General features: G+C 45.0%; 1 protein-coding gene across 7 annotated transcripts; it reads left to right on the top strand.

The window, feature by feature from the left end:
* Window positions 1-9,830: 9,830 nt before the first annotated feature.
* On the top strand, window positions 9,831-32,371 carry MGAT1 (alpha-1,3-mannosyl-glycoprotein 2-beta-N-acetylglucosaminyltransferase). Of its 7 annotated transcripts, none has more exons than XM_081134351.1 (3): window positions 9,831-9,998; window positions 11,113-11,543; window positions 27,202-32,371. In XM_081134351.1, the coding sequence occupies exon 3, from the start codon at window positions 27,311-27,313 to the stop codon at window positions 28,652-28,654; it is 1,344 nt and encodes a 447-aa protein (XP_080990477.1). In that variant the 5' UTR covers window positions 9,831-9,998; window positions 11,113-11,543; window positions 27,202-27,310; the 3' UTR covers window positions 28,655-32,371. The 7 variants fall into 7 exon arrangements, with proteins under 7 accessions (XP_080990477.1, XP_080990475.1, XP_080990478.1 ...); XM_081134349.1 differs by lacking the exon at window positions 9,831-9,998 and adding an exon at window positions 10,109-10,226; XM_081134352.1 differs by lacking the exon at window positions 9,831-9,998 and adding an exon at window positions 10,381-10,430.
* Window positions 32,372-60,417: the final 28,046 nt, after the last annotated feature.

Below are 60,417 nucleotides of genomic sequence, written 5' to 3' on the forward strand. Positions count from 1 at the left end.
CGTTGCCTCTCACTTTGGCTTTTTATTTTTAGGTTAATATTGATCCACCTAACCGGAGGTACACCTAATTAACTTTATATCCCTCTAAACAATTCTTTACATCAGCACTTCTGAATTGTCTTCATTTTTTTGCTTACAAGTTTCCTTGTTTTTTGTTGTGAATGAGTCTCTTCCTGTGACTGGACATATCCTGAAGGCAAAAGACACTTGTATTTTGGACTGTGCTCCCTGGATTGCTCCCTTCTTCCTCTCCTCCCCTCTCCCCACCATGCCTGCTACTAGAGGCCCAGTAGCGGAAAAACAGGATCCAAGGTTTCAAATACTCAATAGGTAACTGGACAACCCCCACTGACAGAGAAATCTAAGGAAATACTAAGCTGAGCAAATGCTCTTGGGTTAAACGCAAATTTAAGAAACAACCCACAAACCCAGTGAAAGTCACAACTTATAATACTATTATCCAAAGGTGTTTCAAAGCAGACTGGCTTTCTCTATGGCCTAATCATACTTTGAAATCCCTGAAAAAGGGAAAGGCCAGGTGAGACACAGGAGCAGCCTTCTAAGGGAGGGGATGCCTAGGGCTGTTCTCAGCTGGAGAGGCACTGAGCGACCCCCTGAAAGCTCAATGCGACCCAGCACCCCGGCCTTTGACTGCTATCTGTAAACTGCTAAACATCATGTTTACATAGCTTTTCCCAGTTTTAAAAGGGTTCCTACACCCTTGGTTTAATTTGATCCTCTTGACTATCGGGTGATGGACAGCTTTCAATACTGCCACCTTGGTGGAGGAAACCGAACCTCCCACGTCCACAGAAATCAGAGGAACCAGGATCTGAGCCTGCAGGTAAATATTCACTGAATTGAATAAATGCAGAAATAGATGAGTGTTTTAAGGTAAAGAGGGTCTCTGATGAAGTTCATGATCTAGTTGGGGAGAAATGCCCCAAATTAAAATGATTAAAATAACAATATAAAAATTAAATAAGGGAAGACCAGACACTAGACAGAAAGGCATTGTGAAAGGAGGCATGAAAGTGCTACGATTTTAAATGTACTTAAATAAGTTCCATTCTGTGATTGAACTGAAATTGCCAGTGTTCTCCACCTGCCAGCCCACCTTCAGCCCAGGTCCCAGCTTAATATTCTGGGTGTTACTCAGATTCCTCACGGCACCATAGAGTCTTCAGCTTTATACCTTTGCTGTGGTGATGTCTGGGCTTGTTGCATGCTCTTCAATCCTGTAACTACAGGCCAACTTTTTTTTCCCCCCCCTTTTAAAGCCACAAGGAACATGAAAAAGGCGGTGGGGATATTTGTTTTCGGTGTTCCAGAGAAGTTCACCCTCACCTCCTGGAACTGCTGGAGTAAGTTTTAGAAAATGGCACGATGACTGAAGAACCACACATGAGGAGAAGCACACGGGAGGAGGGCATTTCAGGAAAGCACACCAATCAGGCCGGAGGGGGGTGAGTGCGCCAGTAAGGAGAAAGGCGGAACATGCCCGCGGACAGGACTGCCGCCACCTGACAAGAAACGTGGTGACAGTTATGTGCATACTACTAGGGATAACATTTATTTAAAACTGGGATTTCCCAAAATCTAGGATAGCCCTGGCCCATACCCACAGCCCTCCGGAAAACAAATTCCCCCAAATACCTCCTCTCTCACCTGGGGATTCTGGAGCCTTTTACATAGAGACTGTGGTCCTGTCTCCTTACTCTCTACATCACATTGGCAGAAACAGATGCACAGTGGAAGCAACTCAAATGTCCATTTGAATGGATAGATCGTATGTGGTGTATCCATACAACAGAATGTTATTCAGCTACAAAAACGAATGAAGCGCTGATACCTGCTGTAACATGGGTGAACTTTGGAAACGATACTAAGGGAAGGAAGCCAGAGGTATAACCTATGATTCCATTCATACAAAGTGTCCAGAACAGGCCAACTGAGAGAGACAGAAAGTCAGTTAGTGGTTGCCAAGGGATAGGGGAGGGAAGGATGGGGAGCAATGGCTAATGGGTAGGGGGTTTCTTTTTGGGGTGAGGTGTTCTGGAATTAGTGCTGATAGTTCCAAGACTGTAAATATACTAAAACCCCACCAAATTATACACTTTATAAAGGTGAAAATAAAAGCTGTATAATGTTAGAGCTTTAGTTTAAATGAAAGGAAAATATGAGGGAATGGAAATGTATTAATCTGATATTCCCATGAAAACATTAGACGCAAGAAACAAAGACATGATAATGTGGGAGATGGAAGAGAGTGAAATGAGCCCCGACATACTGGTGTTCCTAAGGGAGGGAGTAGAACTTTTTGAAGCGCCACACTGAAACTTTCGGAGTTAATCATAAGAATGGTAGCTGACATTCACTGAGCACTAACTGTATGTGCTCAGTGTCGTTTTAAGCACGCATGATCTTATTTAATGCTCACAATAACTGAACGTGGTTAAATACTATTCATCTCTCCTGTGTTCGTGGCAAACCTAAGGCACAGATAGTAATTTGCCAAAAAAAAAAAAGAAATAAAACTTGAATCTGCAGATTTAAAGGGTATAACATGTCCAGGAAAAACTAGTATTCCCAAATCATTCTGGTAAAGTTTACAGAACTTTAGAGATAACAGAAAACCTATATATGCGTCCAGAATGGAAAACTCAAGTTCCTCCCAAAGGGAAACATCAACTTAGCTTCAGCTTTCTCCTTGGCATCAGCTAGTATCAGAAGGTCAGGAGGCTGAGTAAGGCCAACAGATCCTAAGGAAGTAGGACTCAAGTTTTATGGTTGGCCCAGGTGGCCTGTAAGTTGAAAGGCTGACATTACTGTCATTTGTGCTTGAGATCTGCCACCTGAGAGAAACTTTCCCTGGATTCAGTAAACCCTGGGAAGAAGCTGGTTGGCCAGGAATGGGTCTTATGCCCCTCAGTTCCCATGACCTGGGCAAGAGATGGCATGACTGGCCAGCTTGAGAAGAGCACAGGGTCATGAAGAATCGAGGTGAACTTCACAGGGTGTGTTGACTAACAGGATGTGGAAACTTCGTGGAGGACTTCTGGGTTTCCAGCACAAGCAACTGGTTTCCCTGACGGAGCCACTCACTGAGAAGGGGGATGTTGGGAGAAGAGCTGGGAGGTACTGCGAGTTCAAGTTTAGACACTTTAATTAGAGGCATCTGCAAGTTGAGAGGTCAAGCAGGCAGCAGGGTAAATGGGCCTTGAGGACAGAGAAGAGGCCTGAGGGGCTTGAGTGTCTCTGGCACAGAGGTGATAATGGAAGCTGTGTGACTTCTGTGGGATCACCTAGAAAGTTGGGTAGAGAAAAAGAGGGAGGAGGGAAAGCTAGTTAGGAAGGCTGAGAAGGAGTGGGCAGAGAGGGAGCAGGACACCCAGCAGAGGGGTGGCATGGGAGGGAGTCCACAGGCAAGAGCTCTGGAAAGAGAAGCGCGCCGTCAACTGTCACAAGTTGCTAAGAGGTACAATAAGATAAAGGGAGAAAATGAGTGGGGCTGTTTCCTTATGGGTCAGAATTTTAATGTACGTTCCAGGATAAAAAAGCACATGACAAATGGCAAATATACAAACTGCCTCTCATACCCATCAGATTTTGGACTAAAAGCAGTACAAAGGATACTTGCCAGGGTAAGGGGAGGCCCGGTAAATTACAAAACAGTACTTAGTTTTTTTTAAATTCAAAATAATTATCATCTGAAAAATACGCCCGAAAACATATATATCTAAAAAATTTATCTGTGAAAATGGCCAAGAAAACATTGAAATACAGGGCAAAGGGGGAAGACTCTTACTGCCAGGTGCCAGAATAAATAACTGCCAAACCAGAATGGAAAGTCCCAAGAGATTAGTTTAGCGGGGACTGTGTACTAGCTCTCTTGTCGTTGGGTTTGGCGAGATCTGGAAGGCAGAAGAAAGATGCCATTTCCCTGCTGCCTCTGATGGGAACATGAGGTTTCCATGGGGAGGAGGGACCTACCTGGTGTAAACAGCCCCTTGGCCACCCCTAATCCAAATGACGGTCCAAGAGACTCTGCCTGCTGGTCCTGCAGGTGGAGTAACTGATACAAAAATCTTTATTTATTCTGGTTATTCAAAGACAGAGCAAGTATGAAAGACCAGACTTCTGGCCCAGTGGCTTGGACTCTTGCAACGTCAAAAGAGCATGTAGACATAACTGAAAGTCAAGTAACAAACTGGGAAAACATCTGCAACATAGCTAACAATATTTTATATTCTACAAAGAGTTCTCACAAATGAGTCAAAGGAACATGAGTCTAAATGGGCAAGATAGGAGTAGGCAATTCACATAAGTGATGTCTAAAAACAGGTTTGACTTTACTAGTTATTAATGAAAATATAACTTGAAACAACAGTGCAAAGCCACCCACTGTTTTATCCAATTAACAAAGGTGACAAAGAATGGTTAAGAGGTGCTGGCAGGGTGTGGAGAAAAGGACTGTCCTGCCCGCGGTGTCAAAGCAGTGCCACCTTTCTGTAGATCTGCTGACAGCACGATTCAAAACCCTTCAACAATAATGCACCTCTGAACACCAGTTCCAGAATTCTGTGAGAAAATAGAGATGTGCAGAGAGATTTAGCTTCAAGTAAATCTGTAAAAGTGAAAAGTTGGAAACAACCCAAATATACAAAAGCAGGGACGATAATTCTGGTGTATTTGCATAATGGGATACGATGCAACCATTAAAAGTACTGTGGAAGTATATTTTTCAACGTGGAAAAATGTTGGGTCTGTATTAAGCAATAATAGCTAGTTATAATATTATCCCCTACATGCAAATATATGAACAGAATAAATTTAGAAGGCTTGATTGTTTCTGGCTGCTGGGTTTACAGTTTTTATTTTTTCATTTCTCTTACTTATGATTTATTTTCCTATAATGAATGTCCATTTCTTTTATAATAAGTTTTAAAAGCTGGCAATTACATGAAAGTGAGAGAATAAATTCTGAATTCACTGGAATTAAATTACCTCATCACTAATAAAGAAACAAATCATAAAGTGCTAGTATTTACCTTGAATTAACTAGATTTAGTTTTTGCCATCAGAGGGAATGAGGTCTCAAATAGAAAGTGACTTGAGTTATAAAAAATAAAGTTACAATTCAGGCATGCCTTCTTTGAACTGTGAAATTTGTACCTGTTACATATATATATGTGTGTGTAGAAAATATTTGGAAGGACATCTACTCAATTTTAAAATGGTTCCCTTCAGCAGGGTGTGATTAGAGGGGGAGGGAAGACAACTTTCTTTACATTTAAAAAGCAAAAATGGTTATAACTATGGAAATATTTAGAAACATGGATAAGTATCCATGGTTTAATGATACAAAATCATAATGCAAAATATGTATACCATGCTTATAACTATGTTCATGCGTCTGCATGTGAGAGAGGCCTCGATGGGAATACTCTATCATGAAAATAGTTGTTCAAGTCCATTCATTTATTCCACAAATGTTTGTTGAGCACCTACTATGGGCCACACACAAAGTAGGTTCTAGGCACTTGGGAGTCAGCAAGAAATCAAACCACCAAATATGCCTCCCCTGGTGGAACTTACATTCCAGCAGGGGGAGATAGACAGTTAAGTAGTAAACATAATGGAAGGCCTCACTGAGAAGGGTGACATGTGAAAAAAGATTTGAAAGAGGTGAGGGACTAATGCATATATCTGGAGGAACTTTATAACCAGAGGGAACAGCCAGTGCAAAGGCCCTGAGGTGGGTTCAAGTAACAGCAATGAGGGCATCGAGGCTGTGACAGAGTAGCAAGGAAAGAGAAAGTCAGAGTTAATTAACACTAGTTAAGTGTTGGGTTCTGTAGATTACTGTATGAACTTCGGCTTTTCATGTGAGGAGTGAGAAGTGAGGAGTCATTGTGGGGTTTTGAGCATAGGAATGCGAGGATCTCTCTGGTTGCTGTGTGACTTGGCTACTGGGGTTGGGGGAGGGCAGAGAGATCTGGTTTTCTAGGTGAGGAATGGAGGTAGCTGAGGGGATGCTGAGATGTAGGATTCTAGACACACAGTTTTGAAGGTAGAGCCAACAGGGTTTCCAGACAGATTGGGTAGAGGATATGAGAAAGAGGAGTACAAGGATGGCTCTTGGGGTTTTGGCCTAAGTAAGTGGAGTTGCTATTAATTAGGATAAGAAAGACAACAGGGTGGAGTAGGTTTGGAGTTGGGGAAGGATAGGGGACTTATCTGTGGGCCTGTTATGTTTGAGTGTAGCAGCAATATAAATTTTGTCTGCAGAATGTCTTGAGGAAAGTGAGAGAGTAGGGAATATATAAAATGGAATCACTTTAACCAAGCTGCTAAAGTTATTAACATTATGAAGATTGGAGGCATGAGGAAGGACTCTATTCTTGTTCTAAGTAGCCTGGGAACTTAAAAACTTTTTCAACTTTCCAGACCACTGATGTGACCAGACCTCCTGGTGCCTACCCTCTAGAACCACCTGGCACCCATCATCCGGACAGCCTGACATCTGATTGCCAATGGTCCTGGACCAATCCTAGGGCTGATTATTCTTAAGAATGACCTTTTTACTTAAAAGCTCTTAACATTTCTTTCTTCGGAACACTTCTGAGTTTTTGCCTAGCTGTGTTCCGAGTGTGTAAACTCTAAGACCCTTGAATAAATCTATCATTTATTTCTAGCCAAGGTCTACAGGCTCTGAGTTTGTTCGACAGTTTCCAATGATAATATCTTCCCAAATAAAAAAGTAATTTCAAGACTCCTGACCCAGCAACTATTACATTCCCAGTACTGAAAATATGCAAATTAGTTACTGCTAGTACTCTGGAGAAATCATGGAGATAGAAGAAATCCCAGAGCATACTAGAGCCGAGGCTCCAGTTTTCAAGAGGTGGAGGGAGGGGAGGAGACAGAGGCTGCAAATCTGTCCACAGATCTGGCAAGATTCCACACATCAGTAATGGATGACATGAACTCCAGAAATTAGTAGTAGCTCCTTTAAGATTCAGGCTGAAGAGCAAGTGAGACCAATATACAGGGTAGGGCAAAAGTAGGTCTACAGTTGTTTGTATGGAAAATAATACAATAATGAATAAATAACACAAGAATAAACTGTTTTGAGTACTCACAACTGTAAACCTACTTTTGCCCCACCCTGTACATACTAGAAAAACCTAGTCCTGCCCTGGCCAGTGTGGCTCACATTGATGTTTCTCTCTCCACGCCCCCCACCTCCCTTCCACACTCTCTAAAAATCAATGGAAAAAACATCCTCAGGTGAGGATTAACCAAAAACAAAAAAAAAACCCTAGTCTTCCCACCTGTGTGTCTCCTTTACTAATACTACTCATACAGAATACTTCACTTCTCACACCAAATATGTGGAGTATCAATCAATCCTCTGTGACAATCAATTCTCAAGCTGCGGTTGTCCTACAATTTAACTCAATTCTGATACTATCTACCTGGAAACATCTAGGGTCAGATCCCACAGGATGAGCTCAGTCCCATGAGATTGCTTCCTACCCCCGCCACCCGACTTCAGCTGCTAATCCCAAGTAGTAGGTCCCCAGGTTATCCATAATTTCTGTACCATTTAGATACAAAATGAAGTTTCCCATGACCCTCCCCCACACTCAGACTTGATTATTTGCTAAAATAGGTCACAGAACTCACTGAAACTCACTACCAGTTTATCAAAGGATAAAGATGAACAGCCAGATGAAGAGATACATAGGGTGAGAGGTCTGGGGGGGTGCTGAGCACTGGAGCATCCTTCCTGGTTGAGTTGGGGTACATCACCCTCCTAATAAGTTGATGCGTTTACCAACTTGGAAGATCTCTGAACCCCATACTACTGGGATTTTAACGGAGGCTTTATCACAGTGGGCATGCTTGATCATTGACTCCACTTTCAGCATTTCTCCCTTCTCAAAAAAAAGGGGCGGGGCACCTGAAAAATCCAAGCTTGTAATCATGGCTTGGTCTTTCTGGTGACCAGGCCTCATCCAGAAGCTACCTAGAAGCCCATCTAGTCACCTCATTAAACAAAAAAACACTCCTATCACCCAGAAATCACAAGAGTTTAAGGAGCACTGTGTCAGGAAGAGCAGTTAAGACCAAATATTAGAAAAGAGGCTCCTAGTGCTCTTAGGAAATTCCAAGGTTTTACGAGTTCCGTGCCACAAACAGGAAAGGTGGGTGGGGTCAGTAAAGACCAAATATGTATTTCTTAAAATTGTTGATATAAGAAATGTCCAAACCTGTAAGAATTTTTTATGAGTTTATTTGAGCCAAACTGATGACAACTGCCGGGAAGCAAAATCTCAACAGATTGTGAAGGTGCTCCGGAAAATGGCAGTTTTACCACTTACCTTATACCTCAGAATCAAAGGGGAAGAGGTAAGGGGGTTACATGAGACCATTGGTGATAGCTTAGGGAGGCAGGAGAAAGCAAAACGGGGAAACCCCTGGATTGGATAAAAAGTAAAAGGAATAGACACATGCTTCCTCTACAAGGGTGGGTATAGGACAGTTAACAATTAACATGATAATAAGAATGGGGGGACATGTGGTCTCTGCTCTGGCTCACACTTTGAGGGGTGGAGGAAGGAAATTACTTCCATAGTCCAAAGGTATGTTATCACAGGTGGAAAAAAAAAAAAAAAGCAAAACCAGGCAGGCTCAGTTAAGGTAAAGACTGATCTTTGTTAGGGAAAAATACCAGCCTAGGACATACCTGACTACCCACCATAAACTGATTTTAGAAAGTTTTAATTTCACACCAACCTATATGGTTTCTTCAGGTCTCTGAGTTTGTAAGGCCACCATGCAGGCCTCCCCTGAGCTTGTCAGGTTCAGTACTTGGCCCCTTTTTCGTCCATAAATTAATCACAACGTCACAGAACACATGCCAAAAGAATGGTCTACGTTCCAGTTTTCAAAAAGGGGGAAAAGCAGAGCCTGGAAAAAAATCCATCCATAGTCCTGGCAAGATTCTAGAACATGTCATTAAATGGATGACATATGAACTCCAAAAATTAGCACTAACTCCTCTGGGAATCAGCTCTAAATCAGGGGCAAGTCAGCCCAATATATTTAGGGAAAAAAAGCAACCAGGGCAATTTCAGAGCTTGTAAGTCTGAAGTTTGCAGAGCAAAGGCTTCTTCAGAGACGTGTCCCAGGTGGGTGCAGAGTGGCACTACCGCCTAGTGCTTCAGACGCGCCGCCAGCCCCCAGGGGAGCTTCGCGCCCGGGGGCTTCCTAGTCAGTGCCCGCCAGCAAATCCCTGAGCCTCGCACAGCGCGTGGGCAGCGAAGGGCCGTCCCGCGGGGGCACAGGGGCGCGGGTTCGGCTACTCTCACCCTTTCCTTTCTCTTTTCACCCCGAGGAAGGCCCAGCCACAGTGAGAGGTGCAGCGAGAACGTAAGCGATGAACAAACGACAACTTCCCTCTGGCACTGCCACAAAGGTCACAGCACGAGAACGGTAACCGCGGGCCTTAATTTCTGAATTGTTTTTCGCCGGGAGACCGCCATCCGGGGAGAGGAGCAGCCGCAGCCTTTCCCCGAACGCGAGCCAGGCGGGCGGTTGCTAGGCGATGTTAGTTCCGAGGGAAACGGAGCGGCAGGCTCCGCGCAGGCTCCGCTCCCACTTCCGCCCTCCTGGCCCCGCCCTCATCCCCCAAATCCCGCGGGGCCAACCTTCCTCTCCTCAGCGCTCACGCCAGGCAGAGGCATTGTGACGCATGCGCCCTACTTCCCGCACGGCTCGTCGGGACGTTTCCTCCCGCTCTCCCCCCAGTCTCTGCTCCGCCTCTTCGTGCGCAGCTGCAGCTGTCTCCCCCAGCTGCTTCTCACCCAGGCCCAGCCCTGCCCACACCTGGTCGTCAGTCCTGTGAACAGTGACTGTAGAACCTCAAGCCCTGCGCACCCACGTCCCATGCTCCCACGTTGGCGGCGGTGGCGGGCTGGGGTGCTGGGGTAGACTAAGGCAGGATGAGGGGAGGTGGCTGTTGCCGCGGGCTCACTTCCGGAGGACGGGCGGAAGTGGCTGCAGTGGCTGGGGTGGGAGGAGCGCGAGGGGAGGGCCGGGCTGCTGAGGGTCGAGGGGGTGGGGCCTGAGCCGGCCGTGGGGACGCAGAGTGGGGCCTGGACTCCGACCCGGGGCGGGACGCGGCTTCCTGCCGAGACGGGGCGGGCGGGACCTAGGTAACGACCCAGTGCAGATAGGGCGAGGGTCGTTCCGGCGGTGGAGGGATGGGGGGTCAGAGTCTAGGGAGGGTCGCCGTCACCTCCTTCCCGGGGAACACAGAGCCCGGCGTTTCCGCGGAGAGGGGTGGGAGGAGTTAAGTTCTCGGCAGGGGGTGTCCTGTGGACGCCACGCCCCTACAGGAAGGAAATAAGAGTGCTTGTGTGTGTGTTTGTGTGTTTAGGAATAAACTTAGAGGGGAGGGGCGGCAGGGTGGGCTCCCGGATTGAGGACTTGGAACACTGTGGGGCTACTGCAGGCTGGACTCAGGCCTCAGACCTCCTAGGAGCGTGCTCTTGGGAGTGGCCCCGGGAAGGAGTTTGACAGCCATTAGAAATTGCATCCCTGGCTCAGTTTTGGAAGCAGACGAGGAGTAGAGGGTGAAGGGAAGGTAGCAAAGAATGCATGTGGAAGGTGCCAGCATTTAGGTCTGGGATGGCTTTAGTTCAGTCCAGGAGAGCTGGCAGTTAGAGCACTGAACACCTTGAGAAGCTTGGGAGATGGAGGGCGATTAGTGTGTGGCACTAACTAGACAAGAGGACATGAGGAGCGTGTTCTTTTCCAAATTTTATTAGAAGACAGTCGCCACACACTGTCAGTGCTTTTGGTGACTTTTATGTTGTGAAAGGTGCAATCTTTCCTTCTTCCTGAGCCTATTGATGAGGTGACTGTTTTGTGGGGCAGTATGTGAGTGAAGTAGGTACTTTGTGTATCTTGTGGAGTGTTTAAGGATGGGGTTTCAGTGGTAGAGCATAATAAAGGGATCTAATTTAGGTAGAGGGTTTTAGGAATCCATTTGGGAATATAATAGATTAGGCAGTATCATAATGTTTAAATATTCTGCAGGTTAACACAGAAATCAGCCTCCTGGGCCATGCCAGTTCTAAGGCCTGTTTCTTCTCATGAGCCCCAGAAGAAGACAGATGGGCCGGTCTTCACAGTGGATGACTTCCCCTCCTTGAGCAAGAGATGGGGTAGTACCTGGGATCTGCCCATTACCAGACTCTGGGCTTAATAAGCCAGCTGAATGAAGGGCTATAACAGACCCTTGGGAGGGACACTGAAGCCTGCAGTGTTGGGGGGGGAGGGGACTGGACATACCCCTTCCCCCCCATCTCCTCCCCCTCAGAGTACACTCAGCCATGGACTTTGGACTCGGATAAAAGGAGAGAAACTGAACTTTGGTGTCCTTGATTTGGGATTCTCAGTTTTGGAAATGGCGTGCTGGATGGGGGTTTGATGATCTCCAGGGGAGCAGCTAAGAGAAGAGAAGAAAGGTAAGGTTCTTGTCTCATTTCCCAGTTTGTTTCTTCCTGCTCATTTGCAGAAAGTGTTGAGTGGGACAAGTATGGTGACACTTCCGGATGAGTACCCTTACCCTGCTGGGTAACACAGGAAGCTTCACCTCTCCTTCACTCTCTCGGGGTGCAGACTTGTTCCCAGCCACTCCTCATCCAGGAAGGAGTACCTTGTAATTGGTTGTGAGCAATAGCAATTATGAGGTTAGGCCAAGAACAGGGAAAGAATTCAGCCCTCCAAAGGGAGGTTGGATTGGATTACCTGTAAGGGCCTTTCCAACCCAGAGATAATAGGATTCCAAGTCTGTTGGGGCTAAACTAAGACTCTGAAGTGGATTACCCAGGCAGAGGCAGGCTGTTAATGTTTTGAAGAGCTGAAAGGGCGTTGAGGGGATGGGTTGGAGATGGTCTATATAACCTCCTGAATTGTCTCTCTTTCCTCTGAAAGGGAGTTTAGGCCATGAAACCTCATGGAAAGAGCAGAGGAACAGACACAAGATTGGGCATCAGTAGGATTTGTGTTCTAGCTCTTGCTTTCTTGTGTACAACCCTAGATATATATGTTGGCTAATACCTGCCATGTTGTCTCACCTGCAACATGGGAATAACTAGCTTTCCAAGCCCCTCACAGGTTGTTAAAAGGAGCAAAGGAAACGAAAGGTTTTGAAAATTGTCCAGGGCCATGTACATATAACACAGTAACATTGACATTGCTGGATATGCGTGTATAATTGTTACATAGAGAAAAGTTCTGTTCTTTTATTGTGTTAGTGTGCTGGCAAAGCCTTAGATGGTCTTAATTAAAAGCCTACCCTGAATTTGTCTCATCTTGTTGTTATTAAATAATACCTGGGGTCATCAAGTTGTGGAAAGGTATATGGTCCAAGAACCTAGATTGAGGGATTCTGGCCCTCAGGGTTCTCTAGTCAGCCACTTAAAGAGCGGGGAGGAGCCTGGCCAGGCATGGCTCAGCGGTTGAGGGTGGACCTAGGATCCAGGCACTCGGGGTTCAATTCCCGGTCAGCGCACATGCCCAGGTTATGGGCTCGATCAATGACTCTCTCATCATTGATGTTTCAATCTCTCTCTCTTCCTCTCCTTTCCTCTCTGAAATTAATAAAGATATATTAAAAAAAAAAAAATGCGGGGAGGAAAGTTTAAGAGTCAAAGCCTCTAGGGCCAAGTGCTTTATGGAGATGGAGCTCCATTTCTTGGAGTGAGCATTGGGCCGTTCCTTCCTGTGCTATATCCTAGTCTTCTCTCCTCCTCTTTAAGATGACAATTTTTTCTGACTGCCATCCCTTAGCCCTTTATATTTCCGGGCTCTGTACCCACCTAAAGAAGACCTGTTCAGAGTTACCTCACCTCCTGCCTGTTCCTTCTTGGGACTCCAGTTTACCTGGGCCAAGATGCCTGCTTTTCTCAGTGACAGCAAAGGAAAAAGTATTGGGAGAAAGGAGAGGTGTTGGGGATTTTGATAGACAGTGGGGTATGGCGGCCTGGGTGAAGGGCAGGAAGCTTGGCTTCTGACATCTGTCTGCCTCTCACTAGCTGCGTAAACATCTCGGCCTCACATTCAGTGAGGGCTGGCAACAATAACTAAGGCCATTTGCTAGGTGGAAATCCTGTATTTATGATTCAGTTTCTTTTTCCCCCTCCTTCCTTCTTAGCCTTGGGAGTTCTTGACTGCCCCAGTGGCCTGAGGGTTGGGCAGTCAGGCCTGGGTAGAGTCAGTAGTCCTGAGCTGTTCCTTCTCCTGTGGCCTGATGCTTGGGGGAGCCCTCTTTGAGGCCAGGTTTCTACTATAGAAGATCCAGATTTCAGGGAGGGCATGTCACCTCTCCCAGCTTCGCCCAGCAAATCATTGGGATCACAGCAATCCCTCAGGTAGGTGTGGTTCCCCGGATGCCACTGTGGCCCTCATCCTACATAGGAGGCCTGTGAGTACTTCGAAATACTTGAAGTACCATGGAGTGTGCTGTATTTGTGCTTACATTATGTGAAGTGTCCAGGCTGTTGTGTTGTGTCAGTTCTTGTTATCATATTGTTGTGAGGAGGAAAGAAAGGGATTATTTCCCCAGTTTGATATGTGAGGGGAAGCTATAGGAACTCTGAGCAAGAAGGGCTTGCCTGAGTGGCAGGCCTGTGATTGCCTGCCCTATACTATGCTGCTTCTACAGCGTCCCACCTGCCAAGGGCTGTCTGTATTCTGCTGCAAATCCCCAGGGAGGGGAACTTGGTGCCTTGTCAGGCACCCTCTCTGGTAAGACATTTCCTCTTTGGAGTGAGCCAGAATTCCTCTCCCTGATTATTTCCACTGAAAGCACTAGTCCTGCCCTCTGCCTGACCCTCGCAGGAGACAGTCCTCTCAAGAGGGACAGTGCTCTCAAGACAGCCTTCTCACATGGGCACCTTCTCACAGGGGCACCAGGATGCTTAAGTCACTTAGCCAGGACCAGTGACAGACTTGACCAAATGTTGTGTGTTTTGTTTTCTAAATATATCTTTATTGATTTCAGAGAGAGGAAGGGAGAGGGAGAGATAGAAACATCAATGATGGGAGAGAGTCATTGATTGGCTGCCTCCTGCACGTCCCCTGCTGGGGATTGAGCCCGAAACCCAGGCATGTCCCCTGACCGGGAATCAAACCACAATATCCTGGATCCTAGGTGGATGCTCAACCGCTGAGCCACGCCAGCTGGGTATGAGTGTGTTTTAACTAAACTTATTTCTACCCTTCTTTTTTCTGAAAGGAATTGTAGGTGGCGAATGAAAAGTTCTTAACACACATTGCTCATTAATGATTATGATAATCTTTTCTCCTTTCTTTGATCTTGATAAGCTGAGTTTCTGGGTCTCCGTGGGAAATGAGAAATGTTGGGAGGAAGGAAGGGGGAAAATAAAAACAACATTGATGTAAAACATTGCTTTTACTTCTGATGGTTTCAAGCCAAGATCTGTCTGAAGTTCAGAGCATAAATTTTTTCCAAATTGTAAAAAAATTCAGGTTATCTTGAGCATGATTTGTGGAGGGCAGTTGCCTGGGATAATTTTCACTTCCTTCACCTTATCCCTCTCGTCATCTTTTGAAAGTGGTAGGAGTGAACAGGATACAGCATTGCCCCTTTTGTTCTCTCCTGTTCTATAACCAGGTCTTCCTGTTTCTTCCATTTTCACATAATCCAGTCTGAGTTTCATCCCTGGTATCAGGCTCCTTGTTTCTTCTGTCCTTATTTCCCCATAATCCCTCCCCATGAAACCTCCATCGAGAGCCTGGAGCGTCTTTTCCCAGGTCAATTTGGCACTCATCCTGGCTTCTTGATTCTCAGACCAAATGTTTTCTCTTGCTTGCATCTAAGAATTCAGCCCATCCCAATTCTCTGACAGACCTTTCTTGGTGGGACAGTCCTCTTAAGTCTCTACTTAGGTCCTCCTCTGAGCCTTGGAATTTAAACAAAGGACAGTAGTAATGAGGTGTGAGTGTTGGCGCACCGATAGTCTTCTGTCTTCTTCCCCATTGAACTGCTTTAGATGGAGAATTGTTAGAGGTGGGAATCTGACATCTCACGGGCTGGTTAGTCTCCCTACCTTTCAACACCCCTCTATGTCCTTTGTCCTGGAGAGTGGTTTTAGCTGCTGATATCTTGGATCTACAAACCATTTCCCAACATTTTAGACTTTTAGGAAACTTTATTGCTTTCCCTCTTGCTTTGACATGGAGTGTGAGTGTGTAGACTTCCTGTATCCCCTACATGAGGAAAAGCTCAGAGAGGGCAGAGGTGCAGACACTGGCCGCTGGCTGGCGCATAGCATGGGCTCATACCTCCTGCCACAGTCCACACAATCAGCTAAGCCAGAGACCTTGGACACACACACACAGTCCAGCCTCACTGATGTGTCAACTCTTCTCTCACTGCCCTGTCAGGGCTGAGCTCCAACTGCTTCTACCAAGATCTCCCTGCTGCCCCAGCCTGCGCCTGTCATGCTGGACACAAAGACATTAAGAGAGCACTTGTATCAAAGGGTGCATGAGAACTCCAGCTTTGGAGGCAGGGGTGCCTGGAGCTAAAACCCAGCCACGTCCCCACTAGGTCCTGTGACCTTCATCAGTTGGCACTTAAACACAGCCTCAAATTCCTCATCTGCAGAACAGGGTGATAGGGCAGAGCTGCTTGCAGGGTTAAAGGAGAGAGACTGAGGGAGGGGTCTAGCATGTGGAGGCCTCTGTGTAATTTTGTTTTAGCACCTCCTGTCCATGTAGAGGCCTTTAGGGCATGCCCTGCCTTTTGTTTCTTTAGAACCCTGCTTAATACCAGTTTTGCGTAGAAACAAGTTAGCCAACAAAGTCAGTGAGTAACCACACACTACAAAGTTCAGGCCTGCGCTGTTCTTCACCACCTGGAAGGGAAGAGGAGGGGGAGGGTGTGGTGCCAATAGAGTGGGTCCTGATCACATGTTAGGTTTGGCCCTGGACTCAGTCTTTCTGAGGAAAGTCATCTAGAGAGCAGCCAGTACTCAGCTCCCCACTCCCACTTCTCAGTGTCATACAGACATGTAGGCCTTTGTGAATTCTGTCCCCCACCCCCTTTCACAGGGCTATCACAAAATCCTGTGATTGAGTCCTTTCCTCCGAAGGTCTGGTGGTTCTACCCTGGGGACATGTCTGTCTCTGCTTTCACTCAGAACTAACAGCTCTTATTCCCCGACCCCCCCTTCCCCCCCCCCCCAAAGAAAGAAACCACAGCTGGCCCTCTCCTGCTTTAGACAGCAGGTGGTGTCCTGTACATCCCCCCGCCCCCCCCCCCCCCCCCCCGTTTCCCTTTTGGCGCCCTGGTTCCTGTTCTAACCAGGGCCCCTTTCTTGTCCCTGACTACTCCTTCCCGGAAGCTAGCATTTGGGGGTTTGGGAGAGCTCGCCCCCAGACTCTTGGCCGGAGTTTGGCAAACTCACTACCGGTGGCTGCCCGGCATCTCAGGCCGGGTTTTGCTCCCCAGCGCCGCGGCTAGGGACGGGGGGGAGGCTCGAGAAGCCTGGCCGGGGGGTTGGGGGGGGGGGTGAGGGTGTGGTTGGGGTCTGGTATCGACCCGCCCAGTTGCAGCTGGGAGCAGGAAACGGCCCAATGGTACCAGCTGCCTCCACATCGCCTCCCGAAATCGGGGAGCCGGGAAACTTGGGCTGTCGGGGCGAGAAGGCGGGCCCGGGAAGGAGCGGCCGGGGCGAGTCGGGCGCAGCTCCGCCCCCGGCCCGCCCCGGCCCGCCCTGGGAAGGGCCACGTTGCCCGGCGGCCGGGCAGGCGGAAGGCGCCCGCAGCCTCGCGAGCTCCCGGGACGCGCCGCGCGCCAGGCTCGCTCCCCGCGCCCGCGGCGGCCAAGTTCAGAGCCGGGAAGTTGGCAGGACCCGGTGAGTGGGGCCCGGGCACGCCGGCGTTCGGCAGCTCGGGGCTTGTCCCCGGGAGGGGACGGCGGTCCGACCGAGGGAGGCCCCGCGGGAGTGGAGAGGGCGCTCCAGGGCTCTGGTCCCGCCTCGAGCAGCTGCCCCTTCCCGAGCCCTTCGTGTCCCCGACAGCCCCGGTGCCCGTGAGGCCAGCCAGAGGGGCCTGGCCGGGGCCGCCTCCCGAGCCGGGAAGTGGCGTTTGCGCTCCGCTTTGGGAGCCGGGCCTCCGCCGCCGGACTGAGCGCGGCTTCCCGGCCGGGGGCGGCTGTGAAACACGCTCCTGGGCGTCGGTGGGTGCGGGCCCGTGGAGGTGGGGCCGCTGGGGCGGGTTCGGGTGGCCAGAGTGGGAGGTCACCTTTCCCCAGACCCACCCCAGTCCTTTCCACAGGTCCCAGGGGTTCTTTCTCCTGGGCCGCAAGGAACAATTAACTTCATGCGGAAATATGTAAATTGGCAAGAAAACTTTTTCCCCCCGTTTGCTACTGTATGTAGAGTAGGGGCTCCTGAGACTGGCAAGGTCCCCGTTTGCAAATTCTGGAGCAAGAGGGACTGTGGCAGGTGAGTTTGCGTCTCCAGAGGATAGTGAAGCCCTGGGGTGAGGCTCCACCTTGGTTAACCCTTGCCCCTGTGGTGTGTTTAATTAGTCTTTGCTTTAGAACAGCGATTTTCAACCTTTTTCATCTCATGGTACATGTAAGCTAATTACGAAAATTCTGCGGCACACCAAAAAATACGTTTTTTTTACCATCTGACAAAAAAAGTAGGTATAATTTTAATTCATTCACACCATATGGCTATTTTGTGTTGGCTGTTGTCATTTTAAAATTTGATAATCTAAGGGAAAAGAGGTCAGTGCCTCTGACTAAATAGTCAGGTACTGCATGTTTTAAAAATTCTTGCGGCACACTTTTCAGAATATGTAGCCTTTTCTCTTAGATGTTCACATCCTCGGTGATCTGCCTCCCATGGTGAATCATTGCTGCCTGGCCTCATTCCTGGAGACCATTGAGCTCTGGGTCTCTGCTTCTGAGTCCTTCTCACAGTTAGAAAGCATTGTAGTATGTCTAACCTCAGCGGCATGTGTGACAGGTCGAACTCATTCCCTCTTTGGCACATTTGGGGAGATTGTTGCTACCTCTTCATCACCAGAGGCCAGGGACTCGATGAAGATCCGATCCAAACCAACTCTCTCCCTGTTCAAATGAGGGAACCAAGTCTCAAGGGGGTCAGGTGACTCACCCAAGTTTACCTGGTTTGCTGGTGCTGGATTGCCTGAATCCCAGGCCTTCATGCTTTTGCTGTGCTAGCATCCTACTTCCTCTTTGCCTCTTCTTTTCCGAGATAATGACCTGCACCCCTTCTATCCTAGGCCTTGTTCTCTGAGCCTTGAATTATTTAGTGTATCTTAGTGTATCTTTGACTCCCTCTCAGTGCTTGCACCCTTCGAAAGTATGGAGCCTGTGCGTGATACAGGAGTGTAGTGGAGGGCTAATAATGAACAGGAAAGTAATTCAGTTAGGTCTCCGTTACCTCTGCCGTGTTCTGTGCCTTCTGGATATTTTAGGCAGTGCTTTTTAACATGCTAAGCAAGGCAGAGATAGAAGGGAAAGTCTGTCAATACTCCTTCAACTCCTATACTTTTTAAAAGCTAAATATGTCTTCTCTATTATTGCTCAAAATGGGAAGTTGACTATCTGGGGCTCTCTTGCTATTTCAGAAACATTTTTACCAGAAAGAGGGAAGTGGCTGGAGAATGCCATGAAATCGGAGTGTTGGAAAGGGATCTCATCTGAAGGACAGCTCCTAGGCAGTCCTTCAGATGAAGAAATAGAGATCCATAGGGGATGGTAGGACTTGCCCAGTGCCTCCTGGGTTTTGGCTGAGGGTTTTATATACTAAAAATGCTCCCCCCATGGTGCAGGTGTCTCTACTTGGTGGTGTGGACCAGCTGTACATCACTTCCCTAAAGAAAACCTCAAGCAAATCAAAACCAGTTTCGAGTTTGTTCCTTGCAGGCAAGTGTCATTAATAACAGAACATCAGAGACGCAGGCCAGGCTTATGGACTGTTGATCTATTTTAGAAAAGGAAGGTGTGGCAGATTGTATTTTCCCAAAATGGTACACCCATAAATATCCCATTCCACATGTTGTTACAGTTGGACATTGTCCTCCTCCCACACAGTGGTGGCATTTGTGGCTGTCCCCCCTTGAATGTGGGCAGGGACTTGTGATTCTCCTGACCTGTGAGTAAAGCAGACATGATCCAAGGTTGGATCATGAAAAGGATACTTGGCTTGCTCTCTCTTTTGGGACTCTCACCTTTGGAACCCAGCCATCATGTTCGGAGGAAGCCCAAGCCACATGGAGAGGCCCCGTGGAGGGTTCCAGCCAGCACTCCAGCTACTGTTTCTTGTTTCAGCCAATGCCAGCATCAACCTGCAGACATGTGAGAATAAGCATTTAGGGGAGTCCACCCCCCAGCTTTTGAGTTTTCTAGCTGAGGTCTCAGACATTGTGGAGCAGAGGCAAGTCATCCCCCCTGTGTCCCACTGTCCAAATTCCTGACCCATGGAAACTGAGAGGGAATAAATGATTGCTATTGTTTTAAGCCGGTGTTTCTGTTGTTCAGCAGTAGATAACTCATAAGGAAGGGGACGTGAGTAGATGCAGGCCTCCAGAATTTGGACGTGGGGCCTGAGCACAATGGGCAGAAAAAACTCTTGCCCTGCTTCTCAAGGCTACATAAATTGTTTTACTCATTGTTTCAGATACTTACTGCCTCATAATAAATCACCCCAAAACTTCGTGGCTTAAAACAACAGAATCATTTTATTCCTACCTCAGTTACGTGGTTCTTGCTCCTGGTCTTTTGTGCAGTTGTAGTCAGATGTGACTGAACTGGGATCATCTGGAAGACTTGTCTAGTGGCTGTAGCTAGGATTGTCAACTGAAATACCTAAAGATGTCCTGTCCATGTGGCCTGGGCTTCCTCTTGCATTAGTGCTTGGGGACCCAGAGCAAGCATCTCAGGAGCACCAGGTGAAAACTGTATTATTGCCTTTCACGAACTAGTTTCACAAGTCACATATCAAAGAGAGAGAACACAGGCTCCACCTCTCCCACTTCTGGAGGGAGGACTATCATCACTTTGTAAGAAGAGCATGTGGCATGGGATTTGTTGTAGTCATCTTTGGAAAATATAAGCCTTCACTTTTTGCTGCTGGTTTGTTCTTATTGCTCCCTGATTTAGTTAATAATGCAGGCAGTCCTTCTAACCACTTGTGTTTTATATGTGTGCCAAGCACTGTGATAGGCTTAGAGGTCATAAGCCTTTTTCCTAAGGAGCAAGGTGAGAGCCAGGTAAAGCACGACCACAGATTCTGTTATAGCATGGAGGAAAAGACAGGAGTGTGGAGACGGTGTGGCATGGTGTAGTGGTGGGAAGGCTTGGCTCTGCCAGGGACTTACCTGAACTGGGCTGTAAAGGTGTGTGAGTGCTTGCACGTGGGGCTTTGAATAATACTTCGGGATGAGGAACCAGCCAGAGCAAAGACACAGCAGCGTACAAGTATACTTATGGGGGAAAGAAGTAGCCTTCTGAGGCCAGAGTATGGGGTTTGTGGGGTAGTGGCTGGAGGTGAGTTTGAAAAGGGATATTTGAGTCAGTTTGTTGTGAAGACTCTGTGTGTCATAATAATAAGTTTGAGTTTTACTCTGCAAGCAGTGGCAGCCTCATGGTTTTAAGACAGGTTAGTCTTGTGACCAGGCGTGCACTTTAAGAAGGATGCTCTTGCTTTTGGGAACTTTGCTTAGAGGGAAGCAAGGTTAGTGATAGATAGGCCAGCTGAGAGGCTCCATCACTAATTCAAGCTTAAAATAATATTTTATAATTAGGAAAGAGAGTTCAGATTAAAGGGCTTGAGGGCTTGAAATGGGATGATGGCAGTAAGTAACTCTCCCCCATTTTCATAATTCTGAAATTCTTGTGGCTGGATGTATTTCAGAATTTAGAATTTTTTGGATTTTAAAAAGATGATCTGAGAACCATATGATTTCACTCATATGTGGGATATAAAACTGAAACTCAGGGGGCACAAACAGCAATGGTGGTTGCTAGAGGGAAGGGGAGTAAGAGGTAAGGATCCCAGCACAGCAGTTTGGCACAGTGGGGCAGCTGATCCTCATCAAGGGTCAAGTGGCTTGTAGCCAAGAGCAGATTTGACAGATGTTGATGGTGATGCTGATGGTTTGAAGGGGAGGTGGACCTCACCTAGTCCTTAGACATCAGGAAAGGTGTCCTGGTAGACACATGAGTCAGAGCGCACCAGGCGATGACAAGGAAGAGCAGATCAGGCATACAGGCACATGCAAAGGCCCTGAGGGGTGCTTGGGTATTTGGGGCCTGGAAGGAAACTAGTAGAGTGGAACAAAGAGAGCCAGCAGACTGGCTAGTATTTATGTTGTCATGTGCCAGGCACTGTTCTAAACACCTAATGTGGATTGTATCACCCAATCCTCACAGCAACCCAGTGAGGTATTTGATAAATGAGAAAACTGAGTCTCAGAGATGTGAAGAAATGTGGGGTGAAGCCAAGCATGACCCCAGGCTATCTGGCTTGCTCTTGTTACTCTCCATGTCCTCCTGATGGTAGGACTCGGTGTGCTTCCTGGAGGAATGTATGGGCTCTGCTGGCCAAAAGCCTGTCCTCCTGGGCTTGCTCATCTCTCGAGGCACAGCCAGCTACTAGAAAGTGCATGCATGCACTCATGGGTGTGCATTTACTACTAACTTCCGAAGAGAGGGGACAATTTTGCTCTAGAGAATATGGGGACAAGCAGTAGGAAACAGCACTGGGACTCTGGAAGAGCCTGTGTGGGGAAGCTGTGTGTTCTGGGAGTGGGTGTGTTGTGTTCTTTTATAGCAAGAGGAACAGTTCTCTTTGGGAAATTAGAGAAAAGGGTCATGGGCTGGCAAACAAGGGCCTGAGTGCTAAGGTGGAGAACTGGCTGTACTGTGGCAGCTGTTTCCTGTGGGCCATTGGGCCACTCTTATGTTTACAGACTTGCTAAGAATCCAATCTGCTGAGGGGCCTTGAGAAGGTTGCTTTGCTCTCCATGGTGAAAGTTCAGACACTGACCACATCCTGAAGGGCAGTGAGGAGGAAACTGGAGATCCACGTGTCTGTCCCTTGTAGGAAATGCTGATTGGTATATGATCATTGATAAAATGGGAAGTTAATGACACCATAAAATGAAAGTGGACTTGAGGTTTCTGAGAAGACTGGTGTAGAATTAGAGGATGGATGGTTTCTGGGAGGAAAGACAGGTGGGTTTGGTGCCGGCATGCGCTGGGGGAGTCTCCAGATCTCTTTAGAGATCCTTCAGGATCAGCCCCTTTGATACTGTGTCTACCTGCTTGAGAGCCGAGGAGCATAGAGATTACATCTGGGACCATGGTTTTGACTAGGATTAGAGAACTAGAGTGAGGCAGAGGGTATCTGGCAGAGCAGCTGGCACAGGAGGGCTCATACCTGAATGTTTGGAGTGTAAAGGGGCAAGATCAGAGGCAAGAAGGCCAAGGAGAGAGTCACATGGTCAGGAATGGCAGCTGTCAGCTGTCCAAGAGTTGGAGGGTGGAGTAGATCCTTTCAAGAAACAGAATCTGGCAGAGTGAGGGGGTTGGTGCAACCATGCTTTTTTCTTGTTGTGTGTGTGTCCCAGTCCCTTTCCAGGGCCAGGCAAACAGCAGGTGTGTGATGCATGTTGTTGAGTGGTTGAGGAATTCAGGACAAAGGGATTGTCCCATTGCCCTTAACTGCTGTGCCCAGCTGGGGCCATATTGATGGACGAAGCTAGTCAGTACTGTTGGCCATTCCCCATATTTGATTTTTTAAAAACTTTATTTGGAAAAATTTCAAATTTACAAAAACTTTGCAAGAATCAAAATGGTATAAGAACACACATTTTCTTTACTCAGAATCACCTGTTGTTAACATTTTGCTCCCTTTGCTCTCTTTCTCCATATATACACGTGATATTTTTGTTCTGAACCATTTGGGAAGTTACATCTATCATGGCCTTCTACCTCTAATTACTTCAGTGTGCATTACCAAAGGATTGGGATGTTCTTTTACATAACCAGAGTATGGCTATCAGTACTTTGAACTACTGTCTGTACAGGGGTGGGCAAAAGCAGGTTTGCAATTGTTTGTATGGAAAATACAATAATAAATTATACAAGAATAAACTGCTTTTGCCCTCAAAATTGTAAACCTACTTTTGCCCACCCCTTATTCCAGTTTTGTCATTCGACCCAAATATGTTGTTTAAAAAAATTTTTCTTCATTGAGGTCTAGTTGACATACAGTAAACTGCACATATTTAGAAAGTACAATGTGGCCCTGGCTGGTGTGTCCCAGTGGTTAGAGCAGTGACCTATACACGGAGGGGTCACAGGTTCTATTCCCGGTGAAGGGCACGTACCTGGGTAGTGGGTTTGCTCTCTGCTCCCAGTCCCGGTGCATTCAGGAGGCAACTAGTGGATGTGTCTCTCACATTGATGTTTCTCTCTCTCCCTCTCTCTCCTTCTCCCTCTCTCTCTCCCTCTCCCTCTCCCTCTCCCTCCTTTTCTCCCTCTCTCCCCTCCCCCTCTCCCTCTCTCTTTCTCTTCCCCCTTTTCCCTCTCTTGCTCTCCCTCCCTCCTTTCCACTCTCTTTGAAAAGCAATGGGAAAAATATCCTCTGATGAGGATTAACCAAAAAAAAAAAAAAGTACAATGTGATAAGTTTGGACATGTGTGTACACCCATGAAACTCTTGCCACACATCCATCGCCCAGTTTCCTCATGCACCTTTGTTATACCTCCCCTGCGGTCCTCACTGCCCCGGTCCCCAGGTAACCACTGATTTTCTTTCTGTCGTTATAGATTACTTTGTATTTTCTTGAGATTTATATAAGCGGAAACATAGTGCCTGTGCTTTCTTTTGGTCTTTCACATCTTGTTTAATTCCTTGGTACTCATCCATGTGTTGTGCATATCAGTAGTTTCTTCCTTTTTATTGCTGAATTATTATTCCATTGTATGGGTAAATCACAATCTGTTTATTCATAGTCCCTTGTTGATGGACTTTTGGGTTGTTTCCAGATTTTGGCAATTATGAATAAAGCTGTTATAAACATTCCATATAGGTTTTTTATGGGCATATATTTTCATTTCTCTTGGGTGTATATCTAGGAGTGGACTTGCTGGGTTATATGGTAACTCTGTTTAGCATTTTGACAGACTGCCACACTGCTATAAAAGGACATTAGTTCAGTTCCTCAAACCATATAAAAAAATTAACTCAAGCCCAGCCAAGTGTGGCTCAGTGGTTGAGCGTCCACCCATGAACCAGGAGATCACAGTTCAGTTCCCCGTTAGGGCACATGCCCGGGTTGTGGGCTCTCCAGTAGGGGGCATGCAGGGGTCAGCCGATTAATGATTCTCTTTCCTCATTGATGTTTTTATCTCTCTCTCCCTTTCCTCTGAAATCAATAAAATAAAATAAAAATTTAACTCAAAATGAATCATAAACCTAAATGTTAAACTAAAACTATAAAATTGAAAAAGAAAACGGGAAAATCTTTGTGACTTTGGGTTAGGCAAAGACTTTAGATACAATGCATGATCCATAAAAGCAAAAGCCCCCGATAATTGGACAACTTCAAAATTAAGAACTACTTTTCTTCGTTGATACTGTTAAGAAAATGGAAGGACAAGTTTTTACATTTTTAGCAATCTGACGGGTGAGAAATGTTATCTCACTGTAGTTTTACTTTGCATTTTTCTTATTACAAGTGAAGCGGAACATCTTTTCATGTCTAAGGACCTAAGTCTTAGTCTCTGTGCCCTTGTCTTTTAGACAAGGATTTTTTTGCCTTTTTACCTCTTGGGGTTTTTTTGTGTGTGGTTTTTTAAAGTTCTTTGTGTATAGGGAATTGGCTCTTTATTTATGATGTATGTTGCAAATATTCTCTCCCAGTTTGTCATTTGACTTTTTACTTGGCTTAAATGTTTGTTTTTTGAGGATATTTTTCATTGATTCAAGAGAGACAGAGACATAGACATTGATGTGAGAGAGAAACATTCATTGGTTGCCTCCTGCATTTGCCCTGCCTGGGGATCAAACCTGCAACCCAGGTATGTGCCCTGACCAGGAATTGAACCTGCAGCCCTTCAGTGTACAGGATTGTGCTCTAACCCACTGAGCCACACTGGCTTATGTGTTTTTAGCCATGCAAAAGTATTTTATTTATTATTGTATCAAGATTTTGAATCATGCTCAGAAAGCCTTTCCCTGTACCCAGGTTACAGAGGAATTGACCCGTGTCTTCTCCTGGCACTTGCATAGTTTTATTTTTTATATTTAGATCTCTGAGCTACTTGGAAGTTATTCTTGTGTACAGATCTAATTTTATTTATTTTTTCCAAATAGCTATATAGTTGTTATGACACCATTAATAAGACCATATTTTGCCCCAGGATTTCTAAATATCATCTTTATCATACATTAGATTTCTGTGTGTAATTGGGTCTATTTCTGGAGTTTAAATTCTGTTCCATTAAGTGATCTGTTTATTTATATACCAGCACTACATTGTTTTAATTATAGAAGCTTTATAATAATGTATAGTATTTTAATATCTGGTAGGGCTAGTCCTTCTTCTCAACTTGTTTTTATTATGTTTCTAGATATTGTTGCAGGTTTATTTTTTCATGTTAACTTTATTGTCAGTGTCTAGCTCCATAGAAAGGTATTTTTATTGAGATTTTTTATTATGCTGAGATGTCCTATAGAACAAGGGATTTTTTAAGTCTTTTGTGTCTTTCAGGAATTACAGTTTTGTTCATATAGGTTTTGAATATTTCTTGTTAAGTTTATTCCTGAATAGTTTATCATTTTCATGGCTATTGAAATAGAGTGTTTTCATCTATTATTTCTTCTATTGAGTTATTTGTGGGTATGAAAGCTATTGATTTTTGCATGTTAATTTTTATATCCTGCAAACTTGGTCAGCTCTTTGATTGTTTGGGTTAGTTTTATCATTGATTCTCTTAGAATTTTCCAGGCTTATTCTCACAGGATCAGCAAATAGGGATTGTTTGCTTCTTTCCCACTTTGTCACCTTTAATTATGTTCTGTATCCATTTGCACTGGCTGATTCCCTCCAACAGAATGTTCAATAGCCATGTAGATCACAGGTGCTTGGCTTTGCTCCTGACTTTGGTAAGAATGCCTCTGGTCTTTCCTTATTGGGTAAGGTACTGACTTTAGTCCTGAAGTGTGATATTTGACTTTTTAATTCAGAAATCTTTGGGCATTTTCATTTGATAATGGGAGGCAGATGGTCTCACCTGAGCTCTATCCCTGAGCTCTGGATAGAAGATGAGAAATGAAACCTGTCAGGTAGGGAAGGGGAGGTGGGCTTCCTTTGCTTCTTCTCTTACTCTGCTTCCCCTTCAAACATATATTGCTTTTCTGAGGACTCACGCTCTCTTTTAGGGATGGAGAAGCATGTTATCCCAGTCCTATTCTCTTACTCAAATGACTACCTAGATTAGGGGGTGGGCAGCAGGTTTTTAAGAGAGCCCTTGAGTTACCTCCTGGCCTCCCTCTAGCACTTTTTAAAGCAGTTTATATATATATATTTGTTTCAGAGGATGGAAGGGGGAGGGAGAGAGAGATAGAAACATCAATGATGAGTCATTTATTGGCTGCCTCCTGCACACCCCCTATTGGGGATGGAGCCGGCAACCTGGGCATGTGCCCTGACTGGGAATCAAACTGTAATCTCCTGGATCATAGGTCGATGCTCAATCACCAAGCCATGATGGCCATGCTCCCTCCTGCACTTTTTTTTTTTTTTTAAATAATATGTCTTTATTGATTTCAGAGAGAGGAAAGGAGAGGGAGAGAGAGAGATAGAAACATTAATGATGAGAGAGTCATTGATCGAGCCTGCAACCCGGGCATGTGCCCTGACCGGGAATCCAAACCTGATCGAAACCTGATCATCTGGATCCTAGGTCGACGCTCAACCACTGAGCCACGCCCGGCAAGGCCCTCCTGCACTTTTTACCTGTTCCTGGAATACCCCTCATCCCAACCCAGGGCTGCCCCAAGCCTTTGTGATGATGACTGCTTTTCTCTCTTCTCTCCCTAGGTGCATGGCTGCTTCCTAATCCCAAAGCCCAGAGAACACATCCCTAGAACTGTGGGGAGTGAGCCCAGCCAGCAGGGCACCCCCCTCGCGCTCCCTTGCGGGGGCCAGGATGCTGAAGAAGCAGTCTGCAGGGCTTGTGCTGTGGGGCGCCATCCTCTTTGTGGCCTGGAACGCCCTGCTGCTGCTCTTCTTCTGGACGCGCCCTCTGCCCGGCAGGCTTCCCTCAGACAGCACTCTGGATGATGACCCCAACAGGCTCACCCGGGAGGTGATCCGCCTGGCCCAGGACACCGAGGTGGAACTGGAGCGTCAGCGGGGGCTGTTGCAGCAGATCTGGGAGTACTATACGAGGCGGAACCAGCGGTGGAGGGTTCCCACTGCGGTCCCACCTGTGCCTCCACATGGGCCTGTGACCTTGCCGCCAGTTGTGATCCCCATCCTGGTCATCGCCTGTGACCGCAGCACTGTCCGGCGCTGTCTAGATAAGCTGCTGCACTATCGGCCCTCGGCTGAGCGCTTTCCCATCATCGTCAGCCAGGACTGCGGGCACAGGGAGACAGCTCAGGTGATAGCCTCCTATGGCAGCGCCATTACACACATTAAACAGCCCGACCTGAGCATCATCACTGTGCCCCCCGACCACCGCAAGTTCCAGGGCTACTACAAGATCGCACGCCACTACCGCTGGGCACTGAGCCAGGTCTTCCACGAGTTCAACTTCCCCGCGGTAGTGGTGGTGGAGGACGACCTGGAGGTGGCCCCAGACTTCTTCGAGTACTTCCAGGCCACATATCCGCTGCTGAGGGCTGACCCTTCCCTCTGGTGTGTGTCTGCCTGGAATGACAATGGCAAGGAGCAGATGGTGGACTCAGGCAAGCCTGAGCTGCTGTACCGCACCGACTTTTTCCCCGGCCTGGGCTGGCTGCTGTTGGCTGAGCTGTGGGCCGAGCTGGAGCCCAAGTGGCCGAAGGCTTTCTGGGATGACTGGATGCGGCGGCCTGAGCAGAGGCAGGGCCGGGCCTGCCTTCGGCCCGAGATCTCCAGAACCATGACCTTTGGCCGCAAGGGTGTGAGCCATGGCCAGTTTTTTGACCAGCATCTCAAGTTCATCAAGCTGAACCAGCACTTTGTACCCTTCACCCAGCTGGACCTGTCGTACCTGCGACAGGAGACCTACGACAGGGATTTCCTTGCCCGAGTCTATGGCGCCCCTCTGTTGCAGGTGGAGAAAGTGAGGACCAGTGAGCGGAATGAACTGGGGGAGGTGCGGGTGCAGTACACCAGCAGGGACAGCTTCAAAGCCTTCGCCAAGGCCCTGGGAGTCATGGACGACCTCAAGTCGGGGGTCCCTAGGGCCGGCTACAGGGGTATTGTCAGCTTCCTGTTCAGGGGCCGCCGTGTGCACCTGGCACCCCCACAAACCTGGGATGGCTATGATCCTAGCTGGAATTAGCAGGGCCTGCCTGGCCCTCTTGGGACCCTTCCTTGCCATGACAGACTGCAGGGCCTGGGCTGCATCCTCTGTTTCTCTCTTGGCTCCATTTATCCTTTATTATATATTTTTTTAAATTTTTGAGTGATTCGAGTGCACAGATGATAAGGCGAAGATTATTCTGCCATTCTCAAGAGGGTCAAATCAGAGGAACCTTTCTTGGGTGTGTTGGGGGATATTAAGCAGGAAGTCACTGTGTGGTAGGCAGAGATTTGGGCTTGTTGGGGCCACAAACTTGTGTGCCAGGTTTTCTCCTGGGACATCTGTAGAGAGGTTGGCAACTTTAGTTCTTGACCAGGCACTTTTCCGTTCTGACTCTTACAGCCGAGGTAAGAGCCCTTCACTTGTACCTGACGTCTTCATCCAGGACCTGCCCCTGACCTCCAGGATGCAGGGGGAGCTGGGTCCTGTGAGAAGATGACATATTTGTGGCCAGAATTAGACTAACCAAGGGGGTTTTGTCAGCAGGGTCTAGGTGGAGCTGTCAGGTTGTCAGGGTTTAATGCCTCCTGCCTGTTTTTCCCCCTTTCCCTCTCTCCTTATCATAGCTCTCCTTTCCCTGAAGCCTAACAATTCATGATTCTTAGAGGGAAGATTGAAGGGGAAAAGCAAGACCTCTCCTCATCTCATCCCTGGAGGGGGGCGGGGGAGGTGATGGGAGGAAAGCTTGATGTGCTGGGGTATCCTCTCTTATCCTGCCTCAGAGAAACAGACCCTGTCCCTGATCCTGTCCTTTCTAAAAACTGATCCCTTCCCTCTCACTCTGGGAGGGCTCTATGCTGGCTTAGTGGAAGAGAGATTAGCTCCTTGAGTTTCTTTTTCCCTGGGGTTTGTTGCACAGGCTCCTCCCTGAGACCTTGGCTTTGAGAGATCCTCTCAGTGTGAGGCAAAGCAGCCAGGACAGCATGGCTCAGACTTCCTTCCCTCCGCCCAAACACCCTGTGTCTGTTCAGATTAGGGTGCAGATGGGGGGCTGGAGAGCAATGTCTGTGCTTTTGTTTCTTGCCCGACCTCAGTTTATGGAAGAAAGCTGAAGCTGCAGAACTATTTTCAAAAATAAAAGGCTGAATTGTCTGAAAAACATTGTGTGTGCGTGTGTGTCCTGGAGAAGGAAGGGATGGAAAAGGAGGTGAAGGAAGAAAGGGAAAGAGGAGAGTGAAGGCTTGAGGCGGGGCTGGGGCTGGGAAGGAGGCAGGAGGAAGTGGATCAGCTGAAGGAAGGAAAGCAGAAGACTTGGGGGGGCGCATGGGAGAGCTGAGGAGGAGTCTGGTGTAAACAAAGTCCAGGCTTGAATGTGGACAGGATCCAAGACTACTCCCCCACTGTCGGTCATGTCTAGAGGTGGGCTGAGGGACCTCGCTGGGCTTGGGCTTCCTGTGAGCCCTGGGGGGGAGGAGTTGCCTAAGAGTGGGTGCTGTGTGCAGGGTGCGCCCTGCTGGCTCAGGCGGCATTTCTGGGCCTCCTCCAGGCCTTGCCCCTGACTTCCAGGATGCAGAGCTGTGTCAGCATGAGAAACATTCAAACCTATAGAGAATTTTAAAAAATATATATTTTTATTGATTTTAGAGAGGAAGGGAGAGGGAGAGAGAGATAGAAGCATCAATGATGAGAGGGAGTCATTGATTGGCTGTAGCCTGAATGCCCCCTACTGGGGATTGAGCCCGCAACCCCAGCATGTGCCCTGACCAGGAATTGAACCATGACCTCCTGGATCAAAGGTTGATGCTCAACCACTGAGCCACACCGGCCAGGCTGTGGAGGATTTTTGTGAGTTTGAGCCAAACTGACAATTGCCAGGAAGCAAAATCTCAACGGACTGAGATAATGCTCCAGGGAATGGCAGTTTTGCAGCTTATTTTATACATTACAATCAAAAGAGAAGACGTTAAGTGTGTGGGTTACATGAAACCCATTGGTGATAGATTAGGAAGGTGGGAAGAAGCAAAGTGGGGGAAACCTCTGGGACTGGATAAAAAGTAAAATTATAGACATGCTTCTTTTACATGGGTGGGTACAGTATAGTTAACAGTCAACAATTAACTATAACAATGAGAGGATTTGTAGTGTCTGCCCTGGTGCATTGGTTGTGCCCTGGGGAGCCTGGGTAAAGGGGAGTTACCCTGACATTCCAAAGGTATGTTATCTAGATGCATGACAGGCAGGCTTGGTTAAGAGGAAGATTGACTTTTGTCAGGGAAGATTCTAGCCTTGACATGACTATATGTCATAAACTGCTTTAAGTTAAAATTTTAATTTCAGACCATCCTTGGTGGTTACTTTAGGTCTCCGAGTTTGCAAGGCGGCCATGCAGGCCTCCCCTGAACTAGCTTGTGAGGTTAGCATGTGGCCCCTTTTTGTCCAGAAGCCTCGTTACAGTCCCCTGGCCAGGATGGGGGTCCCGCAGACACTGATTTGCAGAAAGGCTGGAAAAAGTAATTGTCCAGTGGAATCATAATTCCTCTTACTAAGGTAGGAAGTGTTGGTTGTGTGGGAAACCATGAGAATCTCTGCCATGCACTGGACCTGGAGGACGAACTGTGACAGTGGCAGGGAAGGTTTGGGGTCTCTGAAGGATGATGGAGGTTTTGAGGAGCCTGGACTGGAGAGGGGCAGAGTTTCAGCTTCCTGTGGCTCTCATCCCAGTGGATTGTACGAGAAGCACGTCCCACTGTGCTCAAGGGAACTAGGCTTACTGAGGGTCACACATGACAACTGAAATCCTTTAAGGCCACATAGCCCAGAAATGCTGATTGACAGGGAAGCATGTTATTTATTTTTCCTTCTTAAATATTTTTTGGGGTATATACCCCACATCTTTTCTGGACCCTCTGCCTTCTGGTTTCATTGTTGTGGGAAACCCTCCAGGACAAGTCAGGGGGGCCGGCACCCTCTGATCGATTTCTATGGTGTTACTTCTTTTGCTTTCTTTCAAAGGGAAAGGGATTTGCCTTCTTGTGACTATTGCCTAAGCCACATGCCCAAGGTTCTGTGTGTCCATTCACAGGAGATTATTTTGTTGACTCCAAGAATGAATTCACCTGGCTAACAAGGCTCAAATTTAAAAACAGTCTAGCAGCCATTTCTAAACAGAGGCCTCACACAAGCCATGCTTCAGGGAGAAGCCTGCACCAAACTGCCTGACGCTTGCACTGAACTGCCTGCCTGCACTGTGTCTGCCCTCTGAGCCAGCCCTTATAAAGGAGTTCCTGGAATCATATTTCAACCAATAGGACTGGGACTGTCCCTATGCAATCAGTGGGGCATCCCACTAGCACTGTATCCCCATTAGCACTTTCACTGACCATTCAGAGTGGCTCCACTGTAACCAATCAGGATAGTAATTTCTGAACCAATTGGACTGTGAGGATTTAGAGTCCTCGTTTGAAGATGGACCAGTCAGGGACCAGCGGCAGGGACTTCTCTCTATATTAGCTCCCCTTGGTTCAGAGAGTGCGCTTTCCCTTTCCACCAAAGACTGAAGGTGCTCTTTCCTGGTTGGAGCTGAAACCCTGGAACAGAATAGAGCAGAGCAGAGCTGTCTAGCCAGCAGGCTCCCTCGCCTAAGGGCTGCCTCCTAGCTGTGCTTTTTCACACCCATGCTATATCATAATTGACCTGTAACAATACTGAGCTGTCTCAAATTGAGCTGTTTGCACTGAATAAAGTTTCCTCCATCGCACCACAAATTCGAGATTCCCATTGGTATTGAGTTGGTGCCAACCACCACCGGTTGACATGCAGTACTCTATTAAAAACAGAGGACTTTCATCTGATAGGGTATCAGTCTGGCAGCTGGAATGGAGAGACCCAACGTAATTGTGGCCTAAATAAGATGGTGTATTTCTCATTCACTCAAAAGTTCAAGTGGGTGGTGTTAGGGGGCCGCTACAGAAGATCCATACCCACAGGGACTTGGTCTTCTATTTTGTCATCCTACCATCTTCAACACATGGCTCCTAGCTCCCAGCTGAAGGTGGTGCCCTGGCTCCAGTCAGAAAGGGGGGAAAGAGAAGGGGAGGGCAAGCCTCTTTCTTTTTAGAATGATACCAAGAACTTGTACATATCACATTCCCTCACTGCCCCCCCCCCATCCCCTCCACCCCCTACCTCACCAGAGCTTGGTCTCATTCCCCTAGTTGAGGAAAGACTGGGAAATGCAACGGCAGCCACATGTTCAGGGAAAACTTACCACTAAGAGTCTGCCCTCTCTGGGGCTGAGCAATATGGCAAAACCTGTCAAATCCTCTCCTTGGAGATAATGTTTGCTTACTTTTCAAAGTTTCTTTTTAGGAAAAGGCAGAAGTCCCTCAGGATCCCAAAGGGGGCGGGTGAGTGGCAGTCTGGCCTCATCAGGGCCCTTAATGGCTTCCCTGAGGACAGCAGCAGGAGCAGCACATAGTGGGACATCCGCCCTGCCCTCCATGAAGCCGTGCAGTGGGCAGGAGTGAGGTAGGGGCCTGAAAGGAGACCGTGCTTCTGCTCATCTGTAGAGCCTGAAGCTGTGTGGAGCTGTCGTGTAAGAAGTCTGACAACTCTAAGACTGCCTTGCTGCAGAGGTCACAGCCATCTGAATAAGCTACCTTGTACGTCCAGGCCAGGTACCTTAGCTGTCTGCAGCCCCACAACTGTGTGGTCTACCCTAAGGGACAACTCCCCAGCTGAGCTCTTCCTGAATTTCTGACCAATAAATAGTGAGAAAATGAAAACACCTGCTTTAAGTTGCTAAGTTTTAGAGGAATTTGTTAAATGACAATGTGCTCTGTCATTATGTAACAAGGAGGGAGTGTTTGAACAAATATTTTTAGAATAAGAATTTTTGAACATTTACTCATCAATCCCCAGGACTGAGAATATTGTTACCCAGGAGACTTGTTCTAAGATTAAGGTAGAAATGATCCTTGAATTAATGGATGTGAATACCCTGTTTTTACTCCCAAGACTTTTTTCAATTTTATATTCAAAATATTCCCCAAGTTTTTATTAAGGAAAATTTCAAACCCATAGAGAAGCTGAAAGATTTGTACCAAGAGGACTCATATGCCTTCCACTGAGATAATACAATGAATATTTTGCCATATGAAGCATATATATATATATATATGATCATTTGACAGAAAGTTGCAGAATGCCTTATTTTTAAATAACTTTTTTCCTGATCACGTAATATATGCTCATTGTATAATCTTATAAAATGTAGAAAAATAAAAAGTTCATTCAAAACCCTGCTGCCTGGATGAACTGTTCCCATTCTTGCTTGGCCTGCTGAGCAAGTTTCTCATCTGAATTCGATTTTCATTGGACAGGGCTGCCCTCTACTGTTGGCTGGGTGAATTGTCAGGAAGTGGGATTTTCATTTACAAAATCTCGTGAGTTTTTGTTGGATTCCTTAGACTCCTTACTTACGGATGATTTTTTAAAAATCTGAGTTTCTCTTTTTTGTGGTAATTTGGTGTTTTTTTTTTACTTTACTTTTATTGTTGACACTATTACAGATGTCCATTCACCTACCCCCTTTGCCCACCTCCATCCAGCCTCTGCACCCCCTTCCCTCTGGCAATCACCTCACTGTTGTCTGCGTCTTTGTGTTCTACATATATGTTCTTTGGCTAATCTCTTCACCTTCTTTCATCCAGTACCACCTCCACCCCCTTTCCATCTGACAGCTGTCAGCCTATTCCATGGATCCATGCTTCTGGTTCTATTTTGTTCATCTGTTTATTTTGTTCATTAGATTCCACATACAAGTGAGATCATATGGTATTTGTCTTCCTCTGACAGGCTAATTTCATTTAGCATAATGATCTCCAGGTCCACCCATGCTATTGCAAAAGGTAAGATTTTCTTGTTTACAGTCACGTAGTATTCCATGGTGTAAATGTGCCACAGCTTTTTTATCCACTCATCTACTGATGGGCACTTGGGCTGTTTCCAGATCTTGGCTATTGGAAATTGCGCTGCTATGAACATAGGGGCACATATACTTTTTCTGATTGGTGTTTTGGGTTTCTTAGGATATATTCCCAGAAGTGGAATTGCTGGGTCAAAAGGCAGCTCTATTTTTAATTTTTTGAGGAAATTCTATGCTGTTTTCCACAGTGGCTGCGCCAGTCTGCCTTCCCACCAACAGTGCACTAGGGTTCCCTTTTCTCCAAATCCTCGCATACCTGTTGTTTGTCGATTTACTGATGATAGCCATTCTGGAAGGTGTGAGGTGATATCTCATTGTGGTTTTAATTTGCATCTCTCTGTAGTCCCATTTGCGTATTTATTTTTTCTTTATTTACCTTGCCCAAGAAGATATATGAAGGAAAATATTGTTACAAGAGATGTCTGAAATTTTATTGCCTGTTTTCTTCTGGGAGTTTTATGGTTTCGTGACTTACATTTAAGTCTTTAATTCATTTCGAGTTTATTCTTTTCAAAAAATTTTAATTTTATTGTTGACAGTATTTTGGATGTCTCCCATTTTCTCCCTTTTTGCCCCCCTACACCCATTCCCTACTCCACCCCAGGCCTTCCCCATGCTATTGTCTGCATCCAGTGGTTATGCATATATGTTCTTTGGTTAATCTCTTCCGGCCCCCTCTCCCCCCATGCCCCCTCTCCTCTGAGATATGTCATTCTGTTCCATGCATCCATGCCTCTGGAACTATTTTGTTTGTCAGTTTTTTTCTTCTTTAGATTTCACATATAATTGAGACCATGTGATATTTGTCTTCCTCTAACTGGTTTATTTCGGTTAGCATAATAGTCTCCAGGTCCATCCATCCTGTCTCAAAGGGTAAAGGGTCCGTCTTCTTGATAGCCACATAGTATTCCATTGTGTAAATGTGCCACAGCTTTTTTATCCATTCATCTGATGGGCACTTGGGCTGTTTCCAGATCTTAGCTACTGTAAATAACGCTGCTATGAACATAGGAGTGCATATATTCTTTCTGATTGGTGTTTCAGGTTTCTTAGGATATATTCCTAGAAGTGGGATCACTGGGTCAAATGGTGGTCCAATTTTTAATTTGGACCGTTTTCCATAGTGGCTGCACCCATCTGCATTCCCACCAGCAGTGTGCCAGGGGTCCCTTTACTCCACACCCTCACCAGCACTTGTTGTTTGTTGATTTGCTGATGGCAGCCCTTCTGACAGGTGTGAGGTGGTACTTCATTGTTGCTTTAATTTGCATCTCCCTGATGATTAATGACGTTGAACATTTTTTCATATGTCTCTTGGCCATCTGTATGTCCTTTGGAAAAGTGTCTATTCAGGTCCTTTGCCCATTTTAAAAATTGAATCGTTTGTCTTCCTATGTTGAGTTATATGAATTCTTTGTATATTTTGGAAATTAAATCCTTATCAGAGGTATCATTAGCAAATATGTTTTCCCATACAATAGGTTTCCTTTACATTTTGTTGATGGTTTCTTTTGCTGTGCAGAAGCTTTTCAGTTTGATGTAGTGCCATTTGTTAATTTTTTCCTTTGTTTCCCTTGCCCTGGGCAATGTATTGGTGAAAATATTGCTACATGAGATGTCTAAGATTTTACTGCCTATATTTTCTTCTAGGATATTTATGGTTTCGAGACTTACATTTAAGTCTTTTACCCATTTTGAATTTATTCTTGTGTATGGTGTAAGTTGGTGGTCTAGTTTCATTTTTTTGCTTGTACCTGTCCAATTTTCCCAGCACCATTTATTGAAGATACTATCTTTACTCCATTGTATGCTCTTGCCGCCTTTGGTCAAATATTAATTGACCATATCAGTGCAGGTCAATTTATAGGGTCTCTGCTCTGTTCCATTGTTCTTGAAGAGGGGTTTTAGGAAGCTCCGGACACAGATACAGATGCCTCAGTAGCATGAGGTATAGAGTGGTTCCAGGGGAGGAAGGGCACTTCACCCAGGCTCTGCATGGATACCAGCACTGTGGTGCACTGAGGAAGGAAAGGTTGAGGAGCACCCTGAGCCAGTGCCTCAGCTGACACATGAGCATTCTCATGATGGCCAAGGGAAGTGGAAGATTCTCTAAGGGGCTGTGTGGGCCACTGATGTGGCAGGTAGAAGGGGGAGGAAGTTGTAATAAGAGATAATATGTATGAACACTTAAGTGTAAAGCAGACTTCATAGTTAGCACTTTAGGTGATTATATTTTTTAAGTATCAAAATGACCCTACATGGAATATGATATTGTACTATAAGTACAGCCTCAGGCTTAAGGGTCAGCTCATATGGGGATGAGTCACAGTGTTGCCATCCTCAAGTTATTTAATTGCTCTAGGTCTTAGCTCCATCACCTGTAAAAGACAAAAATAATAATGACTATGTAGTGAAAACTAAAGGGGGTAATACATGCAAAGCACTGACATCATGGAGGACTTATATAAGCACTGTGTAACTCTAACTCATTATGATCATCCCAATTTTATTTGTTAGTAAACAGATGATCAGTAACTTACCGAAGCCACATACCAGGATGTACAAGCATCCACATTTGAATGACTGACTTTGACGCCAAAAAAAAAAAAAAAAAAAATCTTATCCACTAAAGTGTATTTACCCAACATACTCAAAACTGATAGTGTCTTCAAATGATCACATATTACTATCAAGGTGGTAAGGATATTTATGTATGAGTCCAAAAACTTTGTATCTATCTATATTATTTTTCAAAATTGAGAGGTAAAAAAGAGTCATTAAAGATATAGAATGAGGAGATTCCAAGAGGGCGGTAGACTGAGTGGAAGCAACACTGACACTCTCCTGGGACCAAACTGGAATTACAACTAAAATACAGAAAAACCATCCTGAATAATCAACTGCAACTGAAGACTAGCTGGGGAGAACCCTCATAACCAAGGAGGAAAAGTGGAGACCACGTAGAGACTGGTAGGAAGTGCAGAGGCGTGAGAGGACTGGCTGGGCTTCCACAGGCAGCAGCTGAAGGTCCAGAGGGATATCTCAGCTGTGCGGGGTTCAGAATACTGATCATAAAGATGCTCAACAGCGTGAAAAAAGATATAGAAACTATGAAGGAAATTACGAATGACATAGCAGAAATTAAAAAAAAGTTGGAAGGAATGAACAGCAGATTAGGGGAAGCTGAGGATCAGATAAGTGAACTAGAAGACAGAGTAGAAAATAAATCACTCAATCAGAGATCCAAAAAACAAAAACAATTAAAAAACAGGAAGACAACCCGGCCCGGTGTGGCTCAGTGGTTGAGCGTCGACCTAGGATCCAGGCGATCGGGGTTCGATTCCCGGTCAGGGCACATGCCCGGGTTGCGGGCTCGATCAATGACTCTCTCATCATTGATGTCTCTATTTCTCTCTCTCCCTCTCTTTTCCTCTCTCTGAAATCAATAAAGATATATTTAAAAAACAAACAAACAAACAAACAAACAAACCAGGAAGACAGTTTACGGGAGTTATGGGACAACATGAAACATAACTATATTCACATCATAGGAGTGCCAGAAGAGGTAGAAATTAAACAAGGGTTAGAGAATCTGTTTGAAGAAATAATGACAGAAAACTTCCCTAACCTGGTCAAGGAAAAAGTCACACAAGTTCAGGAGGCACAGAGAGTCCCAAGCAAGAAGAACCCAAAGAGGCCCACGCCCAAACACATCATAATTAAAATGCCAAGAATTCAAGTTACAGAGAGAATCTTAAAGGCAGCTAAAGAAAAGCAATCTGTTACCTACAAAGGAGCTCCCATAAGACTGTCAGCTGATTTCTCATCAGAAACTCTACAAGACAGAAGGGAATAGCATGAAGTACTCAAGGTAATGCAAAACAAGGATCTGAAACCAAGACTACTCTATCCAGCAAGGTTATCATTCAAAATAGATGGTGAAATACAGAGCTTCCCAGACAAAAAAAGGCTAAAGGAGTTTATCACCACCAAACCAGCACTGCAAGAAATGTTAAAGGGACTGCTGTAATAAGAAGTTGAAATAGAGAATGAGAAACATAGGCATAAAGAAATAAAATAGCAATAGATAAGTACCTATCAATAATAACCTTAAATATAAATGGATTAAATGTCCCAATCAAAAGACACAGGGTAGCTGAATGGATAAGAAAACAAGACCCAAATATATGCTGTCTACAAGGGACCCACCTCAGAACAAAAGACTCACATAGGATGGAAAAAAAAACCCAACAAACTTCTGAAGGACTTTAAAGGAGAGATAGACAACAATACAGTCATAGGAAGGGATTTTAATACTCCACTGACTTTACTGGATAGATCTTCCAGACAAAAAAATCAACAAGGAAACAGTGATTCTAAATGACACACTAGATCAGGTGGATTTAATTGACATTTACAGAACATTCCACCCCAAAGCTGCAGAATACGCATTCTCCTCAAGTGCACATAGGATATTCTCAAAGATAGACCACATGTTAGGACACAAAACAAGTCTCTACAAGTTCAAAAAGACTGAAATCATACCAAGCATCTTCTCAGACATTTACACCATGGAATACTATGCAGCTGTAAAAAAGAAGGATCCCTTACCCTTTGAGACAGCATGGTGGGACCTGGAGAGTATTATGCTAAGTGAAGTAAATCAGTCAGAGAAAGACAAGTGTCACATGATCTTACTCATATGTGCAATATAAGAACAAAATAAACTGATGAACAAAATAGACGCAGAGACGTAGAAGCATGCAATAGACTGAAGAATCTCAGAGGGAAGGCGAGGGTGGGTGGGGAGAGATTAACATAAGAATTTATATGCATATATGCATAGCCTATGGACACAGACAATTATGTGGTGAAGGCCTGGGGGGAAGCGTATAGGGTGTCAGGATCAATGGGGGGAAAAGGGGACATCTATAATACTTTCAACAATAAAGATAAATTAAATATATATATATAGAATGATTAAGAGACCTTACTTCCATACAGCTTCACTAGAAGATCTATTGAAAAATAATTACAGCAAGAACAAAGGTGGACTCAGAGAATATACCAGGAATGTATGAAAAGTGGTTCCAGAAATGTATATGTATAATTATATAATATAATGAATTTCTTTACCCATTTAAAAAACAAAAATGTCTAAATAACAATTTTTAAAATTCATGGGAATAGTGAATGGGTATTTGGACTGTGATAGAACCCTTTTAAGGATACATATAGAATAAATGTAACTTTTGCTAGAAATTTTTTAATTAAACTGATTTTAGGATGGGACTTCCAGAATGGCAGAGAGGGGAGGTGGACAAGTCCTCTCCTCAAAAGCAATGCTGGAGGCACCAACTTCATAACAAGACGCTGTAGACTGACTTCCCTGCTTCTGCCTTCTAATGCCTCGGGGATAATTACACATAAGTAAAGCACTCTGAAGGCTGAGGAGAAGATAGAAGACTGACCAGGGACCTTAGAACTTGAGGTATGGCATGTAATGAGTTCCCTGTGTGGGGTTTGAAACCTCTAGTATACACAGGACTTGGAGCCAGGGAAGTCTGAAACCTGGAACTACCAATAGGCATATACAAGAAAAAGAAAGGAGGGAAGGAGGGAGGGAGGGCGGGAAAACAGGGAGGGAGGGGGCAGGGAGGGAGGGAGAAAAACAACCCAGCAACAGTAAAAGAGCCCTTGGTCTCCCTGCCTTTCACCAGTGACGTAAGAAGACCCAGAAGCAGTGGCTTCTGAACCAGGCCCCTCTTCAACAGAAGGTGGCCCAGTGATACAAGGCAACCTAAGAGACACTTTCTGTCCCTATAGACAGCACCAGCAAGGATTGAGGAGGAGCCTGGGAGCCCCAGAGAATGAAGCAGATCAGAATAGCATTTCAGGGCTCTGAAAGCTAAACTCAAGCTTACAAAAAATAGGTCAGACCTTACAGACTAAACCTAAACAGCAAAACTGCCTAATAAATATAAGATTGATATAGGATCAAGTGTCTCCTAACATAATAACCAAAATATCAAGGATACAGCAGAAAATCATTCCTTATACCAAGGACCAGAGAAACCACAATTTGATGAGAAAAAACAACCAACTGACACTAATACCAAGATTAATGGTCAGACAAGGACTTTAAAGCAGTCATCATAAATATGCTTCAATAAATCATTTATACATTTTCTTGAAATAAATAAATAAATAAAAAGCAATGAAATAGAAGTTATAAAAAATGGGTAAAGAAACAAATGGAAATCATATAACTGAAAAATAGAATAACTAAAATTTTAAAACTTGCTAAACGAACTTAGTTGTAAGTGAAGATCACAGAGGATAGGATCAGTGAACTTGAAAAATAAATCAGTAGAATTACTCAGTCTGAACAGAGAGCACAAGAAACAAAAACAAAAAACAGACCCTCAGGGACTTGAGGGACTATAACAGAGTCTAGCATTTACAGGCATTCCCGAACATCTCCCACCTCCCCACCCTCTGCTCCATCAGCACAGTATTTCTACTAGGCGAGGGCAAGAATATTTTCTACTGGAGGTGGCTGACTTGATTTGGAGCAGAGAATAGAGTAAACCAACCCGAGTGTGTTGTTGGACACAGTGGCGATCTTGGTAAACAAATGGGAAAGCCAATATCACAACAAGCCTGAGGCTGGATTCCTTGGTTAGAGCAAGCAACAGACTAGAAGAATAGTCAAAAATTTAGTAGAAGGATCTGGGGAACAAGACAGGCATGATGGGTCTTGATAAACTTCCCCGTACCTGAGGTCTGGAAGGCTGTACACATGGGCAAGGCTGTGTACAGGCTCAGGAGAGTCTGGCGAAGGCTCTAGCTATGTGCATCTCACCATTTGGAGTAAAGTCTTAATGCGTGTTCTGGGGATGCCCAGAGGGCTTTGCGAAAAGTAAAAGTTGGAGGTAGACTTATAACTGCCTGAACTTTTATTGTTTGCAAATCCACACACAGATCTATCAGCAACGGGTGAAAACCCTACTGGCTCAAGATGTTTCAACACAATTTCTGATTGTACAGTTATTGGCTAATCACAAAGATAAGCTAACACACAGGCAACCCCTGGGAAGCCAGGCTTAAAAATCAAAACGAGGAATAAACCTGAGCATAGATATCAGTGGTTGCTCACTATGGAGGAGGTAAACTCCAAAGAATTTGTCCAGGCATGTCACTAAAACAAATAAGCAAACACAAGCAGCAACAGAAGCAACCTTTAGAATAGGGGAGAGTCATTATCCAAGGCTGCTGCATATATTATCTAAAATATCTAGTTTTCAGGGGTAAAGGGGAAAAATTGGGGGACATCTGTAATACTGTCAACAATAAAGTAAAATAAAATACCTAGTTTTCAACAACAAAAAAGTTTAAAAGTTTAATGCAGAATAACAGGGAATTGTGACCCATATTCAGGGGAAAATCTAGACAATTAGAAACACTTTCTGAAAGAGCCCATTTGTTGGACATAGCAAACAAAACTTCAAAAAAGCTACTATAAATATGTTCAAAACAATTCTAAGGAACTGTGCTTAAAGAATTAAAGGAAAGTATGACAGTGACTCATCAAATAAAGAATTTCAAGAGAATTTTTTTTAAAAAATGAAAATCCTGGAATTAAAAATATAATCGAGCCCTAACTCATTTGGCTCAGTGGTTAGAGCATCAGCCTGTGGACTGAAGGGTTCTGAGTACAATTCCAGCCAAGGGCACGACCTCTGTTGCAGGCTCGATCCCTGGCCCCAGTTGGGTTGCATGTGGGAGGCAATCAATCGATGTCTCTCTCTCACATCAATGTTTCTCTCTCTCTCTCTCTGCCTGCCACTCTCTCTGAAAAGCGATGGGAAAAATATCCTCAAGTGAGGATTAAAATATATGTATTCGAAATGCAAAAAGCCTAGCAAATTTGAAATAGAAGAATAAATCTGTGAACTTGAAGATCAATCAGTAAAAGTTATCCTATGTCATAAACCAAAAGAAAAAAAGAAAAGAAAAATTAGAACCCAAGAAACCTGTGGGAAATGGCACATCAGTATAATGCGAGTCCTAAAAGAAGGGGGAAGAAAAAATATTTGAAGAAATAATGGCACCAAACTTCTCAAATTTGATAAAACATGCTCATCTACAGATCCAAGAAGTTCAATGATTCCCAAGTGGGATAAATACTAGAGGGTCAATATTAGACACACCAGAGTCAAACTATTTAAAGACAAACAATTTAGAGAAAACCTTGAAAGCCAGGGGGGAAAAAAAAATGATGTCACCTACAGAGGAATCACAGTAAACTGAACAGCTAACCTCACATCAAAAACTCTGGAGCCACAATGCAGTGGATTGACATAGTCAAAGTTATAAAAAGTGGGAAAATGTCAACCAAGAAGTCCATATCCCAAACTACCTTTCAACAATCAAGGTGAAATAAAGACAAACCCAGAAAAACACAGACTGAATATGTTGCTAGCAGACCAGCTGAATAAGCAGTACTAAGAAAAGACCTTCAGGTCGAATGCTAATTTGAATTCATATAAACAAATAAAGAGCATTGGGAAAGGCAAATATGTAGGTAAATATAAGACATTGATCTTTTTTTTTTTCTTTTCTTCCTGTGATTTAAAAGGCATAAGATTGCATAACAATAATTACCAACCTGGGCATTTAACATATGAAGATGCATTATTCTCTCAGACAGGGAGAGAGATAATATATCTATATTGGAGCAAAATTTCTCTTAGTTATTGGAAATAAATTAGTATTAATTCATTAATTAGTATTAATCTGAGGTATATTACTTTTGACTTTTTATTTTGAAATTATATATTCACAAGAAATTGAAAAAAAGTATTGGGAGTTCCCATGGACCCTTCACCCAGTTTCCCTCAATGATAACATCTTATATGACTATAGCACATTGTAAAAACAAAGAAAATGACATTGATACAATCTACAAAGTTTATTTAGATTTTACTATTTCACATGCATTTTTCTATGCAATTCTATTACAAGTAGATTTATGTAACCACCACCACAGTCAAGATCTAGAACTAATCCATCACCAAAAGATTCCCTGTGACATCTCTTTATAGCCACTCATATCCACTGCCCCTCCCATCCCTAGCCCCTGTCAGCCACTATCTGTTCTCCATTTCTATACTTTTGTTATTGCAAGAATGCTATAAAAATGGACTCATATGCTATGTAACCTTTTGGAATTGGTGTTATTCACACTCATAATTCTCTTAAGATACATCTAAATGTGTGTATCAACAACTTGTTTCCTTTTGTTACAGAATATTAGTATTTCATGGTATGGAATACTACTATTCACCCATTGAAGGAATTTGGGGTGGTGTCCAGTTTGGGGATATTATGAATAAAGCTGCTATGAACATTTGTGAACAAGTTTCTTCATGAAAATAAGTTTTCATTTCTCTGTGGTTAATGCCCCAGAGTACAATAGCTGAGTCATATGGTAAGTTCCCTTTTGGTTTTCAAAGGAACTGCTAAACTGTTTTCCATAGTGGCTGTATCATTTTGCATTTCAACTAGCATATTATCACAATTTATTTCAGGCATTCTTATAGTTGTGTAGTGATATCCCATTTTGGTTTTAAGTTTCAGTTGCCTATTAGCTAATGATGTTAAACATATTTTCATGTGCTTGCCATTGTATGTCCTGAAGTAGATTTTTGAAAATTTAAGGTAGATTGTTATTCTTAGGGCAATCACTAAGAAAATAACTCAAAAATAATAAAAATAAGGGGAGGAAGGAGGGATTTAAAATGATGCACTAAAAAATATATATTTAACAAAAAGGTAGTAATGGAGGTACAGAGAAGCAAAAAAAACCAAAACAAAACAAAAAACAAACAAACACAGAAGAAACCCCACCACCAACAAAAAACCCCCAACAAAACAAATGAACAAAACCCAGAAACTCATAGGACAAACAGAAAATAAATAGCAAAATGGAAAAAGTAAATCCAATAATTACAATAAATGTGAATAGATTAAAAAGTCTAATTAAAAGGCAGAGACTGGGTTTTAAAAAGCAATACCCAATTATATTCTGACTATAAGAGACAAACCTTAGATTTAAAAATACAAATAGGTTGAAATTAAAAGTATGAACAAGATACATTTATTGCAAACAGTATCCACAAGAGAGCTGGAATAACTGTAGTAACATTTGAGAAATGTTAAGGTTAAAATGCTGACTTTAAGGTTAAAATATTACTAAAGAGAAAGAGGGACATTTCATAATAATGAAAGGATCAATAATCAGGAATATATAACAATTTAAAACTTACATGCCTCTGACAATAGAGCCCCAACATCCACACAGCCATACTGACAAAATTGAAATGTGAAATAGACAATAAGACAATTATAATTGAGTATTTTAAAGACTCCATTCTCAATAGCTGGTAGAAAACTTAGAGAGGAAATCAGTAAGGAGAAGAAGACTTGAACATTACCTAACAACCTGACCTGACCTGAACAAACCTGCTCAAAAACAGAACAAACCTTCTTTTCAATGAAGGAGCATCTTCCAATTATAGAGCATATGGTTGGCCATTAAAATGTTCCAATAAGTTTTAAAAACCGAAATCATTAGATATAGGTTTAAGGCCACAATGGAATAAAATTACAAATCAAAACCAGAAAGAAATGTGGTAAAATCCCCAAACATTTGGAAATTAAAGAGCACATTTCTAAACTTATGGATCAAAGAAAAATCACAAGGGAAATTAGAAAATATATTGAATTGAATGTAATTCAAACAACATAGCAACTTTTTTTTTGAATGGGAATAAAGCAGTGCTTAGAGGGAAATTTATAGCCTTAAATGAGAAAAGAGAAAGGTCTCAAATCCATAGCATAATCTTCCATCTTAGAAAACTAATAAAAGAAGGGCAAACTGAACCCAAAGGAAGCAGAAAGAATGAAATAGTAAAGATTAGGACCTAAATTATTGAAATAGAAAATAGGAAAAAAATAGAGAAAATAGAAAACATAAAAATTGATTCCTTTAAAAAAAAATGAACAAAATTGACAAGACTTTAGTCACACTAGCCAAAAGGAGAGCAAGAGCAAGAATGAGAGACAGACAGACAGAGATACAGAGAAAATACATTAATAAAATTAATAATTAAAGAAAGGATATCATTTCCTACCTTACAAATATTAGAATTCTAAGAAAATACTATGAAAAATTTTGTAATAACAAATTAGACAGCTCTGATGCAATAGGAAGACTCTTAGAAAGACACTATGAACCCCAAGAAGAACTACCCAAATGGACTTCTCATGGTTAACTGGGCCCAAATTCATAACCCAAGTCTAGCAGCTATTGTTGACAGGGGCCTCTCACGCACTCTGCATTCCTGGGAAAGCCAAAGACTGCGTTTTCAACTTCTTGTACTATGCCCCTTGTCTGTTTACACCACCTGAGTCAATGACTGCAAGGAAATTCCTGGTTTCATTTTTCCACCAACAGATTGAGATATGCTCCATCCAATCAGAACTACACAAATTGTATCCTCATTTGCATCTGTACCCTTATTTGCATATTGACCAATTAGAACTGCACAATTTGGACCAATCAGAACTGCATGATTTGGAAACCTTATTTGCATAAATGGACCAAATTTGGAACTTGGGTGGAACTTTCTCTAAAAGTCTGCTCTCAGTGAGCGCACTTTTTGTTTCTGAGGCTGCATCTCCCTGGCTTGCAAACTGTTCACCTGGATAAAGTTTCTCCTTTCTGTGCTTTTTTGGGAATTTTTGCTGACAACTCCAGTTACTGAAACTGACTCAAGAAGAATTAGAAAAAGTCAGTAGACCTTCAACAAGTAAAGAGTAATTTCAAATCTTCCCATAAATAGCAATCCAGACCCTGATGGCGTCGCTGGTAAATCCTCCCAAACATTTAAAGAAATTATACCAATCCGTCTAAAAATTCTTCTACAAATAGAGGGAGGAACCCTTCCCAAGTCATTCCACATGGGCAGTATTACCCTGACATCAAAACTAGACAAAGGCATCATGAGAAAATTTCAGACCAATATCTTTCATGAAAACAGACACAAAAATCTTAAAGTATAAGCAAACTGTACACCAAGCAGTGAATTTTCTGTTTACAAATTCAAATCAATCAGGTTGTTGGAAGAACCCAAAATGGAATGCAGATTTGTAACAGATGCGTCTAAGTGTGTTATGAATGGGTGACATAACCTCACTGAAGAGGAGCTGAAATGAGTGAAACCAAGGAACTTTGTAAAACATTATTTGGATACAGTAAGGCTAAACACAGAAAGAATTACACAGCAACCCTTTGGTAGGTTGCTCACATGGCTGACAAAGTTGAAACTCCTTTATGTGTATACTGGGGTTACAAGTAAGTTAATGCTTTGTAGATACAGAGACCAGATTTTCCTTGGGAAACTGCTGGAGAAAAAAGTTACACATAAACCAGGGGGTTCATTTCTGGAACGAACCCTGTGGTTCTGGATTAGTCTCAGGTATCAGTATGAACTCATTTACACACACACACACACACACACACACACACACACACACACACAGGCATGCATAGAAAAATATAGAAATATAGGTATGTATATGAATAGGCTAGAATGCATATGTATATTTCCTAGTTCTGTCTGCTGAGATGACCTAGAAGCAGAGACTCCATAGCAGCTCTGAGGGTCTGGATCTTGTTTTTAAAATTCCATTCTCCAATAAAAAGAACCAAAGCTCCTTGGAGAAGCATTTGATTTCAGAACAGGGTCAGGTAAAATACAAGAGCATCTTGTGGGACTAGAAAGTAAAGAAGTCCTTTAACAAGGGGGGTGCAGGAGGTGCAGGCATGTTAAAAGGACTCAGGAGCTAACCTGAAAGAAATCAAAATTGTCAAATCTGGAACAATTTCAGCAACAAAATTGATAGTAATAATATTAGATAATAGCCCCCCAAATTACTATTGATAAATGATTGACTAAATAAATAGAGAGAATTCTTCCTTAGAGAAGAATTCTAATTAAATGTAGAAGAAATAAGGGAAGTAGAAAATCACCATTAGAACACAATAGTCATTGCTGCAGGCAAGATCCACTGATGATAAAATTTAAGGATAAACAGAATTTTGTGCAACATCAAAGTATGACTCCTCAAATATTTATTACATAAGGAAAAATAATAACTACCCAGTGGAGAGCCCTGGCTGACACCACCTTAGCGAGGTGATCAAGGCTAACATTTTGCCTAAGACATGTGGATATTACGTAGCCCTAAATAATGTGTTAAGAAGGGTACATAGCCTCTGTGGAGTTCTTCTTAAAAATCCATAACTTCACTTGTACTTATGAGAAAACAGTAGAGAAATCCAAATTAAGGGAAACTATGCAAAATACCTACCTGGTACTCTCCAGACATATCAAGGTCACACAAGATATTAAGATGGAGATACAGTCACAGTTTGGAGGAGACTAAAGAGGTGTGACAAATAAATGCAATGTTGGATTCTGGTTGATACTGGGACAGAAAGAAAATTTTACTGGAAAAATGGGGAAATCCAATTAAAGTCTGAAGTTTACCTCATAGCATTGTTTCTATAAGCTAATAGCATTGTTTGGCTAATAATTGCTCTATAAGGAGAACCTTGAAGACTAGATGGGATTCTCTGAGCTGTGCAACGGTCCTGTAAGTCTAAAATTATATAAAATTCAGAAACATGTTTTAAAGAGTAAAATTGTAACGAGTCATTTCCTACCATACACTGGGCATGATCTAGCTCAAAGTGAGGCGAGGTGGGCAGGTGAGAAGAGCCTCCTCACTTGGAAAAGCCAGGTGCCTGGGTTGCCGTCGCAGAGGCTCATGCACAGAAATCGGGAGGCGGCCTCCACAGGCCTGAGGCGCGGTTACCCTCCCACCAGCTGGGCCCCAGAGAGCCCGATAGTTAAGCCTGGGCACAAGTCAATTCTTCCTCCACTGTGGATTCAAGGAGCAAAGACACAGAAACATGCTACTCAAAAGTCACATGCATACTCAATATGTACTATGATATGAAATATACATATTACCTATCGCATGCATAATATACATATGTATGTACACGCTAAGTATACATATATGTGATGTGCACAGTTCTACATATTATATATAACATGTACGCGATATAGACATAATATTGGCATATACTGTATATTAATTACATTATAATGATATACGGGTTATATATTAATTACATAGATTATATGTTCGCATATTATTCAGGCACGTCACCGGGCGAGGCGGAGGCGCGCGGCTGCCAGCGGGGCCTGTCTTACCCTTCCAGGACCTTGTTGATCCACTCGAACCCGGCTCTCTTCTCCAAGTCAAGGTCTTCAGCGGTGACTCGATAGCCTAGCTGCAGGGGCGGGGGCAGGGTGAGCGGGTCGTTTCTCCTCCAGGGCAGCAGCAGCCGGGTCTTGCGCTTCTGGGGCCTGGGACTGTCCGAGGGCGAACAGCGCACGTCCCGCGTCCGCCCCGCGGCCGCGTCTGCAGCCGCCTCCCGCGCGACGTTCCCCGGCGGCCCCGACCCCGGTGAGGAGCCAGGCGCACGGCCTTCCCCGCCCGCCGTCTCCGCGGGCGCGTGGGGCCGGGAGGAAGCGGGGCGCCGCGGCCTCTGCCACGGTGCGAGCCCTCGGGTGGAACTGTAGGAACTGGCGATGGCGTTTCGTTTGCTACAGGAGCTCAAGAAGCAGGCCTGGGACCTACTAGGCGAGCTGCTTGGGGAACACAAGCCTCTCCGCAGGGGCCCAGGCCTGGGCACGAAGGAATGGAAGGCTCCGTTGACCAGCAGGCGCCTAAACGCGGACTGCGCGCCCCCGCTGTCCCCGGAGCCCCTCCGCCGGTGGCCCTGACTCCGGGGGACCGGGCGCGCTGCCCCCTGCGCTAGCCCCGTCCCGCTGTCCAGAGCCGCCCGGTCCTTCTGCCCCTCGGCTCTCCATTGACAGCCCTGTTCCAGGGCCTTCGCCGCCTTTACGCCGGGGTTGGGGAGGTGACGCGACAGTGAAGGCCACAGGCAGGTGACCGCCTGCTTCAGGGCCACACGAACAGTCACTTTGCCCTTCGAAGATGCCACCTTCAAGGTCACCAAGGCGCAGAGCATCTTGGAGCTGCAGGCGGGCAGCGCTGGCTTCTGAGAGCTGCTCCTGGGCAGGGCGGCGAAGAGCCCCAGGAACAGACAGCGCACCTGCCGCAGGGGGTACTGCCGCTGGCGCACTGTGACAAACCTCCGGCGGTGCCGGCGGAGGCGGGGCGAGGCCACAAGCTCCTCGTATGACAGCCTGCGAGCCAAGTCCAGGGCCGGGGCCCCCGAGTGAACCCGTCTAGCCCGGGGGAAAGGGCGGCCGTGGCGCCCGGGTTTCTCTGGCGGGTCCCCGCCCTGCGGAGAGGAGGGTGGCGGCCGGCGGAGAAGCCAGCTCAGGTAGCTGCCCATGGGGCACCGTTCTGCATGGTCGGGTCCTTCAGAAGGAGGCGGCGGCTCAGGGAGGTTTCCGTTGACCGTCGAAGGGGCCCTTAAGTTAGGCGCGCACTGGTGGGTGGCCGCCTGTGATGCGTGGTCCCAACGCCTGAGCGAAGGAAGGGGCGCGCGCGGCCCGCGGGGAAGGGCGCGCGCACCCGGGATGCCGCCCGGCCCTGCTGCGGGCGACGGTTCCCGGATCCCCGAGCCCAGAACCGCTGTCTAAGTGACAGCGCCCGCGGGGGTCCGCCTGCCCCCCGACCCCCCCTCCTTACGCGCGGGGAGAGCGGCTCAGAGCCGAGCCCGCCCGCGCCGTCCACTCTGCCGGGGCCGGGCGCACAGCCGCGCGGGCGCCCCGGGGCAGGGAGGACCCCAGGAGAGGCCCGCGAAGCCCGGGTGGGGGGACTGGGGTGCCCGGGCGGAGCCGCTGCGCCCTCCCTGCCCCCACCTCCTCCCTTTCTGGAGAACCTCGGCTCCCCTTCCCGGTGCCCGGGAAGCGAGGATCCCAGACGGATACTGACCAGAAACAGGAGCTAAGGGGCCGCAGACGGAGCAGGGTCACCCGGCGCCCAAGCTTGGAGTTTCTGTTGTGAAGGTCGCGCTTTGCCATCACCCTAATGTTTGTTCCCAGCTCCTCGGCTCACCCTGCGGGGTTTGGGTCGTTCCTTCCCGGTAAGTCTGTGTCCGGGCTGGGACAGGTGACCGGCGATTGGAGCTGGACCTCGGCGTCCGCGCGGCGGGCGTCCTGCGGGCCCAGCCCTCTGACCTCCGAGCTGGGTGCCCTCGGGATGCCCCCCGTGTGGGCGCCCCGGGCCCTCCTGCCGGACCTGGGCCTTGATCGTTGGTGTCCGGTCGGGGGCCCTCCCCCGGGCTGGCGGACTGAGGCGCAGCCCCCACCGCGCTGTGCGAGCGGGTTCGCAGGTGCTGACGGCACAAAACAAAACAAAACACACCGAGGACCCCCGACGACAGCAAGGGGCACAGGAGGAAGGGGAGCCAGAGCAAAGCCAGAAAAACACATGAGAAGGGGGGGAGGAGGGGGGAGAAAGACTATGACAGGAAAGCGGAGAGAGGAAAACAAGAACAGAGAATGGGAAAGGGCAATGGTGGGAAAGGAAAGGGGAAGGAAACAGTTATGGAAAGGAAAAGTAAGAAAAGGGGAAAAGAGGCAAAAGAAGAGAAACAGGATAAGAAAAGGAAAGAAAAACAAGAGAGATGGAAGGAAAAAGAGAAGCGAAAAAAAAAAAATAGCAAAGCAATAAAAAAGGAAAAAAAGAAAGACAGTGGAGCTCCTGTGGCGGAGCTTAGTGCCCCTGGGGCTCCCTTTGGATCTTCCCTGGCGCTGGGGGGGGCAGCCTGCTTCCTGTGCCCTTCCCCCTCCCGGGCGGGACCCCGGCGTGGCCACTGTCAGAAGCTGTCCGTGTTTTGCTCCCAGCAGCCTGGTGGAAGCTTCCAGCGATCCACAGCTTGGCGCTGACTCCAAAGGGCTCCGCCGTGCGTGGGGAGGGGGGCGACCAGCACCCCTCCCGGCGCACCTCGGGCTCCGCCTCTGCGCGCCCCACCTGCCCGCAAGCTGTCAGGCTCAGTCACTGAAAAGACTGTTCCCGAAAGGGCTTTTGGCGGAATCTGGACTATGAGACCTCTGGGCCTGCCTCGAGGGGAAGGTGCCATTTCGATTCCAGGGAAGATGGTGGGTGTGTTCCCCCATCCCGGAGCCACTCGCCTGAGCCTGTCCCAGAATAAACGTTTCCCTGACCTGGCCGGGCGGAGCCCTCCGCGCACTCCACTGGGGTCTGCTGGAAGCCTGGAGCTTCTATCGGCTCTCCCGTGAGGGGGAAGCACCAGTCAGGTTCCCAGGAACATGGGGGAATGGCCCCCTCCAAAGCCAGTTACTGACCACCCCTGAGACTGTTCAGACCTGGACACTTGGCCTCTGCTACTGGCTCCTCAGCAGGGGTCAGCTGCAGGGTGGGGCACGCTGGACTCCTGAAGGTGGGACAAGCTGTATCCCCAAGGGTGGAGGACTTGCCTTTCCCTAGGCTGTTGCTGCTGGAGGGGCTTGGACCTCTCTAGAAAAACGGCTGCTGCGGTATTGGTGGAAGATTACCAATCACAGGTCTCCTGGCTGCCACTTCTCCATGTTTCCCCACAGCGCCTCCCACTCAGCCTCTCCTCAGGCCACTCCAGTCCACAAGCCTCAGGTGAGTGGCTGAGAACGCAAATCCTGTGCTCTGAGTTTTTGTTTTGTTTTAAGTGGCTTTATCTCTGCCAGGCTCCGACTCTCCCCGGCTTTGCTAGAAGCCCCACCACCTTTCATGGCTGGATGTTATGGGCCAGGGTTCTTGGCTCTGGTGCTCTGGGCTTGGAAAAAACCTCCCCTGCAGCCCGTGTTTCTCTCCTCATCTTCAGGCCGCTGCCCATGGGGGCTGGGCCAGCCTCTCTCCTGACCTCACCCTTCCCACCAGTCTCAAGGTGGGCTTCTGTCCTTCCTTGTTAAAAGTCTCCCCTTAAGCTAGTCTTCAGTTGCTAATTCAGGATGAATGTTCCCCAACTTAGTTTTATTTCCAGTTTGGTTCTGAGAGGAGGGGCAAGAAAGATTCCTCTGCTCTTTTGCCATCTTGAAATCATACCCAATCATCTTTTGATTAGAGCATTTCATCCATTTACATTTAAAATAATTATTAATAGGTATGTAGTTATTGCATTTTATTAATTGTTTTTCTGATTGCTTCTGTAGTTCCATGTTCCTTTGTTAATCTCTCGCTTTCTTCTCTTGTATGTTGATGACTCTATGTAGTGTTGTGTTTGGATTCCTTTCTCTTTATTATGTATCTTGTAGACTCTTTGGTTTGTGGTAACCATGTGCTTCATATATGCCAAGCTGTGTATATAGCAGTCTGTTTTAAGTTGATGGTCACTTAAGTTCAAACACATGCTAAAATCACTCCATTTCTACTCAACCCCTCCACATTTACTTTTTTGTCATTCTTTTAATTCTTTTGTGTGTGTTTGTGTGTATCTTAATTTATTGTTGTAATCACACACGATCTTCCTACTTTTGCCTTGTAACCTTTGTACTAGCTTCAGTGTCAGTTGATCCACTGCTTGTATTACGTGTTTGCCTTTGTCAGTGAGAATTATTTTCTTTGCGATATTCTCATATTCATATTTTTTTTTCTTTTCTTCTTAAAAACATTACTTTAACACTTATTTTAATACTGGTTTGGAGGTGATGAACTTCTATTTTTTTCTTGTCTGGAAAGCTCTTTATCTCTCCTTTGATTCTAAATGATAGTCTTGCTGTGTAAAGTAGTCTTGGTTGTGGGTCCTTGCTTTTCATCACTTTGAGTATTTCATGCCAATCCCTTCTGGCCTGCAAAGTGTCTTGACAGTCTTATGGGCACCCCCTTGTAGGTAACTAACTGCTTTTCTCTTGCTGCTTTTAAAATTCTCTGTCTTTAACCTTTGGCATTTTAATTATGATGTGTCTTGCTGTGGGCCTCTTTGGGTTCCTCTTGTTTGGGACTCTCTGTGCTTCCTAGACTTGTGTGTCTATTTCCTTCACCAGGTAGGGGAAGTTTTCTGTCATTATTTCTTCAAATAGGTTTTCAGTTTCTTACTGTCACTCTTCTCCTTCTGGTACCTCTATGATGCAGATGTTTTTACACTTGATGTTGTCCCAGAGGTCTCTTAAACTGTTCTCATTTTTAAATCCTTTTTATTCTCTTTGATGTTCTGATTGGGTGTTTTCTGCTACCTTGCCTTCTAAATCACTGATTTGATCCTATGCTTCATCTAACCTGCTGTTGATCCCTTGTAATGTATTCTTCATTTCAGTTATTGTTTTCTTCATTGCTGATTGGCTCTTTTTTATATTTTCTACCTTATCTTCTATGTTTCCTCTTTGCTGACGTTCTCACTGAGATCATCTATTCTTGCCCTAAGTTCATTGAGCATCTTTATGAATAGTGTTTTGAACACTGTATCTGGCAGATTGTTTGCTTCCATTTTGTTTAGTTATTTTTCTGGAGTTTTGTCCTGTTCTTTCATTTGAGACATGTTTCTTTGTCTCCTCATTTTGGCTGCCTCTCTGTGTTTGTTTCTATGTATTAGGTAGATCTGCTATGTCTCCAGGTCTTGGCAGAGTGGCCTGATGTAGTAGGTATCCTGTGGGCCCCATTGGTGCAGTCTCCCTGTTCACCTGAGTCAGGTGCTCCAAGAATGTCCCTTCTTTTTTAGTCCTCACCTGAGGATATTTTTCTATTGCTTTTCAGAGAGAATGGAAGAGAGAGAGAGAGCAGGCAAGGGAGGGAGAAAGAGAGAGAGAGAAGCATCTGTGTGAGAGAGACACATCAATTGGTTGCCTTCTGCACATGCCCTGACTGGGGTCAGGGATTGAGCCTGCAACTGAGGTACATACCCTTGGCTGGAATCAAACCCAGGACCCTTCAGTCTGCAGGCTGATGCTCTAGCCACTGAGCCAAACCAGCTAGGGCCAGGAATGTCCCTTCTGTGGGTTGTGTGTGCTCTCCTGTTATAGTTGAGCCTTGATTGCTGTTGGCACATCAGTGGGTAGGATTGTCCCTCAGGCTGACTGGTTGTGAGGTATGGTGCTCTTGTGTGATCTGAAGCTAGCCACTGGGTGTACTGGCTCTGGGGCCTCTTGGGAGGGGTTCAGTGCAGGCCAAGGTCAGCTGCTGTCTGTATCCCACCCAGGGCCACCTGGTAGAAGCTACAAAGTAATCTACAGTTTTTTGGTTGCTGCCTGGGCTCATAGGCACCTGAGAGAGGCTATACTTTGAACTCAGGCTGCCACCACTAGTGGCAGCCTTGTGCTGCTAAGCAAGGGACACACCAAGGCCACCTGCTGCTTGTTTGGGGGTGTTGGGCCTTTGAAAGATTTTAGGGAAAGTTGTCAGCATAGGTCTTGTCAGCCACTTGAATGGATTAGCCTCTGAAAGAGCTTTGGGCCTAGCATGTGAATTGTGTGGGGCAGGGTCTCAGAAAATCACCAGAGTGGGTGGAGAGCAGAATCACCTCCTTTTAATGGCTGTCTGGCATTCCACACTGTATAGCTATATTATTTTACTTAACCAAACCTTTCTTGGCACTTTTCTCTCTCACACACAAATGTGGAGTGACATATACACATTGTAACTCAGAGGCACAGAAATATGCTTCTTTATACATAATTGTATGAAATTATTCTCAGGCACCACCCCTCATTTCCACAAAATGGTGCACACAAACTAACTTGTGCCTACACATTTGTTCAGCCATTCCTAGACTGAATCTCAGATCCTCCCAAGCTAACTCAGGCTCCTTTGGGTAAATGCTTGGTTTGTCAAGGTTGCCCCCACTCTCTATGGTCTCTTCTCCTCCCTGACAGTGACCTAAGTTTGGATGTCATGGAGGCTCCCTGAAGTTTACTCTTTACCATCAGCAGCTCCAGGCAGGGTTAGGGTCTCCTCTGTCTTGGACCACTGGCGTGTGGCTAGCTGACCTTGTGCAATGGCCTCCCATTGTACCATGGCTCCTAAAGGCCACACCTGCCTCGTGTGTGCTTGGGAACTGGTTCTGGGAACTCTCTTCATTCTTCATGGCATGCACTGCATAGGGCCCTCTCTCAGAGGCTGCCTTAGGCTTGTCACTCTGGCATCTCCCTTAGCCCTCGATTGTCTATTCTCCACAGGCCAGGAGGCTTAAGCACAGTGCTGGACATGAGCTTCTCTGCAGTGCCTACATTATTCCTAGACAACCCCCAAGAAAACAAGGCCCTGAGATTTCCCCCAACCATTATTGCGAGACCCTCTTCCTCAACCAAGGCCCAATACTGGAGACACCAAGTCCCGCTGAGGACCTGGCCCCATCACATTTCTACTTGAGTCCCTACTCTTCTTCCTGTCTGTCTGTGACACACATGTTGTTTCTGGGGAAAATGGGTCTTATACCATAGCTACTTCCCTAATTTGTAGCTAAATTTTATAAACTCAGTGGTCTGAGTCCTCCACATTTAGCCTTTTCTGGAGTCCAAATCTCTTTCTAGCACTTGCAAATCTAAAGCCCCCTGGTTTTTCAGCTATTTTCTCTGCTCTGTGCTTTAAAACACTTAATCTGAAAGTCAAAACAGAGTCATTAATTGGTGATCCTTATTTTTCCTTTCCTGTAGCAGACTGTTCTGGGCATGTACATATGATAGTGGCAGGTTTCAAGAGCACAAAGGGACAAGGTCTTCTCACTGTCACTTTTGCCAAATTCTCTTGGCTGAAGGAAGACAAGAAATCATCTTATAAACAAGAGAAAAAGAAAATAACTTCAATTCTTTTTTTTTTTTTTAAATTGATTTTTTAGAGAGAAAGGAAGGGAGGGGGAGAAACATTGATGTGAAAGAGAAACATCGATCAGTGCTTCCTGCACACTCCCTACTGTGAATCAAACCTGCAACCTGGGCATGTTCCCTGACCAGGAACCAAACGGGCAAACTTTCAGTGCACAGGAGGATGCTAAACTAACTGAGCCACACCGGCCAGGGCAATTTCAATTCTTGATAGGAAAAGCTGCAAAGTCACATTATAAAAGTGTGTGGCCGTGTGGACAAGTAAGGGATAGTGGCCATTTTGCAATCCACCACATTAATAAAAGAGAAAAAATGTAACAATAAAAAACACTTAACCTACCTTGAACTATGGATTCAATGAAACCCAAATCAAATTTCCAGCAAGTTATTTCATGGATATGGACAAACTGATTTTAAAGTTTAAGTGGAGAGGCAAAAGACCCAGAATCACTAACTCAATATTGAAGGAGAAAAACAAAACCAGTGGTCTGATACTACCTGACTTTAAGGCTTATTATAAACCTACAGTAATCAGAACCAGGTGATATTGGCAAAATAATAGGCAAAATCAATAGAACAGTATAGAGAGCCCAGAAATAGAGCCACATAAATAGAGTCAATTGATCTTTGACAAAGGAGCAAAGGCAATACAATAGAAAAAGTCTTCAACAAATGGTGCTGGAATAACTGAACAACTATATGCAAAAATAAAAATAAATCCAGATATATAGCTTACACCCTTCACAAAAATTAACTCAAAATAGATTACAGATCTGAATATAAAATGCAAAACTATAAAGAAGACAACATAGTAGAAAACTCAGATGACCCTGAGTATGGTAATGACTTCTTAGGTACAGCACCAAATGCATGATCCATGAAAGAAATAATCAAACTTAACTCAAATTTAAAACTTCTGCTTTGTGACAGACAGTGTCAAAAGAACAATAAGCCCTGGCCAGCATGGCTCAGTTAATTGGAGCATGGTCCCATGCACCAAAAGGTTGCAGGCTCAGTTCTCAGTCAGGGCACATACGTGGGTTGCGGGTTTGGTTCCAGGTCAGCCAATCAATGCTTCTCTCTCACATTCATGCTTTCCCCCTCTCCCCCCTCCCTAAAATTGATAAGCATGTCCTGGGGTGAGGGCTAAAAAATAAAAATAAAAGAACAATAAGACAAGCCACAGTCTGTGAAAAAATATTTGCAAAAGACATATGATAAATGACTTATCCCAAATACCCAAAGAATACTTAAAACTCAACAATAAGAAAACAACCCAATTTCCAAATGGGCAAAAGACTTTGAACAGACAACTGACCAAAAAAAAGATAGGCAGATAGTAAATAAATATATGAAAAGATACTCTTAATCATATTTCATCAGGGAAATGCAAATTAAAACAAGATACCATTACACACCAATTTATATTGGCCAAAATCTGTAATATTGACAACATCAAATACTGGAGCAGATGTGGAGCAATAGGTACCCTCATTCATTGATGATGGAAATGCAAAATGGTACAGCCAGTTTGAAAAACAGTTTGGTGGTTTATATAAACTAAACACACTCTTACCATATGATCCAACAAGGAGGTGAAGACTTATGTCCTCACAAAAACTTGCACATGGATGTTTATAGCAATTTTGCATAACTATAACTTTATTCATAATTGCCAAAACCTGGAAGCAACTAAGATGTCCTTAAGTAGGTGAATGGCTAAATAAGCTGTGGGCCATCCGGACAATGAAATATTGTTCATCACTAAAAAGAAATGAGCTATCAAGCTATGAAAAGATACTAAGGAACCTTGAATGCATATTACTAAGTGAAAGAGATCAATATGAAAGGGGCTAAATACTGTATAATTCCAACTATATGACATTCTGGAAATGGAAAAACTATGGAGATAGTAAAAAGATCAGCAGTTGCCAGGGGTCCCAGGGGAGGGAAGAAGGAATGAACTGGTGGAGCAGAGAGAGTTTCTAGGGCAGTGAAGATACTATGTATGATACTATAACGATAGATACATGTCACTACACATTTGTCTAAACTCATAGAATGTGCAACACCAAGAGTGAACGCTAATGTAAACTATGGACTCTGGGTGACTATAAAATGTCAGTGTATTTTTGATGAACAAATGTATCATCTGATGGGAGACATTGATAATAAGGTGGCTGTGCAAGTGTAGTAGCAGGGGATTTACAGGGAATCTGTATTTTCTGTTCAATTTTGCTGTGAACCGAAAACTACTCATCATTGATGTTTTTGTCTCTTTCTCCCTCTTCCTTCCTCTCTCTTTAAAAAAATCAATTAAAAAAAAAAGTCTGCTTTTAAAAAACCCTTGATTGATACATGAAAAGCCAGAAGAAATCAATTAACAACAAAAAGATGACACAAAGAGAAAGCAGCAATATGGTAGATATAAAGTTAACTACCTTTGCAATTACATTAAATGTAAATGGACTAAAGTCAAAGATTGCCAGTTTGTGTTTTTGTTGTTTTTTGTTGATCCTCACCTGGGGATATTTTTTCCATTGATTTTTAGAGAGTAGAAGGGAGGGAAGGAGGGAGGGAGGGGGATAGAGAGAGAGAGAGAGAAACATCCCTGCAAGAGAGACATATCGATTGATTGCCTCCCACCTCCCGCACTTGCCCTGACCGGGGCTGGAACCGAACCTGAAAACCAGGTACATGCCTTTGACCAGGATTTGAACGCACGACCTTTCAGTGTACAGGCTGCCTGTCTAACCACTGAGTCATACTGGCTAGTGTTAGTTAGTGTTTGTTTTTTAAATCAACTATATGCTCTTTACCAAAGAAATTTTAAATATAGGAAGAGCTATAGTCAGTTGTGCTACAATGCTTGTTTTGAATATTTGAATTTTATCCAACACAATTAATATATTAGAGAACAATTTCAGCATAACATGAATTTTGCATTTGCTGATGGTGATTTCATTTGCAAGAGACATGAATCAAGGCAGAAAGTTGTACCCAGTTCCAGACAATTAGTCATGTAGAAGTGCACAAGCACAAATGCACACCCCTGCAACACCTACCAGCTCCCTCATTTCACCATGTGTGTGTTATGAACCATACCCATTCACTTTTGGTATTTCCCATCCCATCTGATTTCACATAATCTCCCTTCTACCACTTCATTATGACTCCTAAGCTGCAACCCTTTGAGCAATCATTTCCACAAGCAACCTTTATGCCATATTTATTGTAGTTTTTATGTATTTCTTAACCAGTTAACATGTGTAAAACTATGCTACTAATTCATATACCACACAATCTATTTAAAGCGTACAATGTAATGGTTCTTGTATATTCAGACAATTGTTCAATCAACACCACAATTTTAGAATGTTTCATCACAGTGCTGTCCCTCCCAGGAACATGCCCACGCCTTTCTTCCTCCCAGGAGCACATCTCTGAGATTTAAAGGGGACTACATAATCAATTATTTTTTTTTTTTTGTATTTATGTAAATAGCAAACCAAATTTATTGAAACTAGACTTATACAATAAATTAGTCTTATCTTGGCTACCTTTAATAAAATGAGGATTATTTTAGAGAGAAAAATCGTTTCAATAGAAACCACAATGTTCAATTGTGGATATTAGATTCTAGTTTGGTTAATTGTCTTTAAGATCTCATTTTTTACCTGTGGACTAGCCTGGATCCTGAATTTTTCTAATAAAAGTATTTGGTGACAGCTCTCAAAAAATAAAAAAGAATGTTTCATCGCTTTGAAAAGAAACCTCATACTCTTTAGCTATTACTGCCCTATGCTCTCATGCCTCCAGCTCCAAGCAACCACTAATATACTTTCTGCCACGTCCTCTTCCAACCATGTCGTCTGACAAAATCCAGACGTGGAGAGGAAGCTTCAAGGAAGGCGTCTTCTGAGGAGAGGACGTGGCATGTGGGTGGCAGT

Source organism: Miniopterus schreibersii, assembly GCF_964146895.1.
Source record: "Miniopterus schreibersii genome assembly, chromosome: 4".
NCBI lineage: Eukaryota > Metazoa > Chordata > Mammalia > Chiroptera > Miniopteridae > Miniopterus > Miniopterus schreibersii.

What these genes read in the sequence shown, in the direction of transcription:
- MGAT1 (XM_081134351.1), top strand. Translation starts at nt 27,311, where the DNA reads ATGCTGAAGAAGCAGTCTGCAGGGCTTGTGCTGTGGGGCGCCATCCTC.